General features: G+C 40.8%; 1 protein-coding gene across 4 annotated transcripts; it reads right to left on the reverse strand.

Annotated features, from left to right (window-relative positions):
* Positions 1-4,240: 4,240 nt before the first annotated feature.
* NFYC (nuclear transcription factor Y subunit gamma) lies at positions 4,241-54,473 on the reverse strand. Of its 4 annotated transcripts, none has more exons than XM_063456386.1 (10): positions 54,326-54,473; positions 25,608-25,717; positions 23,623-23,694; positions 22,568-22,681; positions 18,485-18,580; positions 11,492-11,662; positions 9,102-9,260; positions 7,025-7,132; positions 5,340-5,399; positions 4,241-5,249 (listed from the first exon to the last, which is right to left on the reverse strand). In XM_063456386.1, the coding sequence occupies exons 2-10, from the start codon at positions 25,707-25,709 to the stop codon at positions 5,130-5,132; spliced, it is 1,002 nt and encodes a 333-aa protein (XP_063312456.1). In that variant the 5' UTR covers positions 25,710-25,717; positions 54,326-54,473; the 3' UTR covers positions 4,241-5,129. The 4 variants fall into 4 exon arrangements, with proteins under 4 accessions (XP_063312456.1, XP_063312452.1, XP_063312457.1 ...); XM_063456382.1 differs by lacking the exon at positions 54,326-54,473 and adding an exon at positions 38,259-38,607; XM_063456387.1 differs by lacking the exon at positions 54,326-54,473 and adding an exon at positions 30,674-30,695.
* Positions 54,474-72,089: the final 17,616 nt, after the last annotated feature.

Here is a 72,089-nt window from a genome sequence, read left to right on the forward strand (position 1 = left end):
AGAGCTGCGTTTGGTTCTGCTCCTCCTTGGCTGAGATCATCATAATTGACAATCTCAGCCAATCTAATGCTTACCCCAAGGTGAGGTTTTACCCTATTTAAGTGAGGCAAGTGATGGATAGAAAGGAAATACTGGTATAGTTTAGCAGGGTCTGAGAGGGTCTTAATTTTGAGATACTGAAGATCCATCCACCAGTCGAAGGGAAACTGAGCTTGCAAATGGCACACCACCTAGGAAAGAATAGTGATGTTTAGCACCTATTATTTATCTAAAGTTAATTTTAGGCTTCTCACTTCCACGTACCATTAGAATTCTGCAATAATATGTGCTAGTAAGATAATGGGTTGCTCAATGTAAAAGAGTAAATCGCCAGCATAGGATGAAATCTTATGTTTCTCACCTTTGTATAAAAAACAAAAAAACAAAAAAACTGTTAATGGTTTAATTATCCCTATCTCCTAGAAATAGGATAAGTGTAGAGTGTCTGGACCCTCCAATCCATGGTTTGTAAGGTCAGATACACAAGCATCCAGTCCACTTGTTCAAAAGCTGTGTAGGCATCACGTATGCATGCCACATGTGCAAGAATACAAACCCATTATCTTGTAAGTTATTGTGCTACCTTGCAATTTGTTTTGTAGACCCTGTGCTATTCTGTCTGATGCCCTTTACCTATAATCGATTTACTTAGATTGGGTAGGTTGTTACAAAAATATTACAGAAGTGTGAGGTCTTCTGGAAGGCAGCATTTCAAGATCTTTACTAATTTTGTGTATTGCCTCGAATGTGGAGTTATACATTACTAAATGAGGAATGCTTGTGGATTTCTACTCAATTGGCAGAAAACTCAATAGAGCTACAGATCCGGATGAACATATATAGACATTTCATTAAAAAGAAAACATATTGCATCATTTTCATCCAAAATCGAAATAAAATACTTAAAGAGAACTTAAATAATTAAGAATAAAACTAGAAAAACGTTAGATGAAAATATTTGGTACTATCAACACAAGATGACGATTTTGTAACACACTGTATCCACCATCTAATCCACAAGCATTTTTACATAATGTGATTTTAAAAACATTCATTCCCTCACTGGACCTTATAAGGATATTTAAATTCTATGGGATTCCTAGATGGTAAACTTATTTCAGCATGGCCTTGTCCACGTATTGTGTCTGTCAACAATATCTGTGTATGTCAATTGCTTATGGTGTTATAGCTTCACTGTATAATTGCAAAGCACTGCAGAAAATGTTCTATAGAAATGTGAACAATCCTCTTTGATTTGACTATTTACAGTGTTTTTCACTAAACTCCGAATTGACCCATACACAATGGAGCAAAACCATCCGCGCATACAGGGTTAATTCAGCCACCTTTGTATGTTGTCATTGATTACTCATATTTAATAAAGACGTTTTAATTTACATTTCTTGCTGCTTTTTTTGACCACAATGCCCGCAAATTTGGCTTGTTTTGGGTACATTATCATTTTTGTGATTTAGTGCAGTTCCCTTTGTAGTGTGCAAACAATAATTGTGCTGGCTCCCAGGATATTAGGCCACGGTTACATCATTAAATAGCATACAACTCAAAGATGCTGTTGGAGGACATATGTGATGTCATAGGTAGCACAAATTGAAACTTGTACCTAGTCCTTAACAGTGATGAACCCCAATGTTACCCATGTCTGCAATTGTATGAATTGTGAATTCTTTTCAACATCCTATAGGCACTACCACGTACCTCAGACCCCTCTGGTCATATTATACTACTACCAGTTGAACAATAAGGCTATTTAATGTTTAGAAAGGTAATTCCATACTATGTCTTCAATTTTAATAAACAATCTGGGATTTTGTTTGGTACTGCCTCACAATTGCACTACATTTCTTATAGAAATATTAAAGGGACACTATAGTCACCAGAACAACTACAGCTTAATGTAGTTGTTCTGGTGAGTATAATAGCTCCCTTCAGGCATTTTCATGTAAACACTGCCTTTTCAGAGAAAAGGCATTGTTTACATTGCCCCTAGGGACACCTCCAAGTGACCACTCCTTAGATGGCCACTGGAGGGGCTTCATGGCTCAGGGCTGCACAGTAAGCAGTCCTGTCCAGCATCCTGAATTTTCCTCATAGAAATGCATCTCTTTGAGGAGGTGCTGATTGGTCAAAACAACGTTTGGCCCTGCCCCCTTGCCGATTTTTAGCCAATCCAATGGCTAAAAATTGGATTGGCTATAAATCGGCAATTTTGAGGTCACTGGGGGGCTAAGACACCTAAATGGTGGGTTTTTCACTATAGGGTCAGGAATACATGTTTGTGTTCCTGACCCTATAGTGATCCTTTAAGATACACCATTGCCCACTGGTAAACAAAAAAAAATCAAAAAAAAATCTGAAGATTAGTATGTTTTCAGTTAAAACGTGTACACTTTAGCTTCAAAAAGACCTACTATGAATTACTAAACATATAATACACAATCACAGTAGGTGGAGCAGATAATATACTTCCCTCTCTTCTTAGTACAACCAGCAATGCTGAAAAGATAGAGGGGTATATAATAGTGCAAATTGTCTTTTAAAACATACACATGTGGATTTTCTAAAACACACTCACAAGAGTAGAGCCATATACTAGACCACATCACTTATTTTAATTATCAAGAAGATAAAGAATGTATTATTATTATGTTATTTATATAGCACCATCAAATTCCGCAGCGCTTTCCAGCTCACCTGTTTTTCTAAAAATATAATTTACATTTTAAAAATGTCTCTAACCTCATTTATGTAGGAAGAACCATGAGATGTACGAAATATAAAAAAGGGCATAGAAACAGTGTTTGAAATCATTTTAAGATCTACCACAGTAATAACCCAAGAAATATTTTTTTCTGCGCTATTAAATTAGTTCAGAAAGATTGGGAGGTGATTTTAATAAGAAAAGAAGAGATGAAATGTATTTATAATTTTAAAACACTTATCCCACATGGTCTCAATCAGGATTTCGAATGATGTCATTTATCATAAACTGTACACTTTGATGTAAATATTTCATACAATCTTTTAGAAAGAGAATAGTATTAATATATACTTTTTATGTTTTTTTAAGATTATAGGGTATCTTTATACCATAATTTTAAAACCAATTTTATAAATCCACAGTTCTACCCAATTTCACCTTGCACTTAGGGGTAACACTATATTCCATTTGTCTATAAACATGTATTTTTTAGAGATTTATATTGGGTGTACACTGTAACTTTAAATATTCCCCTCTATATTGTTGCTGGATTATAACAGAAGTTAACTATGTCATTTGAAATCTCTAACATTTGTTTTCCTGTTTTAAGTTATTTAGGTCATTATTATACTGATATTGTTTTATTAGTTTCATGTATAATATATAGTGTGAATACACAGTTAGAAAGTAAAAACGAAGGTGAAACGCATGGTGCGTTCCACTAGAGACTTCCTCCACATCCGCAATTGCAGCCGATCCACATAGGGAGATGGAACGCAAGGTGCGTTCCAAAGATGTCAACTCCGCTCACGAGACTGAATATGACATGGAGGAGCAGGATGAAAAAAAGACAGCGAAAACGATTCAAAGGATGTATATAAGGAAATACAGGGCATAGTAATATTACTTACACCAACTGAAGAAGTCACATCCGGCGAAATGCGTTTTGGTGTATTATTGGACACTTTTAATAGCTTAATTTTCGGTTTATTTTTTATCTATCATTTTATTGAAATACATTTACTCTACCCGATTCCTACTATCTATTATTTCTGGGAAAACATTGGATCATCTCCAGACTATCTGCTCTGGGATTTGGATCACCCAGAAAAGATCCTAAGGATATCCACACCAGAGCCAGTTCTAGTATATGGATCTACTCTTTTGAGTGTGTTTTATAAAATCCACATGTGTATGTTTTAAAAGACAATCTGCACTATTATATACACCTCTATCTTTTCAGCATTGCTGCTTGTACTAAGAAGAGAGGGAAGTATATTATCTGCTCACCCTACTGTGTTTTTGTATTATATGCTTAAATGTGTAGGTAATGCCTCACAGGTGTTTTTGAGCTAATCACTACTATTAGATATACTATTTGTTTTTCTTCATATGGATTACTAAACACCTTATTGCAAAACTTATCTGTGCTGATTATGCACCATTCATATATTTGTATATAAGCAAGCAGAAAACTGAAAATATATCTAAAAAGTAAGTTTATTGCAGTCTGTGCAGTGTTTTGATACGTGCATTCAACGCAGACTAGCGCCAATACTTAAAATCAAAATAGTAACAAAATATATATAAAAAAAAGAAATAATACAATTTTCCCATGTTCTCATGCCAGACAAATGGAAAATAAGACAATTTACACCTTGGCAGTCAAATGGGTTCAATTGTCATCCTGACAATAAAGGGCACAGGGATTGTAGCTGGTGTATGGAATTACAGGGGGGAGAAGAAGAACAGAAATTCCACTTTGTTTGTGGACCTTGTAAAGATGGTAAAAATGTGAGTTAACACTTAAGCCCTTATGAACTGAATACCTTCTGAAATCCCACTGTAAAGTTGGATTTCTACTTGAAACATCGGTCTACCTGAATTTTCAGAAGCCACCTGCTGTCCATGTTGACCAAATAAAGGTTATAGATATAATCACTTGAAAATTGCCATCTTTTATGTCGGGTTTTATGGCCTTCCAAATGCATTTCCAGGGATTTGTTGGGGGTTATGTAATGAGACAAAGAGAGCAAAAAAAGTGAGATGGCATGTGTATGGCATCAGAAGTACAATATGGGATATTTTCGGCAGGGAATAACCACGACTTCTGTGATGTTTGCGTATGTTCATAAATTCTTCTGAGTATCTTTCTCATCACGACTTGCATTTTCAGGTATATCGAAATGGTTTGATTACAGTTCAGAATGATTGGAGCCAATCTTGAACGGCAAACTCTCTTCCCCTTTAACCCACTCTGTGCCAATGGAGCAAGTAGCACACCTTTGTGTGCTATGTTGGCACAGGTGCGCATATGCAGTATGTGTGTCTGTGCTCTATTTCCCATTGTCCCCTTGATATGCTTTTCAGGTCAGTCTCCAGTGACCTGTGTAGCCTGTCCATCAGTTGTCTGACCAGTAGACTGAATGAATAATGGCTGAGAGAGGTCTTGCCCTGCTGGCATGGTGACTTGTTGGATCTGGTATAATTGCTGAAAACAAAACAGATATTTTCAATAACATAGGATTCACACAGAATTCACACAGAAGCTAAAATTATTATCATCACCATTTGCATTTACCTGTCCATCAGTGAACTGGCTGAACTGCTGCTGCCCTTGCTGGACTTCGGCCTGTGCAATCTGAAAGAAAAGATTAGAAGCACTCAAATTTTGATATGTGTTTGTGAACATAATGTACTTAAATACATGTGCTTTTATAGTCTCAGACTAACAAAATAAAAATATTCCACTTTCATAGGAATTGTCTTTGTAAGCTTTTCATATTGATGCCAAGCACAGAAAACAATACAATATGTACATAAAAGGGCATACACAAGGCAGAATTTACTCAAAAAAGATAAAAAATAAATATATATAAAGGAGGACAACTTTTGCCTACTACATTCAAGAGAGATACACCTATACAATTAATTTGCTGTGCATAAAACAAAGACTCAGAAGTACTTTCAAAGAAGCAGCACTGAAGTCTAAATATTTAAATGTTATATGTATAGAACCATGTAATATGTAAATGCATTTGAACACAGTAACACTCACAAAGTTACACATGTATAGCATTGAGCTTAAAATATGGAGGTTTCTCTTGGAATATGCATCTCTACATGCATAACTTGTGAAGTAAAAGGGTACCACTTTATGCTACAATACCTTCTTAAATAAACGGCACTGGATTAAAATCAGATCATATAAAAATAGTTTATACATTACTGGTTGGATGCCTTTGTATAGTGTAGCCAAATTAAATAGCACCCACGTGGCAGTACATAAAAAAATACATTTGAAAAAAAGAATGAAATACCTCTATATTAGTGAATAAGACTGAAATACTGGCATCTGTAATGTGAAAGTTTCAGACTAGCATGTGTTTTTTGTGTTAACTGGACATACACAGTATATTTTCTAATTTTAAGTCTATCCTAGACTTAAAGGGAAACTCCAGTGCCAGAAAAACGATCCGTTTTTCTGGCACTGGAGGGTCCCTCTCCCTCCCACCCACCCACCAATCCCCGGTTACTGAAGGGGTGAAAACCCCTTCAGTCACTTACCTGGGACAGCGGCGATGTCCCTCGCCGCTGTCTCCGCCTCCGCGACGCTCCTCCCAGTGATTGCATCGGCCGGTGGGCGAGACTGATCTCGCCCACCGGCCGAGGAGACGTAATGCGCATGCGCGGAAATGCCGCGCACGAGCATTACGTCTCCCCATGGGAAAGCATTGAAAAATCATTTCAATGCTTTCCTATGGGGTTTTGAGCGACTCTGGAGGTCCTCACACAGCGTTTCCTGTGCTAGAACCCAGGAAGTGACCTCTAGTGGCTGTCTAGTAGACAGCCACTAGAGGTGGAGTTAACCCTGCAATGTAATTATTGCAGTTTATGAAAAACTGCAATAATTACACTTGCAGGGTTAAGGGTAGTGGGAGTTGGCACCCAGACCACTCCAATGAGCAGAAGTGGTCTGGGTGCCTGGAGTGTCCCTTTAAGACAACGGGCAGGGACTAATGAAAGTATTTCGAAAATTGGGCAGACTAGATGGGCCAAACGATTCTCATCTGCCGTCACATTCAATGTTTAAGAGCACTAAAGTGGTGTAATAAAACAATGTACTTTAAATAAAAATCTAAGCTGCTTATACAGGGGAGTTTCTTTCAAAGAGTACACCACTTTAAACATACATACAGAGCTAAATAGCTAGAGTTAGAAAAACTGTATGAACTTATATTGATAGAGACGCATGAGAAGAAATACCTGCTGTGCGTTGGCTGTCAGGGTCTGGATCTGTCCTTGCACAACTTGTGTTCCAGAAACTGGTTGAGCAAGACGTATGTACTGCAACTGTCCTGTGTTGAGTTGCACCTTAACAAAACACAGTAAAGTCATTTAAAGAGTAATGTCAGGACATCAATCACAAACATGGAGTCTGGAATTATTAGAGAACTATTAGATTAATTTAATATATTAACCGTTTTAGTTGTTAAAGCTTTTACTCGTGTTCTATGCTACATAATTTAATATCCATTTAACTATGCTGTAAAAGGGAAACATAAGGAGATGTAATTTATAGATCAATAATTGTAATTTATAGATCAATAAGTTATTGGGATAAAAAAAAAACAAAAAAAAAACAGGCTATAGCAAGAGGACTATTTGAATGCAGAAATCTGAAAAATAAGTGGAAAAAACTGTAAAAGTTTTTTCTCTGCGAACAAAAAAAAAAAAAAAAGTAGGGCTGTATGATATAGAGAAAAAAAATACAAACAATTGAGATTTTAATAGCATTTTGTAAGTATACATTTTTCATGAAGACACTAGCTCAATTACTGGTTTAATGAGTTTTATTTTTTTTGTGGTAACTTTTAAAAAAGCATAGGAAAGATTAGATCCCTTTTGCCCCACTGCCTATTTCCCACTTCAAGGTTCAAAATTTGCACTCTCCATTAAGCCATTGGGGAATGAATATTCACCCCTCATTTGTGTACCATGGAGCTCCAGGCTTGGTAAAGAAGTGTTATATCTGGCTATAAGCGCATGACTTAAAATACTTAGCCATGCCTCACTTTGGTTCAAGATCCCTTTTCCCAAAAATTTCCCATAAAAAAAGTGCTCAAACTCTTCACAACTTTTTTTTTTTTTTTTTTTACTGCAAATTGTATCTATCCTTTTATGCAAATATTTCAGAAACAGTTTTAAATATCTGAAGATACTGTATGATCCCTAAAAAGTTTTAACCTCCTCCTATTTCTGTAAAATATTACTAGTAATATTTTAAGCACACAAACTAGTAAATTGAAGCCAAGTAGGTGGTACTGGAATGTACCTAAAGAATAAAAAGGTTAAATAGTGGAACAGTAACCATGAACAACAGAAACCCCTACAGTTCTGGCCTCTCCATCCATAACAACAAAACAAAAAAAAAGTCATGTGTTAAAGGGACACTATAGTCACCAGAACAACTACAGCTTATTGAATTTGTTCTGGTGAGTAGAAAAAAAAGCCTTCAGGCTTTTTGCTGTAAACACTGTCTTTTCAGAGAAAATGCAGTGTTTACATTACAGCTTAGTGATAACTTCACTGGCCACTCCTCGGATAGCTGTTAGAGATCTTTCATGGATCATGGCTGCCTAAAATGCATCCAAACATTCAGTGGCTCCTCCCTCTGCATGCAGACACTGAACTTTCTCAGAGATTCATTGATTCAATTCATCTCTATGAGGGGATGCTGACTGGCCAAGGACTGTGTTTGAATTGTGCTGGCTCTGCCCCTGCCTCTTTGTCAGTCTCAGCCAATCCTATGGGGAAGCACTGTGATTGGATCAGGCTACCACTTCTGATGATGTCAGCAGGCAGGTCAAAAGGAAACAGTGACAAAGTAAGCAGCTCCGGCCTTGAATACAAGTAAGATTTTACTATATTCAGGGAGGCATGAGAAGACCAGGGTGGCTAGATGGTGGTTTTAACCCTATAGGGTCAGGAATACAGGTTTGTGTTCCTGACCCTATAGTGATCCTTTAAGACTGCTGTACAGATTGATGATGTTCAGTCTTTGCAAATGAATCTGCTAAACCATCTAAACATGATGAAGGTTTAAATAACATGAAAGGTCTTACTTTTAGGTTGCAATAAAGCTCTGCAAACTAGCACTAGAGAGAAGTTGCCTTATCCCAGTTAAAAAAAAAAAAAAAAAAAGGTAAGAACTACAACTTTATGTGCAAATGATTAAAAAGCGATGCTTATTATAGTTTCGCTGGAGACTGGTCAAGAGCGATCTTCAACTCTACTCAGAAATAATGTTGCCCCTAAAAATTAGATATCTGGCAGAACCTACCGGGATCTGCTGGATCTCTCCTGTGTTGGTGATGATTTGCTGCATGACCTGCATGGTCTGTCCTGCTGCACCTTGCCCTTGCTGGCTTTGTCCTTGAGGTTGTGCTTGTACAATCTGCACTTGCTGACCTTCTCCAACTTGCATTGTGACAGGTGTACTCTAAAATGGCAACCATATGAATTAATTTAAAAAATCAACCAGAAAAGACATTTCTTTATAAATCCATAGCATGAACAGTTACAAATAGGTATGAATTATTTTGTGAGCATAATGAATATCAGATCTATATATTTTACTTACAGACCATTCATGCAAGCTGGTAGCTAATGCAGTGCCGAGGAAAATATAAAAAAAATAATACCCTCAGCTGATAGGGGAACCCAACGAGCATTCTGCATGTGCATTAGGCCTTCCCCACGGGAAAAGATTGACTCAATTATTTTCAACAAGTTTTCTTAATACGCTGGACATCCTCATGTAAAGCGTGAAGATGTCAAACTCTGTGAAACTACAGGAAGCGCCTCTAATGACCGGCCACTAGAGACAGTCTTAATAGTGCAATCACTGTAAATATTGCAGGTTCTCTAAAAGAGCAAATGTTTTTACATTGCAGGGTTAAGGGAACAAGGACACTGCACCCAGAACACTTCAATGCGATAAAGTGGTCTGAGTCCCTATAGTGCCCCTGATATGGGTTAATGACCACCTTTTTCCCTTTATATCATGTGTTACACCACACAATTGATTGAGTAATGTCAGGATGCTCTATTATAACAGCTGGCCTTTGATCCTGCTTTGGTCCCCCCAGCTTCCAATATCCTATTAACCTATCTTCTTTATAACTGTTGGGAAGTGTGGCAAGTTCTTTGAAGATGCATTTTTCAATGGACATGACTACATGTATGTTAAATCTATTATCAATAAAATTTGAACACAGTCTTTATGAGCATTTCAAAAAGAGTTGATCTTAACCTAAACCCTTGTCATCAGGTATCAGAGATGCAGTTCAGCTCGTGGCAGCAGTTTCATTAATGCAAATACATGAACAAAACTGTTTAAAACAGAAAGCAGGTTATTCAATACACTGAAGCTGGTCAACCCTGGGTTGTAAAAGCAAATTTTGACAAAAAAATAAATAAATAAATAAAAGCTGTAGGTGGAGAAATATTCTAATTCGATAAAATTTGGTATGTAAAGTAGGCTGCTAGTGGGGACTCAAGTTTTAAAGCCATGCATGCACATACCATACACCAGGTCTAAATTTTTCTAATGTTCAAGAGTCAAGAACAGACTTAAACATTTGTTGCTATTTATAAGATTACCTCTGTTTAATGTACATTACAATCACAAAATTCATATATTTCTCAGATCTATATCCTGAAAAGGACAAAAGAACAGGATGTGAAGTTCCTAAACCTTCCTCTGCTTGGCCCATATTCCACTGCATTGCTCAGAGGAGGATTGAGAGGTGGCTGCGATACCACTCTGATATTGGGAGGCTGCGATACCACTCTGATACGGTTTTCCACGAGCCTTTTGATAGTGTATAAAAAGGATAGTGAAAAGAAATCCACATCATAAATAATACTGCTGGTACTTGTTACCAGTGATTGAGGTTAAAGAGAGGACTGCCTGCTAAAGGACCAACCAGATAAAAGGACAGTCACAATCAAGAGATATGCCCTATCTTGATCCAGAAGTGAAGGGTGCACTTGAAAGACTGGCATTTAAGTAAATCTGTCACTGCTCAAGTAAAATAAAGCTAGATTTTCATAAATTGATCATGGTTTTCAAAAACATGCCACAATTTAGTTAGTATATGCACTAAACCCCCAACATTCTGAATTGGTCTTAGATGCGGATATCATGCTAGAAAAATAGTTTAGATTTATGCAAAGACTCATAAATGAAGACTGACATAAGCAAAAATAATACTAGAGAGAAACTAGAAATATGAAGGACAAAAGACAAGGACTGGCACAAAGAGGCAGGAGAGGATATTAAAAAATTGTATGTGGAAAGGATGGCTAAGGCAACTGGGAGAGCACAAAATATGCCAAACAATAAAATATGAACAGTGGAGACAACGGAATAAGAAGACAAGAAAAATAAACAATCTAAATGAAGCCTTTAAGTCAAATGTGCAGAAATTGTATTAGGAATGATGATTAGCAGCCAATAAATCGTTGCACTGCTATTTTAGGCATTTCAGATCTCTGGGCAAAAATAACAGCTTTCTACATATATCACACATACTTTGGGAACAGCACTTCCAAGTTAATTTCTGGGTTATAGTTTAATATCAACACATATCTCTTTAAATGAAGACCAAAATCCAAAAAGAGCTTGAACAGAAAAGAATAGAAATATTAAAAATGTGTCTTGCTGACCTGTCCTTGCTGTGGCTGTGCAATTATGATCTGACCAGGTTGAAGTGTGGTGGTAGAGGATGTGGTCTGTTGTCCAGCTGCCTGTCCTTGAACTTGCACTGTTGGTTGTTGTGCTAGAGTAAAGTAGTACTGGACTGGTTCTGCAGGGGTCACCGTTTGTCGCACCTCTTCCTGTGTATTGGCAGAACATTACAGTCAATGCGTGATCAAGAAAAATGCTTTAAGAATTAGTGCTTGAAATCTATCCTAAACTTCCAAAAAGTCAAAGCTTCTGTGTAAAAGTGACATAACATTTCACGAAGATATATATTTTATAAAAAAAAAAAAAATCACCTACCTGAGCTTGAAGAGGAAATGTCACTTTTCTGACTGACAGTGACAATTCCTCATTTCTGCACCCCAATAAGTGCTATTAAAGTAAATTAAATACGCAATATAAAAAACAAAAAGCAAAACACAGCTTCCACTTTTCCAGTATCCATGAAAAATTATGGTTTTGACACACTCAAGACACAAATGATCTAAAGAGCAGTTCACATTCTTGCTCCTTGCATCTACTTTTAAATACTCCATTGTCCAGCCATCAAAAATAATTATAATAAATAAAATTATATATTTTAACACACACACATACATGTATATATCTCTTGTATAAACAAAAAACTTCATGTGCTTGGGTGCTTACCTGTGTAAAAATATTAACACTTGGAATGAAAGGTGCACGCACAGTACAAATAAATTAGTGCTTTAATTTGACAAAACTAAAAATGACATCTATATCATATCCATATAAAATGGGTGACAAATTTGTTTGGAATGTAGAAGGCAGCTAAAAAATTTAGGAGCCAGTCATTTTCAATGAGAAAATGCAATTCTTAAAGGGACCCAATAGTCACCAGAACCACTACAGCTTGATGTAGTTGTTCTGGTGTCTATAACCTGTCCCTGCAAGTTTTTCAGTGTAATCACTGCCTTTTCTGCGAAAATGCATTATTTACATTGCTGCTTAGTAACACCTCTAGTGACAGTCCCTCAGATGGCCACTAGAGAGTCCTGAGTCACTGCTGCACCATGTGCAGCATTCAGGTTCTGTGTCTCCAAGCTCTCCATGGAGGCGCTGAATGTTCCTCATAAAGATGCATTAATTTAATGTATCTCTATGAGGAGATGCAGATTGGTGCATTTGCGCCGCATGCACAAAATCCTCCCAATGCTTTAATAAGGGAATGCATTGGCTTAGCTGAGATCATAAAGATTGATGGTACCAGCCATGGCGAAACTGGCACGGCGAGAGAAAATGGGGAAGAAGAAAAAAAGGATGAATAAAATCACCCTCCACATGCAATCGGAGGGGGCAGATACCTAAACGCTCGCAAACACACACACTCTCGACAGGCTCTCACACACTCTTGACCGGCTCTCTCTCACACACACACACACACACACTTGACCGGCTCTCTCTCACACACACACACACACACACACACACTCTTGACCGGCTCTCTCTCACACACACACACACACACTCTTGACCGGCTCTCTCTCTCTCACACACACACACACTCTTGACCGGCTCTCTCACACACACACACACACTCTTGACAGGCTCTCTCACACACACACACACACTCTTGACCGGCTCTCTCACACACACACACACACTCTTGACCGGCTCTCTCACACACACACACACACACTCTTGACAGGCTCTCTCACACACACACACACACACACACACACACACTCTTGACAGGCTCTCTCACACACACACACACACACACACTCTTGACAGGCTCTCTCACACACACACACACACACTCTTGACAGGCTCTCTCACACACACACACACACTCTTGACAGGCTCTCACACACACACACACTCTTGACAGGCTCTCACACACACACACACACACACTCTTGACAGGCTCTCTCTCACACACACACACACTCTTGACAGGCTCTCTCACACACACACAAACACTCTTGACAGGCTCTCTCACACACACACACACACACACACTCTTGACAGGCTCTCACACACACACACACACACTCTTGACAGGCTCTCACACACACACACTCTTGACAGGCTCTCACACACACACACACACTCTTGACAGGCTCTCACACACACACACACACACACTCTTGACAGGCTCTCACACACACACACTCTTGACAGGCTCTCACACACACACTCTTGACAGGCTCTCACACACACACTCTTGACAGGCTCTCACACACACACTCTTGACAGGCTCTCACACACACACTCTTGACAGGCTCTCACACACACACTCTTGACAGGCTCTCACACACACACTCTTGACAGGCTCTCACACACACACACTCTTGACAGGCTCTCACACACACACACTCTTGACAGGCTCTCACACACACACACACTCTTGACAGGCTCTCACACACACACACACACACTCTTGACAGGCTCTCACACACACACTCTTGACAGGCTCTCACACACACACTCTTGACAGGCTCTCACACACACACTCTTGACAGGCTCTCACACACACACTCTTGACAGGCTCTCACACACACACTCTTGACAGGCTCTCACACACACTCTTGACAGGCTCTCACACACACACTCTTGACAGGCTCTCACACACACACTCTTGACAGGCTCTCACACACACACTCTTGACAGGCTCTCACACACACACTCTTGACAGGCTCTCACACACACGCTCTTGACAGGCTCTCACACACTTAGGCTGACAACAGGCGCTCACACACATATATACATACACACACGAATATATATGTATTTTTAATTATGCAGTCCTCCCCTTCTAACCCTGCCTAGACTTCCTGTGGTTGTCCAATCACAGACTTCCCAATGCAGCTCAATGAAAAAGTCTTTGCACAACAGGTGCTCTGGGCAATTGCTGCAACTTGGGTTTAGCGCAACTGAACTAAACTACCAGAAAGGAACAGGAAGAACTTGACAGCCAGGGGATGTTAAAAGGTTAATTTTATAAAAGTGCCATTTTCTTGTGAGACCTGCACTTTTGGTTTTATGGCTAAAGGGCCACTTTTCACACAAAATTTAACAAGGAAAAGGTGTGTAAATATATAGGGTAGCCAAAACTATACTGGGATAACCCTAAAAAGGAAAATGCGCGCGCGCGCGCGCGCGCTTTAAATGGGCCCCAAAAATCTGAACATGTATTCATGAAGCTGCCATTTATTCATGAGTTGCTGGGTTCAGATGTTATGATGTATAAATCTAAGCTAGTAAACCCTCAAGAAATGGAGGTCATAGAAGAAGGGGGGGTGGGGGGCGGGGAATTCACTCTTGTTCTTGGTTTATCCCCACCACACTTGTTCTTCTCTGACCTACACTGACTGTTGCCCCATCTTTTTTCTAAAATAATGTAGGCCTCACAGAAAGCTTGTGTCTCATGGGATATAAAGGTCCTATACAAAGATCACTCATAGTGTCAATTGCTTTTACTTCTGATTAACAAAGCTCCAAAGAATGGCACACAGTTTATTTGGGGCGTTATGTTTTAGATGTCCTTTGACAAGCCCTGTTTCTAAAAATTCCTCAATGTTTACCTTTTTTGGGAAGCCTACATATAAGGATATTTATTTTGCACATTATTCTTAGGATTATATTCTTGTTATATTTCTGTTCTAGAATGTACAAATGTACAAGTTTTATTTACAGACTACATAACCGCTTAGAATTCAAAATGGCAACACTGGAATTAAGTAAATTATTTTAAAAAATAGATTGACAAGGCAAAAAAAAAAAAAGCACTGATACAGCAACAAACAAATGTGACTTTTTCTATAGTATTATAGTTCATGGCTGGGCAACACTATGTAGAAATATAGATTATCATCTTGTTTGCAGCAGGGAAAGAAGTCTTTCTTCAGCAGCCGTTTGTAAGCTATTCCATGGCAGAGGGAGTAAACACCCTTCTCCCAGCCTCCTTATATTCACAGCTGAGAGTGTAGGATGTTTACAATCACTGAATCATGGCCATCTCCCAATCTGTGAGTGTACATCTTTCTTTCCACCCCCTTTCTCTGAAGTATGAACAAGCTCTTTATGGTTGTAAAACAAAAAGATGTGTGTAACCTTTACCTCCCAGCCCTGCATCCGTGGCTGGCAGGCACCCAAACCTTACTCATATTGCTTCCTATTGTAACTTTCTTCTTGCTAATCTGTGATATCCTTTCTACAGGTGGGGGGAAGCAGAGTTCTTCATCACAAATATCAAGCAGAGTCTGGCTCCAGGGAGAAAACACACTGATGTCAAACTATAGCAGTAATCCAATATTTTTCACATGCACACTGAACTTGTCTATTTCTTTGGCATGTTCTTCCAGTTGTACACTTTGCAGAAAAAAAAAAAGAAGTATTTGTTACACTGTTAAAACAGTACTTTAACTGTGTGAAACATGAGACCTACACGCAAACAGAATAAACCTTCTGCAGTGCTCCAACAGAGCATAATTCACAAGGTTTAAAAATAAAACTTAAATTTTAATAGTTTATTAAAAAAAGATCAAAATCTCTTTTTTTAATATACAGTACTATTAAAAGTTGTTTTATATTTAAATCCTCATTCACTACCAGTTTCACAGGACAATTTATTTTACGTTTATGTGTTCTCTAGAATTATCCCCTTTGTCCACGTAAATATTCACTGTATGAGCTCTCACTCTCTTTTTTGTTTTGTTTCTGTTTATACATAAACATACACTAATTGTAGAAAAATATCCGAAATTAGGGAAAATGCTACTTAAACTGGTGTTTGAAGAAAAAAAAAGGTATAAGGGACACCTAGATCTGCATAAAAAGCCAAGGTAATTGTAACCTTCTAAACATTACTACACTAGTCAAAGGCACATTTGCATACACTGTATTAGTATACTAGAAGCCCATAGAGCTGTGGGTATATCTGCTCAACTTCATTTTGAACTTGTCTTACACTAAAAACAAAGAGCAGCATTGCATATGACTGGATGTAGAAGTGCTATTTAAAGGACCACTATAGGCACCCAGATCACCTAAGCTCAATGAAGTAGTCTGGGTGCCAGGTCCATTTAGGGTTCAGAGAAACTGCTATGTTTACATTAGGGTTAATCCAGCCTCTAGTAGTGCTTCCGCGCTTCTCACTGTGAAAATCAGTGAGAAGACGCAGACGTCCATAGGAAAGCATGCTTTCCTATGGACTGATTGAATGCACGCGCGGCTCTTGCCGCGCATGCGCGTTCCGCACTGACGTTGGAAGAGGGAGGAGATTTTCCCAGCGCAGAGTGAGCCCGGCACTGGAGAAAGGCAAGTGATTAACCCCTTCCTCCCCCTTCAGCCCGGCGGGAGTGGGACCCTGAGGGGTGGGAGGGACCTAAAGAGTGTTTTCCTGGCACTATAGTAGTCCTTTAAACATATTGTTTAATCAGACAAAGTATGTAAAGGCCCATCATTAAGAAAAGACTTAATCACCAAAATATACAGAAAAAAAAAATCTCTGCCCATATATCACTAGTGACCACATTCAACTGTAATTTATAATAACTCGTGAAAAATATGTGAATGTACCAATTACCTCAAAGACTAGATTAACGCCACAAGTTAAAGTATATTCTCAAATCACCAGTTTGTCTAAACTTGCACTATGGATTTCAATTCATTAAGTTAATAAACCCAACTAATTTCTCTCTCTATTTTCAAGCACCTCCTCTTCCATTGCTTCTTGGGTTTCCTACTCTTGCAACTGTACAGAATATTTGTGATCTCCGTGGATTATTTTTATTGCTTATAAACATGAATCACCTGATTTGTTTTCTCTAGCTCGGGTTTAACCAACAGGTTTCATTCTACTAAACACCAGCCTATCAAAGATTTTTACAATGCAACCTATGGGAAAATAATCTCTCTCAGGGCTCAGATGTACCAGGAAAAAAGCATTGCGGGAAACTTTCACATGATATCTATACCACATAGAGATAAAACAACTATCCAGGTACAGCTGCAGATACCCAGATTATGAATGGGTATACTTCCTTCTCCTAACCCTGTAACCAGACCTTGACAAGGAGTAGTGTGGCAGCCAGCAGCTGTAAACATCCGACTGAAAGCTCCTGTAATAGATTCACAGCTTCCAGTCAAGGATGTTTACAGCGACTTAGGTCACCTGGATGATTACACAACTGATACAGCATTGAAGATTGTACATTCTTATAATCTCATGTTATACAGCACAATGGTGAAATGTAAACGGAAACCATGAAGAAAAGAAAAAAAAAGTGTGTTGGATTTTTTTTCTCTTAACATGAAGAGTCAAAAATCCTATAGATATAAAACTAATTCTGAATTAACTTGAAGCGTAAACCCGTTCCAGTTCTACAAAAGCTATCCTTTAAATTCTCCTAATGAAGATAAATGCTTACTGCACAATCTCTGGGTCCAAGGATTGCATTCGCACAAAGCCACATGCCTGTCCACAGGCAAAACCAGCCTTTTCCTAATAGGGCAAAGGTTCTGAATGCTACCCACTACTTGTGGGTAGTCTTTTTCAGAGAGCCTCCAAACCCTTGCTTCATCTAGCAAAACGAATTGGAGAAAATCACTGGTAAGCAAGTTTTCAAGAATAGGCATATAGAGTAATGGCAACCGTTATACCAAATATGGGATGCAGACTGATACAGTAGAACAAATCTATTAGTTGAAATACAATTATGTAATGTAAAGCACACTTATAAAGTGCTGGTAAAACATCCTGTACAATAAGAGACAATACAAAAAAAAAACAACAACACAGGAGTAATCTGATACAATATGAGCAAGTTCAGAAAATAAATAAAAGTCCAGACTGGAAAATGTGGTTGTAAAATTATACACTGATCACAGTTATGCTAAGCAAGTTTTTCAATATTGTACTATAATATTGTATCTACAGAGAGTCTGTCAGTTACATATAGTACTTTGTGTTTTGTTTTTTAACCCCTTACCTGTCGTTTTGGAGGTTTTAATTCATCACGGGGGACAATGTCAATAAGGAAATCAAATTGATCAAATTTTGTGATTGCCATAGCAATATCATTTCGCTGAAAAAACAAACCCGACAGAAGTTAGAACACCACAAACAAGAAGCTTCTTGTAACAATGTATAATTTTTTCGGCTGCATATACACTGAACCAAATTATAAACGCAACACTATTGTTTTTGCCCCCATTTTTCATGAGCTGAACTCAAAGATCTAAGACTTTTTCTATGTACACAGGCGGCCTATTTCTCTTAAACATTGTTAACAAATCTGTCTAAATCTGTGTTAGTGAGCACTTCTCCTTTGCCGAGATAATCCATCCACCTCACAGGTGTGGCATATCAAGATGCTGATTAGACAGCATGATTATTGCACAGGTGTGCCTTAGGCTGGCCACAACGAAAGGCCACTCTAAAATGTGCAGTTTTATCACACAGCACAATGCAACAGATGTTGCAAGTTTTGAGGGAGCGTGCAATTGGCATGCTGACAGCAGGAATGCCCACCTGAGCTGTGAATGCCTGTGAATTGAATGTTCATTTCTCTACCATAAGTAGTCTCCAAAGGCGTTTCAGAAAATTTATCCTGAGGAAAGTTCACTATGGTGAACTGAAACGTTGACTGTTTGGATTAAAAGCCTTCATACTTTTCATATAAGTCCTTGAGTGCTGGCTCTCTTTTGGAATCTATATCTTCGTGCAGTTGAGCACCGGGCCATTAAAAGGAGGAAAGCTGGAGTGCAAAACTTCTAATATATATATATATATATATATATATATATATAAAACGCCATTCTAAGTGTATTTTAATACTAATATATCTACATTAAAATATACTACGGATGACGTTACACACACACACATTAATATACATATATATATATATATATACATATACATATATATATACATACACACACACACATTTAATTTATTTTAACATGTTTAATTATAATTTTTTTACACCTACCACCAGCAGGGTGTCACGTATTCATCCGCTTATAGAAATGTGGTTAATGACATTTACTGTCCACACAGGAAAAGTTGTGCCGAGCAGCAACCTAATCCACAGAAGGGTTAATGCTGAGCAGCAATTCTGCAAATGAAACCTGGTAACTGACTTTGGGGTCAAAGGCCGGTTACAGCCTATCAGAACTAAAGGAGGGGTATTTAGGCCCAGTTCTCATCCTGCTCAGTGCCCTGTCGTGGTTTCCCTTGTGGTTGTCCGAGAGCGCGTTCCTGTTATTAGTTTTCTACCTGTTTTTTGACTTTGGCTTTGTTTATTGACTTCTCTATATTCTGGTATCGTGACTCCTGGCTTTCCTCATCGCTGCGTCCCTTTCTGTGTTCCCTGACCTCGGCTAGTATTTTGACTATTTTATGTACGTTAAATCCGGCATCCGTGCTATACAGTTCTACGTGCTGGATCAAACAGTAATCCTGACACAGGGGGACCGTGACAGATCCACAGTCAGGCAGTCCTCCCGAAGAGGATCATGGTGAAGGTAAGTACCGTGGACCTCCATGGGCTGCAAACTGTTACGGCATCCATGCCGCCGCAACGGCTTTAAAGCACATTTAATGCAGGACGACATAGAACGCCATAACGGCGTAAAGGGGTTAAAAGTGTATGCTTGATGGTTTAAAAATATATATATATATTGTCAAGTGATGCAATTCCCTTGTTAGTTTCAGGGTTCCCCAGCCCCTCCCTCTGTGCACCTGCACAATTATTCAAACAAAAAAACGAATTACTCAAAGCTGAGAATTCCCTGGCTAAGCAGCAGCCTTCCCTTCCTGTGATGTCACCCTGGAGCTATGCCTCAAAGATAACTGTCCAATCCAACGCTCCACATAGAGGAGCAATGGGGGACCGTAGGTGCATGTCGCAATGTGTCTATGATTCTACCATAGAGAATTATTGAATGCAGTGATTTTCTATGACAGACCATGATGGCTGTGCGAGTGTGCTTGTGATGCACAACATGCTAGGACAGGGGTAGGCAACCTCTTAGCAGCACTGTGATGTCCTGTAGCGTGCCGGTCCTATTTTTTTAAAATTTAGGTGTGTATGCTGCTGTATTCTGCTTGTGTTATTTTTACTGCAGTTGCTTTGCATCATTGTATTTGTGCGTATATGAGCTATTATATTGTATATGTTTATTAGTAGTTTATGGTATTGTGTATGATACATATGAATGTTGGCTGTGTATGAGGGCTGCTTGTGGAATTGTGTGTGGATGGATATGTCACATTGTGTGTTTGGTAGTGTGTGTGGGCTGTTTGGGTTATTGCATGTGAAAGGCTGCATGTGGGGTTTGTGTGCATGTATGTGGATTGTTAGCGGGTTAAGTTTGTGCAGATTGTGTGTATGTTTGTGTGTGGGCTGTTCGTATTATTTGTAGAAGGGGAGGGTTATTCTTCATTTCTGTGTTATGAATGTAAATTAGTGATAGTAAAAATTTCTATTTACTGTGTGTACCTGTATTCAATCTCTACTCAAAATGGCTGCTAGAGCACCCGCTCCCACCGACTAACTACCTCGTGTAACAAGATGGCGCCTACATCCGGAGTAAAATCCTGGGATGATGGTGACATCACGCCTCGTAGGATGTGCATTAGATAAGACAATTAACACCTAACCAATTAGAGATGTATTCTCTCTGTTATCTACATTTTTGCATATGATGTATTTTTGCCTTTATAAGGGGCTTGCCGCCCCCTCAGTAAACATTCCGAAGTTTTTTATTAACCTGATACCGGTGTCTCAGTGTAATTTACTTCAAAACGTGCATGCATTTATTTTAACAATTTGGAAAGGAGCAGATACTCAGATAAACACTTGGTTTGATCCACAATATCTGTGTATATCTAACAGTATGGTTGGCTTCCCTGGGTTCCAGTGGGGACCAGGCTGGCCTGGTACAGGTCAAAGACAGGAGCTGCAACAGCAGCTGCAGGCTGCTCTACTACGTGGTGGATTCCCATTCACAAGTGCTTGGAGGAAGTGATCTGAGATCATTTCCTCTATGTGCTGCAATGCTTAAATTGAGGATTGTCCTTCACCATCTTTTCGTATTAGCAGATATTTTACGTTTTACTGGGACTCCTGATAGGCCAGAGCCTGTTTGGCTCTAGCAGCCTTGAGTGCCGTGCAAAGACACCTCGAGTACCGTGCACGGCACTAGTGCCATAGGTTGCCTACCTCTGTGCTAGGATATGACAACCAGGAAATAGGAAATAACACTCACGACTCTCCAGAGACTTAAAGCCACATTTCCAAACGCTCTAATTTTTAAAGAAGTCATTTGGGGCCACTAAGGAGTTGAGAACTACTGTAGGCACTAAAACAACCACATTTACATGCAGTTCTTATGTTAAGTACAGTGTTCCTTTAACACCACAATCTGCCACGTTATCTCAAAAATATTGTGCAGGCCATTGTGTGTGAAGAGAAGCATCTGTGTATGGGCCCGTGTGAGAGAAAGTGTGTGGATATTTATTTATGCATGTGCGTGTGTATAGTTCATCAATGCTTTAAAATAATCTGCACGGTATTATTATCCACCAGCCACCCATGGGGAAGAAAAGGATGTACATGCATCTGCTACTCTATAAATAATTCATACAGCATCCTACAATAACTAGAAGATAGTAACTATCTTTGTTGCGGTTCTAAAGTGTACAACCCCCAAATCTAAGAACTGTTTACTGAGCATATACATATCTAAACTTAGCGAAATGAATAGCCTGTCATTTTGAAAATCAGCACTCAAACAGTATCTGTACATATAAACCAGAAAGTATAGTAGTTTTGTCTCGCAGTGTCCTTTGCAGGTTCAGTTTAGATTAAAATTTGAAGCAGTTTACTTTTAGAGGACTAGGAAAGGCTACAATAACAACATAAGAGGACACAAACCATTGGAAATCATCGGCAGACGAATGAGGGCAACAGCCTGACCGAACCAAAGCTCCAACTTCCAGTTATATCGCTTTACAAGGGTTTACCCTTAAATCCATGAGTCAGTCATAAAATAAAAAAAGTTACCTGCAAAGTTCTCCTCTTGTTGTCCTCTGTGTGAATCCAAGCACGTAGTGTTAACTCTGTTATAAAAATCTGAGCAGCTTTGGCAAACAAAACTGGAGCTTCAGCACTGATCATCTAAGGTCAAGCAAAAAGAATTTGAAGTTTGACAAAAGATCATAAAATGCACACCTAATCCACCATCACAATCCTTCCAATTGTAAAATAGCACAGTACACTTGACCACTTTATTTTTATTTATAAAATATTTTACCAGGAAGGATACATTGAGATTTCTCCAATTTTCAAATATGTTCTGGGTATGACCACTAGCCTTTTTACACTGAAAATAGGATACTTAAAGGGACACTATAGGCACCCAGGCCACTTCTGCTCATTATAGTGGTCTGGGTGCAGTGTCCCTTTCCACTAGTTTTAGAGAAACTGCAATGTTTACATTGAAGTACTAAGATTGCCACTAGATTAGTTTCCTGTAGTTTGATTCGGTGAAAGGACGCTGGATGTCCTCACGCTCTGCAATGCCTTCCTATGTGGAAGGTCAAATGCGTGCACACATGCCTCGTATGCGCATTAGGGTCCCCCCCATCAGCTCCCGTCGGAGGAAGCAAAGTGAATAAAGGGTTATATCAGGGCTTGACAAATTTGTCGAGCCCTGGGTTATCCTTTACAGCGCCTGAGGGAGGAGTTTAGAGGAATATGTTTGTATACATCTTTGTATTTGTAACACTGAAGTGTTCCTTTATTAAATAAATGTAATAATTGTAATTATTTACAATAATGATATTGTAATTATTAGCAACTAAAGACATATTCAAAACCAGGACCCTTGGAATATAGTGTTCTAGCCACAAGAGAAAAGTTCCAAAACTGTGATTCTAAAATTGGCATATTAAAATGGATATAAGAAAAGCATTAATTTTATTCAAAGTGGAGCAGAAGGCTCACTTAATCAGAATGGATATTAGTGACCAATAACCACTGGCATACATTATCAGAGATAAGTTCAATTGATTAATTCCATATCATATAATACCTAAAATAAAATGTACACATTTTACCTTCACATCTTCATCAAGTTTCATGATTTTTTTAATGCGAGCCAGTGGAAGCTCCTGAACTCTGAAATCCTTCTGGGTGAAAGAGCAAAGAAAGCAATCCAATCATTTTAGTCAAGAAAATTTTTAGAGGAATCAAGCACTTTATGACATTAAAGGAACACTCCGAGCACGAACAACTACATTAGAATTAACTTGTTATGGTGCAAACAGTGTCTTTTAAAAAATTTTTTTCAGAATATTAGGTTTACCATCAAGACACAGTAAAGAAATAATGGAATGTGCTGAATATGTTTTTTTTTTTTTTAGATTTCTCTGATCCTAAGCACAATATATGGGTTTTAGTCCATACATTTCTGTCTATGGTTCTTATTTACTAAACTGTGAAATGTGGCAAAACGACACGTGATGGCAAATAATGTAGGCAAACTGGACAATTCTTCAAGTCAGATATTTTTCTAGATCTGCAATTTGCCTTATAGGATTACTCCAAACATTTTAGCTTGCTGAAGGGCTGTGTGTGTCTGGAGTCAGTAAGTTTTATAGACTGTCAAGAAAAAGTCACTCCAAAAAAAAAAAAAGTACATGTTTATAATTAGGGGAAGAAATACTGACAGCCAGGGAGGTTTTCTACTGCTTCAATTAGCTTCACAGTACCCCTGCCTTCCCCCAGTTCTCCATGTTGGGAAGCATAGGAAAGCTGCAAGTTACTGATTGGAGTATTGACAGGCATAGATTGAAGGTCTGTGCTGGGGAAAAAGGTGAGGGCTTACAATGTACGCACACAGCACATATGCAGCTTTTGTAAGTTGTTTTTCATATAACCCCAAAGACAACTTGCAAGGAAAATAATACATGCATATTTTCTTTTGTGGTATATCTATTACATTTTTGAAAATAAATAAATAAAATTCAACAGAGTGTTATTTTATGTGAAATTAACAGGCCAATCACCAGTCAAATTCCAGTTTTGTTAATCTGCCAACACTATTTAAGAGGATATTAAACAAAAGTGTATATTTAGGTATTGGGTTATTGTGCATGGAATAGACACATGGAACTTTGACTACGAGCTTTACGTTTTCTGCCTGCAAGTGGGTTCTGTCAGAAGAAAGTATTGTCCTTTTGGTATCACAGACAGACAAGAGCCTATGCTCCGCAATATATTATTAAAAGGAACTGTCACTTCTATTTTTCTTTTTAATAAAAATGTAATCTAACAATATGAGACAAAGTAGGGAAGACTTATCTTGTGTACACATTTGATTAAAGCTTCAATACAGTTCTGTTTGGTAAACCTTGCAATTTCCCTCATCAGCTATCATTTGCATCAAGTTATGATAAATTGTACAATGAAGAGGTATGTCTAGGGTCCTGCAGAATCTTCCATAGATCCCCATTTGTATTTAGATGAACCAGCTACATCTAATGGGGATTAAAGGGACACTATAGTCACCAAAACAACTTTAGCTCAATGAAGCAGTTCTTGTGTATAGATCATGCCCCTGAAGTCTCACTGCTCAATCCAGACATTCAGCTTTACCATGCAGAGCATGATGCTGATCACTCCCCATAGAGATGAGGAGATGCTGATTGTCACAGCGCTTTGCAATAGTCTAATGCTTTCCAATTTAGCGCTGGAAAAAAAGGTGAGTATCATCAGTGGTGTTAGGAATGCATGGTTTTGTTCTCGACACTATATAGTGTTCCTTTAAATAAACTAGAGTTGCTTTGGCGACTAGTGTCCCTATCAGAAAAGATAGATGTGCAGAGAATGGAGAGCTTCAGGTAAAGCATACCTCCTTTCAAGTTCGACCCCAGGCACCAATAAACCTTTTTTAGCTGCAGGTCCCATTTCTGTATTTTCACAATTTCTGTCAAACCCCACATTAAATATGTTCTTTTAAACACTTATTTCATTGCTCAGAAAAAACAAAACCTTGAGGATCGTTTCCACAGCTGCCAATTAAATGAAAACGGGTACTTACCACAGTTAAATTTCGGATGTCTTCCATGACTCTTGGCCAAAATGACTGCAAGCTCTGCTGAGCATCACTGCTACCACTGCCGAAAGCCCCATCTGTTGACATGTTGAAATCTAAAAATGATACAAATTACAAAGTTACACTTTTATAACAAAGGATGTGAAAATGAAATGCCCTTCTTAGAACTTGCACTTTGGTGACATACTAAAATTGTCTGGTATAACATACTACCTTAAAGCAGTGAGAAAACCTGTCATGACTGGTGATGTATTCATATTCAGCAAGAAAGGCCTGCAGTGAACAGCTCTGCAGTTTCATGCATATCTGCAATGCACTACAGAACCCTAACAAAGGAATCATTCAGAGAGGAGTTCCTGCAGCAAAGACAGAAACACAGCCTCACATTGAAATGTATTGCTTGGTATACGACAGAAATAGAGACTGTAAGGCCCTCCATGGCAAATTTCTCTATCCAGCCAGTTCATGTCCTCCTCACTATTAAGCCTCATATAAGTCCCATGATTGCCAGATGTGTGGTCCTGATTTATCATGGAATGATGTTCGGAAGCACACAAGAAAAACTTTAACCAAGCTAAATATCCTATAAAAAACCTGTAATAAAAATAATTCTAATAGTAATCTAATGCTCTATTTCTGGGCTCTTACCCACTCAAGACGCACTACTGTAAAAAATGTGTTATTGTCCCTCCCTGAATATACAAAGGCATGTACAATAACAATTATCAAGAGAGAGATTTCCACTTGCCACTAACGAATGAAAATTTAGCCCCAGTGAGTAAAAATGTAATTCTGGTGTGTGACAGACTCTTTACGCTTGCAGTTGGGAGTATAGCCCTGTATAGGATACAGCAATGTTTCAGTTCTCACAGAGCTTGATCAAGACTCTGCTGTATCATATTCAATTAAATCTGCCTTGGATCTCTACCAGTGCCCAGTCTTCTCCGCTGCTGCTATAGATCCTGGGAGATTGGACAGCCTGGGTTGGAGGCACACTTTTTCATGTGTGACTACCCATATTTCCTTCTATGTGTAGGGTTTAATAACTGAACGCAAGGCATCAAGAGGAATGAGGCAAGGAATATAGTAGTGTTATTCATGAAGATTCAATACAGAGCTCATGGCTACAATAAAATGGTCTTCGTTGGAAGATGGTTCTGCGAGGAAAGCTTACTTAGTGGACCTCTGCTAATTAATAGGTACATTTAGAAGTCATTTTAAATTGTTAAAATTTTAATGCTCCATACTACAACATAATTGTTTTCTTTTAAAAGAATGACTTACTATGATGAAATGCTGCTTTATGTTGTAAAGCAATATAACACAACAGTAGACTGCCAATAGTTAATCGTGGAATTCCCTTCTGTACTATCTTCAACTACAAACAAGCCACTAACTACTAATGAGGGTATGAGTTGTCAGATTCTAAAAATATTGCATATGTTCTTTTAAAGCATTAACAAAACCTTTAAACAGCTCCAGACACATGCCAAATGTACTTGATGTCATGAATCATAGCTGGCATGCAGCTAAATTTGGATCCACTGTGCAAGTTTTGAATTCTGTACTTTTAAACCTATGAGAAGAACCACAACCAGCAACACTGCTCAACTGAACAGATTTAAAAGCTAATTACATGTTTAAATAAGAACAGTCTTGCTTATACACTAGAAATAATAGAACAGTTAAAGGTCACTACGCACCACAAACACACTGCAGCTTATTGTAGTGATTACGGTACATGGAAGCAGAGTGTATTTTGTAAGACCATTTGAAAATGTTTGACAAAAATGGGTTCTCCCATAATCCAAAACCTGCCCTCTCTGTTGACAATGAGATAAGAAATTTCACTTCATCATTGTCTTTACAATAGGACGGTCGATAAAGAGTGGATCTCAAAGGTGACTTGGTCCACACAGAACACATAAAAAGTTAAGACAATGAAGCTAATCAGGACTTTTGTGTTGAGAAAATGGCATGCATTTTAAATGGGTTTACATAGAGTATGTATAAATACAAAAGTGGTATATGATCTATGTTTGAGACTTATCGAATTATAAAAAAAAAAAAAAAAAATGCCAGGAATTAAAAGTGAATTTCAAAATTTAGGCCAAATAGCCAAATTAGGAAAAAAAAGTCTCACTGTTACGGCCTTGAATTGGTCTTTAGTGTATAACCCTGTCTTAGATGCTTTAAAATTATAACAAGTTGCATATGACATTCTTCGGTCTTTCAAGCAGAAGTGCAAATATCCATCGGTGCTGGGTCGCGGCTCTGCCTCCTCCAAAGTTACTGACGAGGAGGCGCTAATGCTCGGCGATTGCCCCATGCGCACATTAAGCCCTGCCCATAGGAAATCATTGTATCAATGTTTTCCTATGGAGAAATAGCAGACGCTGGCTGTCCTCATACAAAGTGTGAGGACAACCAGCATCAGTTACCGGATCACTATCACTAGGATCACTAACCGCAACAAAGCGGTTTTCCTGACACTATAGTGCCCTGAGGATGCCCCCACCCTCAGGGTACCCCTCCCGTTAAAACCCCTTCAGCCACTTACCTTAATCCAGCACTGGGCTCCCTCGGCGCTGGTGACCTCTCCTCCCCGTCCGACGTCAGCTCCCCCGTCTGACGTCATTGGAGCCGAATGCGCAATGCTTTCCTATGGACGTTCTGCGCGATGGAGACAAAATTTGCCTCCAGCGTCGCAGATGCGCCTCTAGTGGCTGTCCAGAAGACAGCCACTAGAGGCTGGATTAACCCCAAATGTAAACATAGCAGTTTCTTTGAAACTGCTATGTTTACATTTAAAGGGTTAAAACCTGAGGAACCTGGCACCCAGACCACTTCATTGAGCTGAAGTGGTCTGGGTGACTATAGTGTCCCTTTAACATCCAGGAAGCACCTCAAGTGGCTGTCTGGTAGACAGTTACTGGATGCAGACTTAGTACTGCAATTTAAACATGGCAGCTTCTCTGGAACTACAATGTTTTACATTGCAGCACTAAATTCAATAGCGACACAGTGCCCAAACAACTTCAATGAGCTAAGGTGGTCTGGCTGCCTTTAGTGTCCCTTAATAATATTTAAAAAGTACATTGACTGTAAAAGGCCACTGAACATATTACCTGAACTTGAATGTAGAAAATTCTGTTTTCTGTTAAAGAAACATGCATCCTGAGACAATTGTCTAACAAGAGGTGCTTGTCCCTTTAACAGAGAACTGTTGGGCTTTCTATATTTAGATATGTGCATTGGCAGTTTACAGCCGAACTATGACGAAAAACATTTAATTGAAAAAAAAATTATTACTGCTGCAACTTCTGCATGTAGGTTATTACATCAATTACTCTAGAATGTAAGCTCATTGAGTAGGGAACTCAACCCCTCTGTTCCTGTGCGTCCAACTTGTCTGGTTACAAATACTTGACTGTTATTCCACCTAATGGGCAGCACTGAGAAATTTGTTGGTGCATTATAAATATTAACAATATTCAGCAAAAAACAAAGGGGGAAAAAAAAAGTTACCTGCACTCTTCCCAAATCCCTATGCATATTTAGGAAGTAATGTAATTTTTTCCTTTGGTTTTTACTGTATGTATTGGAGCTTATGTGTACTACGATCATTGCTGCCACCCAAGAGTAGTGGGAGTTTGAGCGCAGGACTTTTTATGTATTAATAATGAGCAATAGCATTTCCTGACATTAACCATAAGTCTCCCTCCTCCAACTCTTGGTTAAGTCCTTTTGTGTTAAAGGACCACTCTAGGCACCCAGACCACTTCAGCTTAATGAAGTGGTCTGGGTGCCAGGTCCTTCTAGGATTAACCCATTTTTTCATAAACATAGCAGTTTCAGAGAAACTGCTATGTTTGTGAATGGGTTAAGCCTTCCCCTATTTCCTCTAGTGGCTGTCTCATTGACAGCCGCTAGAGGCGCTTGCGTGATTCTCACTGTGATTTTCACAGTGAGAGCACGCAAGCGTCCATAGGAAAGCATTATGAATGCTTTCCTGTGTGAGTAATTTGCAGGGTTACATCCCTGGTACACATGACTTAAACATGTGACTTGATAGAGAAGCCTGTGATGGGACTACATAAGTGCAGGGATGAAGTTAGGACATGAAAAGTAACCGCACACCCTGGCGCTGGATTCCAGGTATGTTTAAAACATTTTCACAGGTTTTAAGGGAAGGGGGACCTTTTCGTAATGCCCCATAGGGCATTGCAAATTAAAACTAAAATGTTTTATTTTTCTAAAGGATTGGAGTAATCCAATAAGTATCTTGAGATAGAGATATATAGATAGATATATATATACACACACACAGGTGATACTCGAAAAATTAGAATATCGTGCAAACGTTCATTTATTTCAGTAATGCAACGTGAAAACTAATAATGAGAAAGATGCATTAAATGCAAAGCAAGATAGTTCAAGCCATGCTTTGTCATAAGTGTGATGATTATGGCTTACAGCTCAGTAAACATCCACATAAAAATACTGTTTGCCTGCAAATGTTAATTTTATGGGTTAACCAATAGATAAAAGTATATATAATACATGCATAGACAAACAGATACATACTTAGTATGTATATCTGTGCGTATACATGTATTTTATAGAATTGTAATTTGTTGCATATTACTAAACGTTTGAGTTACAAAAAATGGCAGCATTGACCTGATGCCAATTAGTACCTAATTCTGCTCTGGGTGTTTTCTTTTAAAACCTTATGCCATAATCCCCTGTCAAACCAGAGGTTATGGGATATGTAGTTTAGTCCCTAGCCAAGTTCACCTTATTACATAGGATGATTGAAAGTGCTCAAATTGCTGACCAACTATATTGCAGTTCATTTACAACCCAGTACCGTAATTTATGAAATATCAAGCAGACCAGCTTTCTAAAGTTTGGTAGGCCAAGCCACCATGATTGTTGGTTTTAATGAATAAATATACAGAAAACACTCTTCAATAAGCAACTTCTATATTGAGCAGTGTGTGTGAATAATATATATATATATATATATATATATATTTATAATATACCTCTCTCGATATATATGATCAAGCCGAGCTTTAGGTAACGGTTTACCCATCTCGATAGTGATACGGCGGCTTCCCGCATCACTATCGAAACACGTCAGACGTCATTACAGCCTTTAATGGGTGGAGCATGTCCGCGCATGCACGGTACACATGGTGGGACGCTGTAGGTGATGCACAGCAGCTTCGGTGAGTCAATTAATCAATCACTTTACACATATATATTCTTGCAGGCTCTAATATGTATTGTGTGTTTTGATCCTGAGCAAAGTCCTAGGAGGGACTGAAACTGATTTTAAACTTTTTCTCGAATAAAGTATTGAATATTTTAAGACCGGAATGCAGCCACCTTCATTACCGTGTATACAATTTATATCCCAGGCGTTTGGCACCCGGCAATTTAAGGGACATTTGAGCTTGTGTGCAGGGATTTGCAAGTATTTCTATATGGTGTATAACTATACACCAACTTAAAAGCTCACAAAAACAATGGGGAATTAAAGGGACACTAGTCACCCAGACCACTTCAGCTCTATGAAGTGGTCTGGGTGCCAGGTCCCTCAGGTTTTAACCCTTCACATGTAAACAGTTTCAGAGAAACCGGTTTACATAGCAAGGTTAATCCAACCTCTAGTGGCTGTCTTCCTGACAGCCGCATCTGCAACGCTGGATGTGAAATCCGCATCCAGCGTGCAGAACGTCCATAGGAAAGCATTGAGAAATGCTTTCCTATGGACTGTTTGAAAGCGTGCGGCATTTGCCTCGGATGTGCATTCCGCTCCACTCGGGAGCTGACGTCGGCGGGGGAGGAGAGGTCACCAGTGCCGAGGGAGCCCGGCACTGGATTAAGGTAAGCTGCTGTAGGGGTTTAACCCTTCAGTGCCAAGGGAGGTTGACCCTGAGGGTGGGGGCACCCTTAGGGCACAATAGTGTCAGGAAACGGGTTTGTTTTCCTGACACTATAGTGATCCATTAAATATGATATATGATTATACATTGCAGAAGCCTGCTACAACACCCCTGTAACCTATTTTTGTATGTATGCATAATTACCAATAACATTTTTAAACACTTACAGTGTTATTGTCTAAGGTGAGAAGTACATTTCAAATTTAAGACCAGAGTAGCTGAACTAAATGCAGAGCTGACACCTTTTTTCCAGTTTAACTATTTTGAATGTATATATGAAACAGTAAATATAACACTAACTTTTAATGTTGTTTTGACCATCTATTTTAAAGGGACTCTCCAGTGCCAGGAAAACTGTTTTTTTTTTCTGGCACTGGAGAGTCCCTTTAAAATTACAGTGTTATATTTACTGTTTCATATATCCATTCAAAATAGGTAAACTGGAAAAAAAGGTGTCAGCTTTGCATTTAGTTCAGCTACTCTCTGGCCTTAAAAAACAAACCAGTTTTCCTGGCACTAGAGAATCCTGGAGTGCCCCCCTCCCTCCCATCAAATGTCGCTAAAGGGGTTAAAACACCTTTAGCTACTTACCTGAATCTAGCACCAATGTCCCTCGGCGCTGGGTCAGGCTCCTCCCATGCGCATGCATTTCAACAGCCGCGCGCGCATTAGACCTCCCCATAAAAAAGCATTATTCAATGCTTTCCTATGGGAAAAATCTGCCGCTGGAGGTCCGTGAGGACGTCCAGCGTCAGATAACCGACCAAAAGCCCTCTAGTGGCTGTCTGCTAGACAGCCACAGAGGGCAATCTTAGAGCTGCAATGTAAACATTGCTGTTTCTCTGGAACTGCAATGTTTTACATTGCAGCACTAAGTGCAAAAGTGTCACAGCACCCAGACTACTTCACTTAGCTGAAGTGGTCTTGGTGCCTGGAGTGCTCCTTTAAGTATAGAACAGAGTTTATGGCTTAGTTCAATCTTTTGCATTTCTCGCTTTTGTCAGTGGTTTTATTCTGGATTGTTTGCAAGATGGTGCAGGGGAATACATACAACACATAGTTATCACTGAACCGGGTAAGTTGATAGCCATACTACAGCTGCTGTTCGCCCATTCACAGGCCAGTTCACAGTTTTGTAAACCGGGCTGGCTTGCAGGATCTCCCAAGAACCAACCACACCTGAGTGTAGAAGCCACAGATTATGGTCACTCTAAAGGAGGGGAGACATGACCATTCCATTAGTACATGTGACAATAGTACAACTTAAATGGTGGAGTAGTGCAAAAGGGAAATCAATTTTAATTTTCTTTTAATTAGTGTCATGATTAAGGCAGTCTTACAACAGCAGCAAGATTTTAATATGGCTGCAGTTATTCTTCACTCTGTACAGGAAGAGGTGTTTCAATGATTCATTAGAGTGTTTAGAGTGACTCTCAGTTTAAAGTGTTTGAAATAGTTCTACACCGTGATACATGTAACGGTTTGATAAACTAAAACCAGTGTAAACATTTAAATTAATTTTTATAACATATACAAGAGTAAACAAATCTGTTTTGAAACCATTCCTAAACTGTAGCAGGCATTTAACAGATTATGTAAAGTCCAACCCATTTGAGACTAGACTGCAAAAATATCACTGGGTTTCTGTCTCCATCCTCACTGCTAAAATACATCAGCTTGTTCTTATTGATCTCATGTTATGGCTTTACTACAACAAAGCTCTTACAAAAAGGTCAATAAAAGACTCCTAGCATAATTCAATTTAACTGCAACATAAAGTGAATCTCTATAGATATACCTGATTAAGAGCAGTTTAAAAAAAAAAAAAAAAAAAAAAAAAATTATAGTTTACACCAATGCCGATAGAATTTTAGTGTTTTATCTTAAAAAAAAGCTTAAAGGGTTACTCCAACCCTTTTTTATTTTAGTTAACATGATGCATTACTGACTTGTGAAGACAGACAAAGGAAGGAGGAAGGGAGATTAAAGCTTTCCCATGCTGTCTTCAATGGTAGAAAGCTTTGAACGTCTGTCGTCATCCCGCTGTGCGCACTGAAGACCGTACTCTTTTCTTGCACAGAACTGACATTAGGTTCTGGGCAGCCCAAGTCATGTGTGCCTGAGATGAAACATAGCCCCTGGCACAAAAGTGATAAAATCTCAGTATGTGCAGCACTTGAAGCAGTTGGCATATAGGGTGTGCTGTGTGTTTCTATGTATGAGGGACTGCTTCTACTATGCATGGCAGTTCATGCTCATAATTTATGAAAGTAGCAGTAAGCACGCAGTGTTCAGGATGTCAAAAGTAAGCTATTTTTTCAAACCTTTCCTACGGAAAATATTTGGACAAGCATATTTCAGCGGTCAGCACTTACAGTGACAATCCAGTCACTGCAAGGACAAATACTGCTGTACAGATCCATATAGCAGCACATTCACTGTATCATTAACTATGAAAAAAATATGAATGAGAAATATTTATGACGCAAGGGTTATGAGTAATTTTTTGGTTAACTCCTCCAACATTCTATAAGCAAAAACCACACGGTGAGACAAAATTACTTTTAAACAATCACTATTAGCTAGGTGCAAACCATACAAGCACTCCCTCAAGTGCTTAAAAGACAATAATCACTATATGATACAAAATGCACACTATAACACTCACTGATATTAAGTATAAATCTTTAATAAGTATGCAAATAAAAAAGTCATGTTGTACAAATAGGAACAGAGTAACAGTACAAGGCAAACTGCACACAAAATAATATATCCAAACCTTACAAGCCTTAAGGCAGAGACACAATTCACCAAGTTGGTGACTTGTGTCTCTCTGCCTTAAGGCTTGTAAGGTTTGGATATATTATTTTGTGTGCAGTTTGCCTTGTACTGTTATTCTGTTCCTATTTGTACAACATTTTTTTTTTTATTTGCATACGTATTAAAGATTTATACTTAATATCAGTGAATGTTATAGTGTGCATTCTGTATCATCTAGTAACTCCAACATTACCTTGTGATTTGCAAACGACTGACTTTCAGATTAGTGTCCATGGCTAAGGGTTTTCTTTTTTGCTTTTGTGGCATTTTTCTCTATTATGCAATAATGTGGGGGACATGTTTTAACATTGTAAATTGTTTCAAAACATGTGTCCCTATACATGTAAAAACATATATACAGACTTTGACAGAGCAAAACAGAGCCCTTTAAAGGAACACTAGCGTTGAGAATATAAAAACTATTTCTAACATTTTATATTATAACTGGATTATTAAACAAATTAAATAATACAAATACATTGTTTCACCGTAGGGAAGCATTGTGAGCCTGGTGAGCATGTGCGTCAATCACCAGGCAGTGCTAATCAACATCTCTCCATAGAGATGCACTGACTCAATGCGGAGTGTTTAGAGTCTTCATGCAGTGGAGATGCTGAATTTCAGTCCTGCAGTCTTGGAAGCCCCTCTAGTGGCTGTTCGAATGAAACCTGCTAGAAGTGGCGTTAGACAGCACTTTAAACACTGCCTTTTCTCATAAAAGGCAGTATTTCCACTGCTGAGCCTGCAGGGACAAGCTGTATTTAGCAGTAGGTGTTATGATGCCTAGAGTATCCCTTTATGGTAGTACTGTGAATGCGAACAAATATATAAATACGCCCCCACATACATATTGGTACACTTCTGATGCCAACTGTTGCAAGATTTTTGGTGTATATATACATATATATAAAAATAAAAAAATTAGAAAGTGAAGTAAACAATCTACATGTTGCTGGCTATACAGGGTCGGGTGCTGCATCTGAGATATCGAAGTGGGTGGCAGCACATGCATCCACTTTTATTGGACACCTTGGAGGTAACTCCACATTTTTTAATATTGTGAAAAACAAAAACATTTACAGTTTATAATGCTTCATGTTAATTTGCATTCCTAACGATATAGTGTTCCTGTCCCTAGTACTACAAAGGTCCCCAAACTGCTTTCAAGTAAGTTTTACTTACCTTTTAGAGATCTTAAGCTCCCTTGTCACTACTCACTTCCCCACCTCCCGCAAAGTCACGGAGGAGGCATGGCCTCTTCCGCCTATGTCCAATCCAAGTGCATGTAGTGGCTGTCATACTGATGATGATCTCAGCCAATGAGGACAGACCAGTGTGGTGATGGAAAAAAATGAAAGTAAGTTTCCTTTTAGTTGAGGGCGGCCTGACATCTAAATAGGTAGTCCAGCACTATAACGTTAGGAATACACGCTGGTATTACTAATATAATAGTGTTCCTTTAATGAAGCATACTCTCTTTGGAATGTCTAGATACAGATGCAGACCTCATACAGTCATACTGGGATTTCCTGCAACAAGGCCATTGTCCGCTTGGTATACCCTACTCTAAGATTAAATATGATTGATTAAGGTGAGCAGTTCAAAAGGAAAGTTGATTTAAGATAAGCAACTCCTAGATTGTTAGATTGCTTGTTTAAGCAGGGTCTTCTTCACCTTTTGTCTCGATTAATATTCTGTATATCAATAACTTGTCAAATATCACCAATCTATAATAATTATATTGTTTGGCATAATATGTCTGACAAATTCCCACTGGAATATGTTTGCACCATATGAAAAATAATCTCCTACCCTACTAGTCAGGCCTAACAAGTATTTACCACTGTAAGTTCGGCAAATAAATGGCTGGTAGAGTGTGGAAATTTTAAACCTTGCATATGTACATACTTTAGTAACATTCTAGTCATAGGCTAATTACAAACCTGACTCAGATTTGTTTATATATATTAAAAAAAAAAAAAAAAAAAAAAAAAAATAACAACCACTGCTTGAAAAGTTTATCATTGGACACTGGATCGACTTCTCTACCTAAAACATTTATAGTCAAAAATAACTACAAATAATGGGTGCAATATATACAATAGACGATATTGTAGTAAGTATTGATCCCAAATAAGAAGTGGGAACTTTCCATTTATACAAGTACAAGAAAACAAAAACTAATTCAGGAGTGGAATAATTAACCCATGGCTAGTTTGGAGCTCACTGAAATTTTTGTCCATATCGAATATGCATTAGTCGATGACTGTTAACATTTGTTAATAACTGCTCAAAAGGTTTGTATGATTTCTTAAACTTCTGGATATTTACAAGACTGTGTGTAATATAATAAAATATACACACGCATTTTTAACATACTAATGTTTGTAAATGTCCATGGATTTATTTTAGATCTTACATCCCAGTATAAATTTCCAGCTGTTTGCAAGTATGCATACAGCCATAAAAGAAATAGAAATTACAAAATAAAGCACAAAAATGAGTGCAGAGAGGTATTAATTGAAAGAATGCTTTAATTTGAATATTTATATATATATATATATACACACACACACACACTAAAATAACATTAGAATGTTTGTTTATACTCAAATGCTTGGTACATACATATACAAACCCCAAAATGTCATGGATTATACAGCTGCACTCTTTCCTAAACTGATTTTTCCACACAAACAAACTTTGTCCTTCATTCTCCAAAACTCTAAAGCAGTAGCATTTCAAGGTCATGTTGGCTGAAGAAGGCCTCGTTTCAGCAACATGAACTGAAGCGAGAAAACTCAGATGCAATGTGGAAATAAACCCACGACATGGGGTTGAGTTCTTTTTGTCAATCAGGCAAGCCCTAGGTATAAAACTTTCTCACACCAACTAGAGCACTGTGATTGTGGCCTTCAGAACACTGCTAGTATCAGGTTTGTGTTGATGCACATCTAACATTCCAGTGACCTTCATACCTTATTTGCAGATCAAGCAGGAATAAGTAACTCCTGTGCTAAATTGTTACTTATTAAAATGTATTTCAAATATAGCCATTATTCAGGTTTAACAATTAGCATCCTGGAATAGTGATGAATATTGAAAAAAATTCATTTACGTGCAAAAAAAAAAAATCAATATTCTCTCGAAATCCTAAATAATATTCACTGAGGGGTAACAACAAAGCAAATGGTACATAATGTATTTCAATGCTAATGAAAAGAAACCTATTCTATTACTAGGCTAAGTGGCTAAGAGACTGCAACACAACTAAGCTATCTGAATAATAAAAATGTAAAAACAATAAGGAGCCCCACAGCAATTAAAATTAAAAAAAATAAGTTCACCCAAAAAGCACCACAAGTTACATCTGCTAGATATTCCCATCCCCCAGTAATAAACAAATAAATCAATCATAATGTTCAAAGGCTGCAAAAGCACACTAATATTCTGGCAGTGAAACAGTTAAGGAAATCTTACTATTGTACACGAAAACACACCTTTCAAAAATAATTAAATAATAAAAAACATTTATATATAAATTTAGAAAGTGTGCATCTACAGAGTTTTTACTTTTTTTTTTATATCATGCTGAAGATTGTTGCCTTGCACAAAGCCTTTTCCTAGGAATAATTTAGTGCACTTTGTTCAGGTTCTTGCCACTAAAACATATAAAGCAAAAGTCGGAAAGCAGGCTGAGCCTGGAAAAATACAAACTCAACAGAGCAAGAGGTGCAGCAGAAGGTATGTTAGGAATGTACGGGGGGCCATTTTCTTAGAACAAACTTGAGATTCTGAAAAGGAGGAGAACTGCTTAAACCACTTCAAAACAAACGAAAATGCAATAAAATACACTTACCATGACCACCAAAATATGCTTTGACTAGTCACTTTTCCTCGATGCTGTGAGAAAGCCAAAGCATTTATAATTTTCCCCTTCAGCTCCACTCTCACTGAACCTCCTCCCCCCCCCCCCCCTCAGGAAAGAGAGAGGGAAGGGGAAAAAAAGAGGAAGAAAGGACAAAGGCATGAGGACACATGGAAGGAAAGGCTGTGGAAGATCCATTTTAGATACTGAGCCAACAAGAACCATTATACTTGCAAACTCCTCGCCATTTTTCTTTGTCTTTCAGCTGACCCCTGTCTAAGAGAAAAACTCCCAAGTCTCCAATGAAAAATCCTGCAGCCTCCTTCCACTTTAACAGTCAAAGGCATTCAATCTAGCTTGCTACATGACACCAAGCCCCTCCTCCACAGCTTCCTTATTTGCTAGTCCTTGTTATTTGAGGATACTGTATGGCTGCCATAGGTGGACAATCTCATCAATCACCTCCCCTGTAACACTTCCTGTTTAAAGTTACCTTGAGATGAACAGGGGTCAGAGCAAAAGATTTTAAAGAACGGGACAACATTTATAAAATACATTAACGCTTTGTGAAGCAGCAAACATATGAGCAGTGAAGCATCAAAGTTAAACACTTAGAATATAAAATACAGTCGTCCAGAATTTAGCAACCTATAATTCTAAACATCTACAGTAATATACTCTGATTGCACAACATGGCAGGTATGCAATGAAGATTGAAAATATACATACAGAATTATATACACACACAGATCTAAAACAAAATAATCAAAGTATACATTTTAATACAAGCAGGAGTAGATTTAAAAGTAGCAAATTAATTACGATTATGGACTGGAGGGATGACGTCACTCTTGCATTAAAAGTTGTAAAAGGTTAATTACGCGTTATTCACAATTGTCAGCAATCGACCAGGGAATTGCATTTGAGATGGATTTATAGGCGACAAAGATTTTTTGCTTTGATATAAAACTTGCAACTAACTCCCCAGTGAATTTTCAACAATTCACATTTTAGTGAATAAGCTCATACTGGCAGTCATCCACAATCTAATGGCAATGGGTTAACAATTTAAAATCCTGAAACCAGCACAATCCAGAACTTTTGCACCTGAATCAGCACCTAAAAGCAATTCATTAGAAAACAGGTATGTACAGGAAGGTTACTCTAAATCCAAGGTCAAAAGGAAATGATTACTGCGGTAATACTCCAACAATGTTGAAGGAGAAAATTAATTTCAGCTCTGATTGAGATAACATTTCACAAAGCTCAAAAGTGAACTCCAGTATTTTAATATTTATGCAGGGTTTTAAAATTCAAGATAAAACTTATGGAGAAGGCCAGACCCTAAGCAAGCCTGTGCAAAATGACACATACGCCATTAGGATTAAACAAACATAAGGATTCCCAAAGAGGGTATTGAATCTTTGAAAGGAAACAATAAAAGCACCAGAATATGACAAGCTGAACTTACAAAAGCTCCATACAAAACAAAAATAATGATATACATTATACACTTATCTACACACACACAGGAAAAGTACATCATCTTTGAATTTTATAGTTTTACATATCTTCCCTACACAGTGTCATAGCTGAACAAAAATAACGTCAAAATGGAGAAGCCAAAAACTAAGAACACCCTACGATCCAATAGCTTATAGAATCACCTATAGCAGCAATATCTTGACGTAATTGTTTTCTGTAGGACTATCAGTCTCTCACACTGTTGTAGAAGAATTTTGGCCCACTCCTCTTTACAACGTTGCTTCAGTTCACAGAGTTTTGTTGGCATTTGTTTATGCAAAGCTCTCTTAAGGTCTCGCCATAGCATTTCAATTGGGTTGAGGTCTGGACTTTGACTGAGCCATTGCAACAGCTTGATTATTTTCTATTTTAGCCATTCTGCTGCAGATTTGTTGGTGTGCTTGGGATCGTTGTCCTGTTGCATGACCCAATTTCAGTCAGTCAATCTTTGACTCTAGAATACTTTGGTATACAGAGTAGTTCATGGTTGACCCAATGACTGCAAGGTTCCCAGGTCCTGTGGCTGCAAAACAGGCAAATCATCACCCCTTCACCACTGAGCTTGAGAGTTGGTATGAAGTGTTTGTGGTGATATGCTGTGTTTGATTTTTGCCAAACATGGTGTGTATTATAACCAAACATCTCCACTTTGGTATGGTCTTTCCAAAGGTAATTTTTTCATAAGTCTTGAGGTTTGTTCAGATACAACTTTACAAGCAGAAACCGTCCTGCCACGTTCTTTTTAGAGAGAAGAGGCTTTCTCCTGGCAACCCTTCCAAACAAACCTATATTTGTTCAGCCTTTTTCTAATTGTACGGTCATGAGCTTTAACATTCAACATGCTGAGTGAGGCCTGTTGAGTCTGAGATAAAACTTTTTTTTTTCAATTTCTTTGAGCATTACACAGTCTTTCCACTAGGGATCGACAGATTATCGGTTTGGCTGATATTCTGTATTCTCGGCAATATCGTTATCGGCCTAAAGAGATGCCGATAATGGAGACCAGGACTGCCGGCCCCATGACAAGCCCGGCGGTTCTTGGGGGCATGCAGTAAGCTCTTACCTTCAAAGCAGCTCCTGTCTAAATCCAGCGAGTCCCGCGGTTACCATGGTAACGCTCTGCGCGGCACGCTGGCCGCGAGATTTAGACAGGGGAGCTGAAGGGAAGGTAAGAGCTTGCTGCGGGTGCCCACTGCACAGTTCATGCCACTGGGGAATGCAAATTTACTATACACACACACACTGCATCCACAATACACACACACACACACTGCATCCACTATACACACACTGCATCCACAATGCATCCACTATACACACACACACACACACACACTGCATCCACTATACACACACACACACACACACACACTGCATCCACTATACACACACACACACACACTGCATCCACTATACACACACACACACTGCATCCACTATACACACACACACACACACACTGCATCCACTATACACACACACACACACTGCATCCACTATACACACACACACACACACACACACTGCATCCACTATACACACACACACACACACACTGCATCCACTATACACACACACACACACACTGCATCCACTATACACACACACACACACACACACACTGCATCCACTATACACACACACACACACACACACACTGCATCCACTATACACACACACACACACACACACACTGCATCCACTATACACACACACACACACACACTGCATCCACTATACACACACACACACACACACACTGCATCCACTATATACACACACACACTGCATCCACTATATACACACACACACTGCATCCACTATATACACACACACACACACTGCATCCACTATACACACACACACTGCATCCACTATACACACACACACACTGCATCCACTATACACACACACACTGCATCCACTATACACACACACACTGCATCCACTATACACACACACACTGCATCCACTATACACACACACACATATGTAGTATATACATATATATATACACACATACACTGCATGCACTAAAATAAAATAAATATACATACATACATACATACATACATACATACACACACACACACACACACACACACACTGCATCCAAAATAAATATATATACACACTGCATCCAAAATATATATATATATATATATATATATATATATATATATATATACACACACACTGCATCCACTATACACACACATATGTAGTATATACATATATATACATATATATACACACATACACTGCATGCACTAAAATAAATAAATAAATATATATATATATATACATATACATACACACACACACTGCATCCAAAATAAATATATATACACACTGCATCCAAAATATATATATATATATATATATATATATATATATATATACACACACACACTGCATCCACTATATACACACACATATTCTTGAAAACATAAAAATTTCTGTCTGGCATGTATATTTTGTGCATTAACCTTAATAAAAAAAATAAAAAAAAGGATTTGCAAATAAATAAATAATAAACATGTTCGGTTAACAGTAGAACAGATGTCGATCCCTACTTTCCACTTTTGAATAATGATAGACTTTAAATATTTTGGAAATTGCCTTATAACCCTTCCCAGTTTAATAGTCAGCAAAAATAGCTTCTCTAAGATCATTGCTGATATCTTTCCTCTTTGGCCTTGTGTTAACACATCTGAATGCTCCAGACCAGCAACAGCTAGAACTTCAGCTTTTATAGAGGTGGTTACACTTGCTGATAATAAGGGCATTTGATTAGCAGCACCTATCTGTAACTTAGTCTCTCCATTTAGGCTTTATTTCTGTTAAATAAATCATGACAAAGTAATATCTGAGGTTGTATGTACCCAATTAGTTGTTCAGTTATGATCTATAGCTCCCTGCAGGCAATCTAATGTAAACACTGTATTTTCAGAGAAAATACAGTGTTTACATTGATTGATAGGAATACCTCCAGTGGCCGTCACTCAGACGGCCACCAGAGGGACTTCCTATCATGCAGGGCCCTAAAAAGGCCCTGTACACGTCAGACGTATTAAAATACGTCTGACGTGTGCAGGAGAGAGAAGGCACTGTGTGCGCACCTTCTCTCTCCAGCCTGTCAGCAGAGGAAGGGGGCGGGCAAAGACCGCGAGTTGAGCTGACTGGCATGCGCGGTAGTGCGCTAAGGACTTCAGAGGGCGGCATGAATGCCGCCCTCTGAAGTATGTGCGCATGTGCGGTGAAGCCGCGCATGCGCACAAGGGAGCAATGATGCTTCCAAATGGAAGCGTCTGATTGCTCCCTGCTCGCGCCCGCCTATTTCGTCATTTTGACGAAATAGGGGGCGCGGCTTCATGAGGCTCCCGGCGCTGGAACCAGGTGAGTAAAGTCCTCTACCTGGAGAGTCCCTTTAACACCTGCTAAGGAATAGATCATGATTATGTCCTGATATGTAAAACCATAGGATTCAAAGAGAGTGTACTTTCTTTTTCCCCATGACTATATATACACACACACCCATTTGAAATTATGAGGGCTGCATTCATCTGACCATGCATACATTATAAGGGTGCTGTTAGGGTACTGGGTCAATTAATACAACATACATGATCCAGTGCACTCTCACTAAACACCAACTTAAAAAAAAAAAACAAAGAAACCTAACAGGCAAAAATAATTGGGATTAAGTCATACATAGCATTAGCATGCCACAATGCCAATGTACTGCATTTTTTTATCCTAGCAACCCAATACTTGCTTTTAGAAATTAATCCACTTACTTGGGAACTCCTATGTTGTGCAGCTGTCTGCCTGTAGCTCAGGCTAACTACCCTGGCTTTGCACTGCTCCCTGTTACAGGTGCACAAGTCCAGATTCTTATTTCACATTGCGCTGCAGAAAGCCCCAAGAGAAAGGATTCCCAAATAAGTGGGTAATTTCAGTTTTACCTTCTGCCTTCCTTCCATGGTTACAGCAGTAGAGTGCTAATTGTTTAGTCAGTTAACAGTATGCGGTAATATACTAACTATAAATATTTGCAAGTAATTGTCATTACTGTGTACAATTTGTAGTCAGACTAATTCAGAGTGAATCATTCACATGGGCAACCAGCTGTGGGAGCTCCATGCAGCATCAATGAGTACCGGAGATGCATTAAAGGGGAGGATCAGCAGCTCTTTTATACTGCCTATATACGGAGTTTCAAATAAACTATTGCAATCACCAACTTGTCTTCCATATGCCAAAACTGTAATATTGCTTAATTGTCCACTGCCTCTCATAGACTTAACTTTTCCAAGCAGCTGTTGTAAGCAACAGCTGATGGCACAAGGCATCTTTTTGAACAATGCACATCAGATGCCTGTGGCATCTGCTGGCACATGCACAAGAAGATATGTTGGGATCTGCCAGGCTATTCCAAAAACGCGTTGTGAGCTCTCACATTTGCACAAGAGTGTACTGTGCCACAACTCATGACATGCAAGAGAGAAGAGAGGCTGTGAAGGAATATCAAAGCAGTAGATAGCACTATGTATGAAATATCTAGATTTATTTATTGTACATCAGTTAAAGGGTTACTCTAACAACCATGAACTCTGCTGCTTTTAGAAGTGGCCATGGTGGCTGGATGCTGGATTCTGTATATACAGCATTTCTGCTTAGGGATAAACTGATATTTGGTCGCCTTTCAGGCCAATTGACTATAACTGGTACCAATATTCTGTTCATTTACCGTTTTGAAAAAATAAACAATTTCTACACAAACGTGCCATGAACTGAACATGTTTATTATTTTAAGTGCTTTTTGTAAATCATTATTTTGAGTAGTAAATCCACAAAATATACCTGCCAGTCAGATTTGTAATGCTTTCAAGAATACTTGTGCGCACGCAATGGATGCAGTCTGTGTGTAAATATGTGGGGTAGGATTCTGTGGCTAGTCTATTCTGTGGGCCAAAAGCTTTTTTCTTATTATTATTAAATAATTTTAATTTTATTCCCCCCACACTGAAGAAAAAAAAATACAGCCTCTCGTATCTTAAAATGTATACATTAAGCACAAAAATAACTAGCGTAATTAAGCAATTTTAGTGCATAGATCATGCACCTGCTGTCTAATTGCTTAATTCTCTGTCATTTACAAGTTAAATAAATTTTGTTTCTGTTTATGCACGTCGATACATATTTTCAACATACACAAATAGAGCTTATTATGTGGATAACTAGCTATGGTTTTATCAGGGCTCAAAACTTCTACTCTCCACTAGCCATTGAAGAGTGAAATTCACCCCTGGCAAGTATATTATGGCGTGTAGTGGCGAGTAACTTTTAAGGCCTGACTAGTAGCACAGGACTACAAATATTAAGCCCTGGTTATATATTCATTGTTTTCTTATTGCAGCAGGAATAGTTTAGCTAGGTACCTACAACACAAGGCTCCCTGTTTAGATTGGAAGAAAAGATATTAATTAAAGCAGGGATGGGGAATGTCCGGCCGCGGGCCGAATAAGGCCAGCAAAATCATTTGGTCTGGCCCAGTCAAGGCAACCTCAAACGAGACTTGAAATTTTATAGCCCTAATGACATTTAAAACATTTTCCCCCTCAGACTGCGAGTGAGAGGGTATTAAGGAGGAAGGTGCTGGTGATAGGGGCACTGTAGGGAGGCAGCTTTCTGTGCCTCTCCTGATCTACCCTGCACTCAAGCTGCTGACCTCGTCAATAGGAAAAGGTTGGAAAGTGGGAACTTTAGCTCCCAGTATTTTCAGAACATTCAATGTCAAGTAGGCTTACTCAGCAACATATTACTGAGTTTGAGCTTCTGTGTGTATGTGACTAAGCATGCGTCACTGGGCTTGTCTGTAGTGAGCATGCGTCAGAAATATTTTAGCTAGGTACATACAACACAAGGCTCCCTGTTTAGATTGGAAGAAAATATATTTATTAAAGCAGGGATGGGGAATGTAGGGAGCATGCGTCAGTGGGCTTGCCTGCAGGGAGCATGCGTCAGTGGGCTTGCCTGCAGGGAGCATGCGTCAGTGGGCTTGCCTGCAGGGAGCATGCGTCAGTGGGCTTGCCTGCAGGGAGCATGCGTCAGTGGGCTTGCCTGCAGGGAGCATGCGTCAGTGGGCTTGCCTGCAGGGAGCATGCGTCAGTGGGCTTGCCTGCAGGGAGCATGCGTCAGTGGGCTTGCCTGCAGGGAGCATGCGTCAGTGGGCTTGCCTGCAGGGAGCATGCGTCAGTGGGCTTGCCTGCAGGGAGCATGCGTCAGTGGGCTTGCCTGCAGGGAGCATGCGTCAGTGGGCTTGCCTGCAGGGAGCATGCGTCAGTGGGCTTGCCTGCAGGGAGCATGCGTCAGTGGGCTTGCCTGCAGGGAGCATGCGTCAGTGGGCTTGCCTGCAGGGAGCATGCGTCAGTGGGCTTGCCTGCAGGGAGCATGCGTCAGTGGGCTTGCCTGCAGGGAGCATGCGTCAGTGGGCTTGCCTGCAGGGAGCATGCGTCAGGAATATTTTTGCTAGGTTCATACAACACAAGGCTCCCTGTTTAGATTGGAAGAAAAGATATTCATTAAAGCAGGGATGGGGAATGTAGTGAGCATGCGTCAGTGAGCATCACAGAGTAGACTGCACTTCAGACTGATGACGAAAGCCCAGAAAAGCAATAGTGAGTAGCAACACCAATACCAGCTAACATCACATGCCTCACAAAGAGAATCAGTTCCAGCCATCACATTAAGGGTGAGTTAATTTAATGTTTGACCAAAAATAGCAGGCACATTTTTGAGTTATAGTTTTGTATGGCCTGCGAATGACGTCATAAATATCCACATGAAGAAAAAAAAATAAGGTTCCCTACCCCAACTTTAAAGCAACAACATATGGTATTCTCTGCCAGAAGAGTTGGTTTTATCAGTCTCGGAAATTTAAACATCAACGGGAATTCTTGAAAAAAACTTAATATTCAGGAATATTTATGCAGACACTTTGGACACCCTGACCACTTCTCCTTATTAAAGTGGTCTGGGTGCATTCCCCATGTCCCCTTCGCCCTGTAATATAAAACAATGCAGTTTTAAGACTGCATACAGCCACAAGAGGCATTTCCTAAAGTTTCACAGTCTTTCAGCGGATGCTGATGATTAAACACGTTCAAATATGCAAATCATTTTTTTTTTCCAACAAGCCATTTACCTGGCCTAACTGAGATCAAGAGTAGAATGGACTACGTTGTTGAACCAGCCACCAAACAAGTATCACCTGTTTTGCCAAGTTTAGATGGCCTGTATACTTTGAAAGGAGGAGTATCAAGTATTCTCACAGAAACTGGGGGACTATGAGGAGTATTTAAAATATGAATTCTTTAAGCATGCTGTACTTACATTCTTCTTTGCAAACTGGCCAGACATGAAAGAGTTTGCTGAAAAACTCTTGTTTTAGTTGGGGGATTAAAATAATTGTTTGGATCATACAACTATAGAGACATTTAGAAACCAGTCTGCCTTCTTCAGATGTACTTCAGTTGAAAGGTACTTTCAATTTCCAGGAAATCTACCAAAAGCAAACATTCCTTATGATAAGATATGAAAGGGTTCAATCACAGACTAGGAATCATATTAAGAAATTTCACTGACAGCAAACTAGAAACACAAAATGCAAAGGAAGTGCCTAACCAATTACTCGTGTCTAGTAACTTCAATCACAAACTTTTAAAGCATTTCACTGTCTCTTTCCTTGTGCAAAGACCACAGAGGGAGACAACCCAAAGGCTAAGTAGAGATGAGGTATACTTACGTGATGCTCTCTTGCATTGATGCAGACAGTTTTCTTTCCAGCTGCAGAAGCTTCATCCACCAGAAGCCAGCATCACTGCTGTACACTGGTACATATATGAGAATATGCCACAGAGGTCTAAAGAGGATCCAGTGAGACCTTACATGCAACACAAAAAACAGTAAAGGCAACTTTGGCATAGATGTGCCTGTCTTTCTGAGCAGCTTGTCCATGTGCAATATAATACGTAAAAGTGGTATTCTACCTCATTGCGTATAGGGGCGTTGTATACCCCTCCGAGGCGCATAAAAGTAGTGGAAATATGTTGATTGCTATTAAGATTACATGTTGGAGCCCCCTTACTCAAAAGGGAGAATCTTGCCTAACTCCCCTTCATGGCAAATCATTTTGTCTTGTTTGAAACAATTATCAGATTAACAATGGTTAAAAGGAACTTCCTAAGCACAAAAATAACTTTAGCGTAAAGAGAACCTATAGTCAGAACTATGTTCCCTCATATGCACACCTTTGGTTTATACAAAAAAAAAAAAAAAAGCATAGGTAAAATAAAGCTTACTCACCTTGCTTCCAATGTCAGGACTCCTCCACTGCCTTTGAAGATGGCAGCATGCTTACTGACTCCTCAATCTCCTCCAATCTATTGCTGCTCATAGAGCAATGGATTGGTGGTATGAATGCACTGTCAAATTCCACTCTGACTCTCCTCCAATTAATTGCTGCTATCAGCAGCATTTGATTCCCATGGTCTGGAGGAGGAAATTCCTCTGGTGGTTTATAGGACCATTTCACCCAAATCACTTCATTGAGATGAATTGGTCTGGGTGACTATAGTCTTCCTAATTTATTTACATTTATTATGCAGGTGAGTTACCTACAAGTGGAAAAGCAGAGCCAACATAGCACAATCTTTCAACTGTCCATCCATTTCTAAGTATAAACAAAAATGTTAGTTAGGCTAGATTCTAAAAAATTATTACACCCAAACAGATATCTAACTAAAATAAATCAGCCTCTTAGTGATTCATAATTAGTGGGGTGCTAGTGTGAGAAGCCAACAATGCAAAGGCGTCAAAAGGAATAGATATAAAAAATAAATCAGCAACAAAAACAAAAAAACTAAACTTAGGAGATCCCGTTAGGGAAAGCAGTCCTGCTATGAAGATACTGGAGAATGTCCTCCACCTGGAGCTGTGAAGACAGTGGGAATAAAGACGTCAATGTTATCAAAATCTCATGTGTGGGCAAAACTAGTCTCCTTATTTACGGAAACAGTTAGGCCAAGAGCATGCAGAAAGGATGCCAACTTATGGTGGGGTCCACTGCCATCAAGCAATAGTGCCTGAGAAGTTCCTAATTTTAAGGGTATCTCAGCATCTTTCATTGTTTAAAGGGATATAATGAAAGATAAGCCCTATAGTAATCAATTGTGAAATGAAGGGACAGTACAGGGGATAACCCTAGGTAGAAAATGCGAGCAAAAAGGAAAAGAGGACTGTCCCTCAATAATGAAAGGTATCTTAGAAAATACATTAACACGAGGTGAGTTTACACAGGACCAAACGTCGAGCCCCGACGCGCGTTTCGCCAGAGACAGGCTCATCAGGGCTCATCAGAGCCTGTCTCTGGTGAGCCCTGATGAGCCTGTCTCTGGCAAAACGTGCGTCGGGGCTCGACGTTTGGTCCTGTGTAAACTCACCTCGTGTTGAGTTTTGTGCTACCCTGCATATAGACATTGCATTTATCTTTGTTCTACTCAGGATTTTTGGACCTCTCCTCTCTTAATCTCATGACATTAGATTAATAGTTCGGAGACTTTATTCAGCACGTTAGTAGGCTTATTATCCTTATTGCTAGGTGCCCACGAAGGCACAGATTAGGGTAGTTGCTAGTAAGATTTTCTCTTTCATTAGGTGCCCACGAAGGCACAGTTTAGGATAGCCGCTAGCAATTGTACAGTTGTGTCGCTATCACAGCCAGACGCTCATGAAGGCATATACTAGCTAGCAAGCTTATTGCTCTGTGACCAATCATTAGCTGCCCTCTTATCATTGGCTATACCCCCGTTATACCTATTGGGACCCTGCTGTACTCTATTTTTACGTAGTGGTATTTCCTAGGGGGTTTGTAGCCTTGGCATCCAGCACTATTACAGCCAGGTGACCATGAAGGCATATACTAGCTAGCAATCTCATTGCTCTATGACCTATCACTAGCTGCTCACTTATCATTGGCTATATCCTCCGGTACACCCATTGGGACCCTGCTGTACCTGATTGCTACGCAGGGACACTTCCTAGGGGGATATTAGCTCTTGCAGCTAGTGATATCTGCTAGTAACTGTACAGCTTTGCCGCTATCCCAGCCAAGTGCCCACCAAGGCACATACTAGCTATTAATTTTATTGCTTGGGTACGTACTATGGGTATTGCTTAGACCGTTATCATGCCCATCTCCTGTTGGCAACGTGCTGCTTCTTGGCTATATCCTCCGATACACCTATTGGGACCCTGCTGTATACACACACATTTTTTTCAACACAGGGGTATTCCCTAGGGGGATATTAGCTTATGTATATATTTCTTTTATGCTGGGCAACTTTTTCTTTTCAGCAGTTACTACCTTGCAGTTTTCTCCAGGTCCCACGAGGCACCCGTACTCCTGGATTTGCAGGGTTATACATAGCACACTGTAGCCAATTTGTTCTTACTTTTACCATTTATTTTGTTACATGGTATTAGTATCCGAATATTAAGTTCACCCCGGGCAACTGGTACAAGGCTATCGTGCAGCCATTACTGCAGGGACATATTTACTTAACTACTGTTCAGACTTTTTTGCCCTATTAGTGTCCAATTTGTTTGTTCACCACCTTTCCGTCTGTGTACATTTAGTATGTGCAGTTGCAGTCACTTTTTCTGCCCCAATTATCCATCATTGAGGCAGTAGTGAACAGTAACTCTGTCAGTCTTTTTGTGTGTGTTTTTAGTTCGATTTATTAAAGTATTTTCTAAGATACCTTTCATTATTGAGGGACAGTCCTCTTTTCCTTTTTGCTCGAATGTTTAAAGGGATATCCAGGCACCCAGACCACTTCTGCCCATTGGAGTGGTCTGGGTGCCAACTCCCACTACCCTTAACCCTGCAATTGTAATTATTGCAGTTATCATAAACTGCAATATTTACATTGCAGGGTTAACTCCTCCTCTAGAGGCTGTCTACTGTGCTATAAACTTCCTGGTTTATAGCACAGATTTTTGTGAGAACCTCCAGCATTGCTGAAATCCCCATAGGAAAGCATCTTTCAATACTTTACTATGGGGAGGTCTAATGCGTGTGCGCAGCATTGCTGTGCGTTCGCATTAGGTCTCCCCCGCCGGACGACGTCAGCGGGGGAGGAGCGTGGGCGGACCCAGAACCAGCGCCGAGGGACATCGGCGCTGGATAAAGGTAAGTCACTGAAGGGGTTTTAACCCCTTCAGCAACTTGGGATGGAGGGTGGGAGAGAGAGAGGGAGAGGGGACCTGCAGTGCCAGGAAAACGGGAGTGTCCTTTTAAAGATGCACATCATTGGAGCATGAGCAGCAAATGTCGTAAAAAAAAAAAAAGTAGCTCAAAATTAAAGGGATTAAAGGGTTACTCCAAGCATCAACAGGCTGTAGTGGTTATGATGCCAGGTGTACTCTGGTCCTGTTTTCCGGTAAAGGGTCAGTCTGTTTCGCAACTGTTTGCCCTCCTATCTGATCCTGCTAGGACACCACAGTGACTCTGCCGGAGGTGGAGTTACAGACTGCAGGCTCCATGACCACTTGAATTAAAAGAACAGAGCATGAGGAATAGACCAACACTCAGTCCAACCATTACCTACAGACATGTATTCAGTGTTTCTGGATACAAAGGCACAGGCTGGATACTATAGATGTTGTCTTGTTACGTTTGATCAAATGAGAGCATAGATGCTCAAGGCTTGGTATAATAAGACATTCATTTGTTATGACAGTTCACCAAGACTTCCCTGCAGCTCCCCAGCATGAGCCAGAAACGAACATATTCCCCTGCTGTAACCACTTCCTCTCAGGTAATACTGCTATTAATTTGATGCCACAGAAGTCAATATACGCTGTGAGAATTGTTGATTTAACCAGTAGTAAGCTGACTACAGACTAAATTAGCCTGGAATCTCGAAGTAATCAGGAAATGTGTGATCAATCTTAACATTTAGTTTTATAGGAACACTCCATTGAAAATTGTTTAAACAATTTAGTAGATATAACCCCAAAGAAAACATGCCTGCATTTTTTTCCTGCAGATTTTCCTTGGTGGTATATGAAAAACCAAACAGCTTGTAAAAGCAACAGACCAGCTGTCTGCAGCCTCCCCTTTAATACCTGCAGAGAATAAAAAGTTGTCTATATGAGAAATCTATGTGCTGGACACAATAAGCACAGTTAAAATAAATAACTTCAATATGTACAGTTTTGAAAATAAAAATTCAACACCTCCACTGTTGTGTTTTTATTGCTGCTTACATTAGCAGAAAACTGATAGAGAACTACCCAGAATAGCTGTGAAATGACCTAGTCAGTACTCAATTGAGCACAGTTTGAGAACTTATCTGGATGTCACAGAGTGTAAAGGCCACATCTAGTCTTCTCCTGAAAGAGAAGCCAGAAGGCTCTGCACAGCAAAGTACAATACAGAACCCCTCAGCCTGTCCTGCATTACTCTAGAGCAGTATTTCCCAAACCAGTCCACAATACCCACTAACAGTTCAGGTCTTGTCAGTATCCCTATTGGATGAAATCAGAAATAAATAAATCCTGGATTTGGGAACTGATTTGAGAACCACTGCTCTAGAGCCATTCAGGATTCCCTGCTGGAGAAGACCAGATGCAAAGGAAGATGTTCTAGCGTAATGATTTTACTGTGTGATGGTGCCAGAGCACTTCTGACACTATAATCACAACAGAAGGTTATAGTTTCATAAAAAAGGGAGTTTTTTTGGTTTGTTTTTTAATGTATACCACTCTTTCCATAATTTGTACCCTGCACTGGGCCGTGGTTGCTACTGTATCTCTAGCTGGCACTGTTAGCGCTGGCAAGAGAGTATAGCAACAGAGTGACTTGTCACTCCATTCAGATGCTGGCAACTAAGTCAATGTGTCTGCATGATAGAGGAGGTTTGCCCTGCTTCAGAAAGTGTCCCCAAACAGGGCAAATCAGAGAAAGGACTTGCCAGATGAGGGGTGTTACAGACATGTAACACCCACCTCTGTAATGAGATTGCAGCTGGAGAGTGGTGACAGGTTCACATTAGAACCACTAAAGTTACTCAGGCCACTTGCAGAGACAGCAATGTTCAACTTGAAGGGTTTAACTCCAGTAGCTGTCTTCCACCTGAGGCGCTTATGCTGCAACAATCATGTAAAACTGACGTTGCAGCCCCCATAGGAAAGTATTGATTCAATGCTTTACTTGGGAAATCTTAGATGCGCCAATGCTCTTTGAGGAGACGCAGCAATGGAAGAAACTTTTTTACATTAATTTTAATTGTGTGGGGGATGACAACACCTAATTAACTAGGTACACTAAAGTGTTAGGAATACAAGTTTATAATCCTAACACGTAAACGTTTCTTTAAGGCAAATTGGTAGGTCAATTACAGAGAAAAATAATGGAATATTCTTTTTGGTTACTCCACTTTAGCCCATAATGGTTCTATATACACATGGTTCTGTGTGTACAAACAACAGCACATCACACAATGCACAGTGTTTTCAGCAAAATTTAAAAACAAAAAAAATGTACTACAATAAAAACTTTCTACAGTACAGGGCATGCTCTCAAACAGTGACATGTTCGGGACAAGTTAAAGTTTGTTTCTGTGGCCCACGGTGCAATTTCCGGAGCTCAAGAACCCCCCTTAAAAATTAATCTGCACCAAAAACCCCACAGACACATTCCATTTGGGATATCAACCCCATTGTCCCCCAAGAGCAAACAAAAACCGCTGCCTGCATCGTGCCTGGAACTCCACGTCCTAGGTGTCTGACGACAGGAATTCCAGAACCCTGATACAGAACAAATGGAACTATGCAAGAATGTAGTCAGAGCCATAATGCAGCTTACTGTCAGTTAAGATCAAGACTGTACACTGATGGGTCGACTCATGGACCATACACAGTCCCAGTCACTCCAATAATTTTCATTGATAAACATACTAAACTGTAACATTTAGGCAAAATTAGCCGATCTGGGAGGAATAAATGTCCAACCTAGATTTAGCACAGCTTGTCTGTTTTAGTGTGGATTGTGAGATTCTTTCCAGGGATACATCCCGAGTAACCCATGCCCTCTGCATATGAAGTGCCATAGAGCTGTGTGATGTGGTATACTCTGTAAGACACTGTAGGCTGGCTGGCTGTCACATCACACAGAGCTGTGTTGAACAAGCCATTCACCTCGCTAACACAACTAAGTCCTGCCTCTGGGTACCGCCAGCAGGCCGCCATTTTCCCGCCCGGTCCCTCAGCTCTCCCCCTCCTATCCAGCTCAGTTTCCGGCCTCACCGACCAATCACACCGGCCACACCGCGGCCTCCACCAATGAGCGAGGCCCGAGGCGGGGAGAGCGGCCTGTGACCGGCTCCTGCGAGCGGTACAACGGTTTGTCGGCCCCGGTGACTCCCCCAGCCCCCCGCCCTCCTATACGGAGACATGAGACTTACCGGCACGGTGCTCGCTGCTCTCTCCGGCGGGATAGTCACGGCTCGGCTCTACCGGCGGCTGCCAGGCGCGGGCGGGCGGTGGGTGAGGGCGGTACGCTACCCTGCACGCTCCGGGATTCGAGGGGGAGGGGGTCGGTGGAACCGAAACAAGATGGCGGAGACTGGGACAGAGAATTCCCGCCCACCGGTGCAGACACAGTGCGCATGCGCAGAGTCATAAAGCCACGCCCCTTTCCGGTGTCTATAGCTGATCAACACAGTGACAGCTGGAACACTGGGCATTCTCAGGAGCTGTCACTATAGCAACGGGGCCTAGTGTTACTGTATACAGCATACAAACTGTCCTGTTACTGTACACATATTATTATTATTGCTTATAAACCGCCAACGGTGGACTAACAGACACGTATTTGTAACCAGACTAGTTGGACACAGGGATTGAGAGCCCTGCTCAAAGAGCTTACATGCTAGAGGGAGTGGGGTAGAAAAGTAGGTTGCTAAGATAGTATTTACTGAGGGCTTAGTGTTCTGTTTTGATGACAGTTGCAGGAGAGGAATCAGGGTGCGGGGAGGGAAAGTTGTTCCCAGTTTAATTGATATGCTTTCTTAAAGAAGTGAGTTTTCAAAGATTTTTTGAAAGAGTGGAGATTGGCTGAAAGTCTAACAGAGAGGGGAAGTGTGATGTAATTCCAGTAAAATACAAGTTTAGCAGGCTAAGATTGCCACAAGGCATATGTATGTATATGTGTTTGTAGTATCAGTTAGTTAATAACACGTAGCTAAGATACTGTCATCACTGTACTGACCAGGTGCAGGAATGTAAGAACTGGAATTACGCGTCCCTCTCCTTTGTATCAGATGAGCCACGTGGTTAGACCGGATGGATGAGTTTAGACTCTATTCATTAAATAGGTTAAGGGTATGTGTGGGTGTAGTTAATTGTGGGAGGAGCTACAGTGCTATATAAGGAATGTACTCTATGTATTCAGTACTCAGACTTTGCTGTATTTTGGTGACGCTAGTCCCTCTGAGTCCCGATCGGTGATCCAATAAAGAATCTCTTCCTTCCTGAAGAAACCTGTGTCCATCTCTCTGTGCTTGGCTTCCGTCAGTTTCTCCGGTATCATTTGGTGCATTGGCCGGGAAGCTCATCGTTCAACGGTAGCTGAGAGGCAGAGGCGTGAGACGGTCTATCTTTGCCCACGTTCTCTACGGCTGCACCCCTGAACTTCTGCGTGGACCTCCCTTCGTCTCGGCGCCACTGGTCTGTTGTCCAGGAGATCATCGGCCTCTACGTGAGAAGTGCTGGGGTGTCCCCGTCGATGAGTGTGAACTCAGGTTCAGGAACGAGGAGGTAAGATAACTGCTGTTTTAGACGGCAGGACCCGCTAGGGGTATACCGATTGTGCGGTAGGCCCAAAGGGGTTTTTGAATCTGTATCTGCCCCCTCTGTCGGAGGGAAGGAGCGAAGGCGCACCGCTCGATCGAACGCTCTTTAGTCAGACCGTTTGATTTGGTTAGTCAGGCGGGGTCCTGGTGTAAGATAGCCCTAGCCGGACACCGGTGTCTTGTCTAGACTAGCGTTCTAGGGTGTATATTACGTTCGCTAGGTCGGAGAGACCGGGAGACTAAGCGGCGCCTGTGTAAATTCGGTTCGCTAGTTCTCATCCTATCTGGGCTAAGTGGGAAGGCGTGTAAATTTGGAACCCACTAGACTTTTGATAGTACGACTAAGAGGCGCCTGTGTAAATTCGGTTCTCTAGCTCGTTGTATAGTGCGACTAAGAGGCGTCTGTGTAAATTCGGTTCTCTAGCTCGCTATATATGTGGTGATTGGGCAGTGTGGCTAACCAAAACGGGTGTATATAGTTTTAGGTAGTCCATTCAAGGTACTGGCCAATAGTTTAGTTGGGAATTGTAAATGTGTTAACGATTGTTTTAGTAAAGTGTATATCTTGTTAGATAGCGCGAGCTCAGCCGTCTAGCGAGAGTGTTAATAGTGTGTTGCTGTATTATAGTGCACGGTACCATAACCCTGTATATTTACTGACATTATATAATAAGTACTAATCATTGTCGTCCATTGCATGTTTAACACCATAACCACTAATAATTGTATTGTGACCTTAACTTGTGCTTTGACCTATGCTAACCGTACTGTAACCGCTATTTGTAAAAGACGATGTTACTGGGGTGTGTTATAGACGGGTAATTCGTATATAGAGAATTATAGCGTGGGTGACTGTGTAGTTACGCCAAAGGGCATAATATTGATTATATAGTGACTGGTGTAGCAGCTGTGTGTGTACGGGAATTCCCTGAGTGTTTATTGTTATTGTGTACGTTTCACTTGGTAACCGTACCACGTGGTGCTGTTGCCAGAGGAAACGGGTGTGACTGTTGAATAGTACGCGTGTATAGTAATCGTTGTCGACGACGTTCCACTGTTAAATATGGGTGCGTCGCAGTCAACGATTCCGGATCCCTTAGGATGTATGGTTAAGAATTTTAAAAAGGGATTCAAAGTTTGTGATTTTGGGGTTAAGATGTCCCCTGTACGTTTGGTCACTTTGTGCACTAGGGAGTGGCCTACTTTGGTTGCGGCATGGCCGCCACGTGGCAGTTTGGATCCAACTCTGGTACAGCGCTTACACGTGGCTGTATCAGGTAGGCCTGAACTTTACGGCCAGTTTCCTTATATTGATTGTTGGAGACAGGCCGTAAATGACTCGCCAAAATGGCTCCGGACATGCCACGAGGAGCAGTGTCGCCTCATGGTAGCTAGGACTTGTTCGTCCACTAGGACTGGTGTTAGGCCCATTTTGGACACGCCCCCTGAGTCCGAGATCCCTTTGCCGCCCCCTTACTTTCCGGTAAGAGGAAGTGACGCAAATACAGGAAGTCCTGTAACCCTTCCCTCATTACCCTCATCCACTTCCGCTTCCTCCTCCAGTACAGGATCCACCCCCCCTCGTACTAAATCTCCCCTTCCGGAACCAGAACCCACCCCCATTAGAAACGAATATCCTGATTTGGCGCCACTTCAGACTTCCGGTCAAGCTTCATCTAGCTCGGCCCGAAGTGTTCTATTCACTACCTTTTCCCAAAACCAACCTCCCACATCCCCATACCCTATATCTCCCCGACCGGAACCCATGACTGACGCTTCCCTACGTAGCCCCATCCAAACCCGACAGTTGACTGGTGCCCAACAATTAAAGCACTATCAGATGCCTCTTCGCTTAAATCCCGGGTCAGCTTATATCGATGCCGCAGGTCAAATGGCACACGCTGACCCTGTCTTCGTATATGTCCCTTTCACCACTACCGACCTTTTAAACTGGAAGACCCATAATTCCTCGTATACTGAGAAACCACAAGCCATGACTGATCTGTTCACCTCAATAGTACAGACACATAATCCGACATGGGCTGATTGCCAGCAGTTATTAATGACTTTATTTAACAATGAGGAAAGGACAAGAATAAATCAAGCAGCCATTAAAGCATTAGAGGATAGAGCCCGTGCTTTGAACCAAGCTAATCCAGCAGCATGGGCCGCAACACATTATCCCAACACTGATCCCGATTGGAACGTAAATGGTGCTGATATGGTTCAACTCAGAGCCTATAGAGACGCTATAATTGCTGGCATGAAAGCCGGAGGAAAGAAAGCCATTAACATGTCGAAGACAGTTGAGGTGATCCAGAAAAGCGATGAAGCGCCCAGTGTCTTTTATGACCGATTATTGGAGGCGTACCGCTTGTACACCCCCTTTAATCCGGAAGACGCAGACAATTCCCGAATGGTTAACTCCGCCTTTGTCAGCCAAGCTTACGGAGATATTAAGCGCAAGCTACAAAAGTTAGAAGGGTTTGCAGGTATGTCAATCTCCCAACTAATGGAGGTAGCTAATAAGGTCTATATGAATAGGGAAACAGAAAGCAAGAAAGAGGAGGAGCGCAAGATGCGTAAAAAGGCTGATATGCTAGCGGTAGCGATCGCAGGCATAGATAAACGGGGCCCAGATAGAGGCAATAATAGATGGAGTAGGGAGCCTTTGAGTAGGGATCAGTGTGCGTATTGCAAGGAAGAAGGGCATTGGAGGAACGAATGTCCGCAAAGAGAGCAGTACGAGAGAGACCAACCCAGGGCAGGCTACGGAAACTTTAGAGGCAGAGCGAGAGGTAGAGGAGGTCCCGGAGGGAGTAATGGTTATAGAGGGAGTAATGGGAACAGAGGAAGTGTTAGGGAAGACAGGTATATTCCAGCAGCGCAAAGGTCTCGCGATAGAGAAGGTAGGGACTTTGTAGGATTGGCTGACACGGTCATGGAGGACTATTGATACCGACCGGGCTCCATCCCCCTTGGTCGAGCGGAGCCTATGGTCGATGTATCAATAGGGGGGAAAAGGAGTGCGTTCATGATCGACACTGGTGCTGAACATTCAGTGGTGACTAATCTAGTTGCTCCTCCATCTGGAAGGACTATTACTGTGATAGGAGCAACTGGAAGAAGTGCTGAAAGACCGGTTCTTAAAAGTCGACTCTGTACATTGGGAGGCCACGTAGTAAAACACCAATTCCTTTATATGCCTGAATGTCCAGTCCAATTGCTGGGACGTGATATGCTATCCAAATTACAAGCGCAGATTACGTTCCTACCAGATGGAACAACATCTTTAAAGTTTAATGGACCTTCAGGTATTATGACTTTATCCGTACCAAAGGAAGAAGAGTGGCGACTTTATACAGTGTTGACTAGCCAAAACCCTAGGAGTGATGAGACATTGTTTAACATACCAGGAGTTTGGGCAGAGAACAACCCACCAGGACTGGCCCGCAATATTCCACCAATAAAAATTGAACTGAAACATGGGGTTTATCCAGTGAGCCTAAGACAATATCACATTCCGCAGAAGGCTAAGAAGAACATCCAATCCTATCTGGATAAGTTCATACGGTATGGTATCCTAAAATTCTGTACTTCCCCCTGGAACACCCCATTGCTGCCTGTTCAAAAGCCCGGCACAGATGAGTATCGACCTGTGCAGGACTTAAGAGCAGTCAATGATGCGGTTGTTAGCATACATCCAGTTGTACCCAATCCATATAACCTGCTTGCTTTAATTCCGGGCGGGGCTACTTACTTCACAGTCTTAGATCTCAAAGATGCCTTCTTTTGCCTCCGAATTGCCGCAGAAAGTCAATGTATTTTCGCTTTCCAATGGGAGAACGCTGTAACGGGCTCAAAACGCCAAATGACTTGGACAAGACTGCCCCAAGGGTTTAAAAATTCACCTACCCTATTTGGTTCAGCCCTAAGTCAAGATCTATTGGATTTCGAGTCCATCCCAGGAGAGTGTGTATTGTTACAATATGTAGATGACTTGTTGATAGCAGCAGTTACAAAAGAAATCTGTCAGCAAGCAACGCACGATCTACTACACATTCTCTGGAAGGCAGGATACAAGGTGTCTAGAAAGAAGGCTCAGTTGTGTTTGCCAACTGTCAAGTATCTAGGATTCCATATCTCTGAAGGTCAAAGAATTATGGGGCCAGAGAGAAAAGAAGCTGTCTGCCAAATACCAATACCCAAGAATAGAAGACAAGTGCGAGAATTCTTGGGGGCAGCAGGCTTCTGTAGGATATGGATTCCCAGTTATGCGATACTAGCAAAACCTCTGTACGCAGCTATCAAAGGTACAGAGCACGACCCCTTCTTATGGACCCAAGAACAGCAAACGGCATTTGAAGATGTGAAGAAGGCTTTGATGAGTGCCCCAGCATTAGGTCTACCTGATCACACACGACCATTCTACTTATATGTACACGAGCAAAGAAGAATGGCTGTGGGAGTATTGACACAGTACTTGGGATCATGGCAAAGACCTGTTGCCTACATGTCTAAGCAACTGGATGCAGTGGCCAGCGGACTTCCACCTTGTCTAAGAGTCGTAGCTGCAGCCGCCCTGCTAGTAGCTGAAGCCGATAAACTCACTCTGGGTCAAGAACTTTATGTACGAGTCCCACATGCAGTACAGACGTTGTTGGATTACAAAGGAAATCATTGGTTTAGTAATAGCCGTATGACCAAGTATCAAGCAATGTTGTGTGAAAACCCAAGAGTGCATTTAGAGACTGTAAACACCTTAAATCCAGCTACCCTTTTGCCACAACCTACTGAAAGTCAACATGATTGTTTGGAAGTAATGGATGAAGTATTCTCAAGTAGACCAGATCTTCGTGATTTTCCCATCCAGAACCCCGATGTTCAATATTACACCGACGGCAGTAGTTATGTGAAAGAAGGGATCCGCTATGCAGGATATGCAGTGACAACAATAGACAAGGTGATAGAAGCTCGGCCACTGGCGAAAGGAACATCAGCACAAAAGGCAGAATTAATAGCACTAACACGAGCGTTACAATTGGCTGAAGGTTTAAGAGTAAATATCTATACGGACTCTAAGTATGCGTTTTTAACCACTCATGCCCACGGAGCTTTGTATAAAGAAAGAGGACTACTGAATTCAGAAGGCAAAGAAATCAAGTACGCAGCTGAAATCCTACAACTATTGGAAGCAGTGTGGGAGCCGAAAGAAGTCGGTATCATACATTGTCGAGCGCATCTGAGAGGAGATGGTGATGTAACCAAGGGAAATCGGATGGCAGATAGTGCAGCTAAGCGTGCTGCTGAATCAGGAAGACAGGAGTATGTAGGGCATATAGCTGCTCTTATACCAACTCCACTGTCCCAATGGACTCCAGTTTATACAGCTCAAGAAGAGGAGTGGTTAAAGACTGAACCGGGAAAGTATCTGGAGAACAAGTGGTATCAGCTAGAAGATGGAAGAATAGTTATACCAGCATCGCTAGCGGTAGAAATTGTCCAAAATTATCACAACGGGACACATTCTGGGAGAGACAGTACTGAAGAATCTCTTAGAAAACATTTCTACATACCAAGATTGTCCAACTTGACTCAGGCCATTGTACGCAGATGTGTAACGTGTGCTAAGAATAATGCAAGACAAGGACCAGTAAAGCCACCAGGAGTTCAGTTTATGGGGGGACTCCCCATGTCCGATCTACAAATAGACTTTACAGTGATGCCTAAATCGGGTGGACATCGTTACCTGCTGGTAATTGTGTGCACCTATTCAGGCTGGGTAGAAGCATGTCCTACTCGTACAGAGAAAGCAGGAGAAGTTGTGAGATTCCTGCTACGAGAAATAATACCCCGATATGGACTACCCTGTTCTATAGGATCGGACAATGGTCCAGCTTTTGTTCATCAGTGCCTACAACAACTGACTCATATGCTTGGTATAAAGTGGAGGCTTCATACTGCATATAGACCCCAGAGTTCTGGTAAGGTAGAGAGAATGAATAGAACTATAAAGAACCAGTTGGCTAAAATGTGTCAGGAAACCCAACTTAAGTGGAACGTTCTCTTACCTATAGCCTTATTGCGAATCCGCAGTACCCCTACCAGAAGGATGGGCCTCTCTCCTTTTGAAATCATGTATGGGCGACCACCTCCCGTACTTGGTAACTTAAGGGGGGACTTGAGTCAGTTGGGAGAAGGAATTACCCGGCAGCAGGTTGTAGAGTTGGGTAAGACTATGGAGGAGGTACAGAAATGGGTACAAGATAGATTACCTGTGAATATTTATCCCCCTGTTCATAGTTATCATCCAGGAGATCAAGTGTGGATTAAAGAGTGGAATAATGTACCGTTAGGGCCCAAGTGGAGAGGTCCTTATGTTGTTCTTTTGTCTACCCCTACAGCAATAAAAGTAGCAGAAGTGACTCCGTGGATACATCACTCCAGGGTTAAACCAGCAGCAGTCGATTCTTGGCAAGTTACAGCAGATCCAGAGAATCCCTGCAAGATCCGGTTAAAACGCACTACTCAGTCGGAGTAACGAGGAATTATTGTGGATTACAAATTTTATTGTTACAGGTGTGAGTGAGAAGGCCATAATAAAGCCTGTCCGCTTACCATCACATAGTGTATAAGCCAGGAAAGTCTCGAAGGGACACCTGTGAAGATGAGCAGAACTCCATTCCCTGCAGCCCCTCACATCCTGGAAGCTGAGGCGCCATCGCACGGACGAAGACTGAGGATGACGGCGAAAGATGTGCTTTTGATAGTGTTTATTTATATGTGTTTTTATATTCAGGAAGGTAGAGGTACCGACACTCCTAGCTGTGAGGTATGCATTAAGACTACGAGAACAGGTAACCATATTTCCCAAACCCTAATTTGGCATTCACAATACGAATGTAAAGGAGATGTATCGAGATGTAGATACTTAAATATAGATTATAGTGTGTGCCATTTAGGAGTAGGAGAACCTAAGTGCTTCAGTCCGGAGTATCAGCCTCGTACAATTTGGTTGACTCTCAGGAATGGAGATCCTCAGGGGACCCTAATTAATAAAACGGTGTTAGAATCCGTACATTCTTCGGGTGTTCTGCTATTTGATGCGTGTAAAGCGATATCGAGTGGTAGAAAGCCGTGGAATGTATGTGGGGATCTTAGATGGGAGAGGACGTATGGGTCTAACGATAAATATATTTGTCCCAGTAGCAAAAATAAATATGTAAGTCCTAGATGCCCAAATAGAGATTATAACTTTTGCCCATATTGGTCTTGTGTGGGGTGGGCAACTTGGGGACAGACAGTAGACAAAGACATGATAGTGACTAAGTTGCCGACTAGCCCTTATTGTAAGTCTATGGAATGCAACCCAGTCCATATACTCATTAATAACCCCGACAAGTTCTTAGATAAGTATGGAAATTTATTTGGGTTTCAAATATACGGGACGGGTTTAGATCCTGGGACATTATTGTTTATAGGAATAGAGACTGATACGGTATCCTCCCAGACTCATCAAGTATACCATTCCTTTTACGAAGAGATGAGTATAGATAATAAGATCCCCCATAATGCTAAAAACCTGTTCATCGATTTAGCTGAAAGTATTGCCGGTAGTCTTAATGTTACCAACTGCTATGTGTGTGGAGGTACTAACATGGGAGACCAATGGCCTTGGGAAGCAAAGGAGGTAATGTCCGGTTCTGAGGCAGTTGACCAATTAATATCTACACAAGCCGATTATCATATGAGTGTTAGAGGTAAATCTGAGTGGAGATTAAAGACCTCCATCATAGGTTATGTTTGCATAGCAAGGAAAGGAATAATGTATAATACTTCTGTAGGAGAATTAACTTGTCTAGGGCAAAAAGCTTATGATGATGATACAAAGAATACAACTTGGTGGTCGGCTTCAAATGTCTCAGAACCATCTAACCCGTTTGCTAGATATGCCAATTTAAAGGATGTGTGGTTTGATCTATCCATCACATCTACTTGGAGAGCCCCAGCAAATTTGTACTGGATCTGTGGTAAGAAAGCCTATTCGGAGCTGCCACAGGACTGGGAAGGGGCATGTGTGTTGGGTATGCTCAAACCATCCTTCTTCTTGTTACCGATTGAAACAGGTGAGACTTTAGGTGCTAAAGTGTATGATGTGAATCATAGGAAGAAAAGGGGACCCATAGAGATAGGCGCCTGGGAAGATGATGAATGGCCTCCCCAGCGTATTATAGATTACTATGGGCCAGCCACGTGGGCTGAGGATGGTACCTTTGGTTATAGAACCCCTATTTATATGCTCAACCGTATTATAAGATTACAGGCGGTGGTTGAGATTATCACAAATGAGACATCACAAGCACTCAATCTTCTAGCGAAGCATAACACCAGGATGAGGACAGCAGTCTACCAAAATAGATTAGCCTTGGATTACCTTTTGGCAGTAGAGGGAGGTGTATGTGGGAAGTTTAACCTAAGTAATTGCTGTCTTCAAATAGATGACGAAGGGCAAGCAATAGCTGAGCTTACTAGCCATATGGTTAAACTAGCGCATGTGCCTACTCAGGTATGGAAAGGGTACAATCCAAGTAGTTGGTTTGGTAGCTGGTATGAGTGGTTTGGAGGGCTTAAGGCAGTGGTAGGTGGAGTCCTACTGATTTTACTGTTGTGTCTACTCCTACCGTGTCTTATACCCTTAGTAGTTAGGTCTGTGCAAAGCCTGATAGGAAGTATAGCAGAGAGGAAGGCTGCTGCACAGATAATGGCGATATATAAGTATAAGGCTCTAGATCAGGGAGAACCAATGCAAGAAGATGAATGTTGAAGATTCACATCATAAGATAAGTCTGGTCTGGTTCATGGTAACCTGAGGTATATGCAAACCAAGGTTAAGTGATGCCTCAAGTAATTGTGAAATATCAGAGGCATCAAAGGGGGGAATGTGATGTAATTCCAGTAAAATACAAGTTTAGCAGGCTAAGATTGCCACAAGGCATATGTATGTATATGTGTTTGTAGTATCAGTTAGTTAATAACACGTAGCTAAGATACTGTCATCACTGTACTGACCAGGTGCAGGAATGTAAGAACTGGAATTACGCGTCCCTCTCCTTTGTATCAGATGAGCCACGTGGTTAGACCGGATGGATGAGTTTAGACTCTATTCATTAAATAGGTTAAGGGTATGTGTGGGTGTAGTTAATTGTGGGAGGAGCTACAGTGCTATATAAGGAATGTACTCTATGTATTCAGTACTCAGACTTTGCTGTATTTTGGTGACGCTAGTCCCTCTGAGTCCCGATCGGTGATCCAATAAAGAATCTCTTCCTTCCTGAAGAAACCTGTGTCCATCTCTCTGTGCTTGGCTTCCGTCAGTTTCTCCGGTATCAGAAGGACGTACAAACTGTGGTTACACGTAGGACTCCAGCAGAGCGTAGGGGCCTAGATGGGGCATATTTGTGTATTAGTGAGGATAAGTAGGTCGGAGCAGCATTGTGTAGAGATTTGTAAGCAAGTATCAGGATCTTAAATTGAGTCCTATATCTTACAGGAAGCCAATGTAGGGACTGACAAAGAGGGGAGGCGTGGGAGGTGCGAGCGGACAGGAAGCTGAGTCTCGCCGCCGTATTTATTATAGACTGTAATGGGGCAAGTTGGGAACACGTAAGACCACTGAGAAGCGTATTACAGTAGTCAAGGCGAGAGAGGACAGCCTGTCCTGTTACTTTATAGATAGTGATGTCACGAACAGTTCGCCAGGAACCGTTCGCCAGCGAACATAGCGTGTTCGCAGTCGCGAACACGCGCAATGTTCGGTCCGCCCCCTATTCGTCATGGAGGTGGGAGGGAGGGAGGGTCTGCTGCTGATTGGCTGGAATGTGTCTGCTGACTGTGAGGTACAGGGTCAAAGTTTACTCAATGATGACGAATAAGGGGCGGACCGAACATTGCGCGTGTTTGCGACCGCGAATGTTCGCCGGCGAACGGTTCCTGGCGAACTGTTCGGGACATCACTATTTATAGATAATACAGCCTGTTCTGTCAATGAAGGTTAGGAACTCACTCGTCCAAGTATTTCCTGGATAATAATCCATAGTTAGCAAGTAGTGAAAACACATGGGACTTATACACAATCAGGCACCCAGTGCATCAGTGGCAACATATAGCAACATACAACCTTAGTGACTGAAGCTATTTGGAAATTATACACAAAATGAGTAATTTTTGACACTTGTGCAACATGTTCATTCCCATTAAAGTGATGCTTTCACCTCTCCCCATAAAATTAGTATTTCAAGATAGAATCTTCATGATATACTCATTATAACTGTGTTGAAATTCCACCCCAGTCAAGTTAGGGAGTACTTTGTGTCTGTATTTTTCCTCCACTTGCCATTTCTTTACACAAGGTGGATCCTTGTAGCGTCTATGGAGCATTCTGCGGTCTGGCGGAATCCTCTAAATACCTCAATGCTATACTCTCATTCATGTGCGAGGAGTAACCAAGATAGTAATAGACCAAGATGGCGGTGCCCACGAGGGACAGGTTCGGATAAGTAAATTCACCTTCACTTGCCAGTGCCACCCTCGGCCACCGGGACCCTAGTGAATTCCACAAAGTCCCAAAAAGGTGACAGTGTCACTTTACATGAACCCCCTTATATATATGCTTTCTTACAATACCCTATGAATGGATGCATGTAACAATGTTCCATGTATAAAAATATTTTTAAATAGTAAACAACCAAAAATATTAAATTCTTTATAGTAATTTCGATACTAGTGTAACTAAATAACTTTTAAATTTTCATCAGAAGAAAAGCCAACGCACACCTTTAATATAAAATAAAAAACAAAATAATTCATATATGTACATACATCTTGAAATCAGAAGTAGAATGTATCTTCTACGCAAAAAGCTGTATCAATGCAACTTCTCTGTATTCATTGTGTATATATATATATATATATATATATATATATACATATATATAAAAGTTACTATGTTATTTGATAATGTATATAAAAAGAAAAACACACGATGAAAAGAAAATATAAACAAACAAAAGTCACTGTACTGAAGTGTAATTACCTTCTAGAGCATCGGTTCCCAACCCGTGGTACGCGTACCCCAAGGGGGGCAATTCAGTGCCACTGGGGGTACGCCAAAAAATGTGTGTAATTGTGGCGGTGCTGGCCGCCGCACGGCCTGGGAATCACTGCCTGAGTGTATAGGGTGGCCCATGCACTTTGGGCCACCCGCTACACATGTGCCTCCAGGGGTCTGGTCGCTTGCTGCGGCGGATTAATAGCGCGACCGGACCCCTGTGTTACCTGCAGCCAGAGCTGGGAGGAAGTAAAAGCTTAAAACTACTTCCTCCCAGCTCGCACACAGAGCACGCCGCGAGGGAGAGGAGGGGCGGGGCAGGCGGAGTGGACCAGGAGAGCAGCAGGACATCAACTCACATCAGACCCAGTCAGCTAAAAGGTAGGATTGGTGTATCTGTATGTGTGTGTGTGTGTGTGTAGTGTTTGTCTGTGTATCTGTATGTCTTTGAGTCTGTATGTGTCAGTGTATCTGTGTGTCACTGCATGTGTCAGTGTGTATGTCACTGTATTTGTTAGTGTGTGTTACTGTATGTGTCAGTGCGTGTGTCACAGTATGTGTCAGTGTATCTGTATGTCTGTGTATCTGCATGTGTCAGTGTGTGTATCTGTATGTCTGTGTATCTGCATGTGTCAGTGTGTGTATCTGTATGGGTCCATGCGTCAGTGCATGTGTCGGTGTGTCCGTTTCTGTTTCTGTGTGTATCTGTATATCATGATATGTGTCTGTGCGTCAGTGTGTCTGTGTATCTGTATGCCAGTGTATGTGTCTGTGCATCAGTGTTCATGTCTGTGTGTCATGATATGCGTCTGTGCGCCAGGTCACCATGGAATATGTCGGCTATGAGCGGCAAGGGAGATTGCAGGGGGCCAGCCGTGGGAGAGCGGAGGCAGCCGACCAGCCGTGGGAGAGCGGAGGCAGCCGGCCAGCCATGGGAGAGCGGAGGCAGCCGGCCAGCCGTGGGAGAGCGGAGACGGCAAGCTGTGGGGGAGCGGAGGCGGCCGGCCGGCCAGCCGTGGGAGAAAGCATGTGCGTCTTGAGGGAGGGCAGAGTCGGAATGTATGTGTCTGCGTGTTTGTCAGTGTGTGTCTCTGTATCTGCATGTGTGTCAGTGTGTATCTCTGTGTCAGTGTATGTATCTGTATGTGTCTTTATTTGTGTCAGTTTATGTATCTATGTGTCTGTATATCTGCATGTGTGTCAGAGTGTGTATCTCTGTGTCAGTGTGTCTGTGTGTCAGGGTATGTATCTGTATGTGTGTCAGGGTATGTATCAGTGTGTCAGTGAATGTATATCTGCATGTTTGTCAATGTGTGTATCTGTGTCAGTATGTGTGTGTGTATCTGCATGTGTGTCAGAGTGTGTTTCTCTATGTCATTGTGTCTATCTGTGTATCAGGGTATGTGTCTGAATGTGTGTCAGTGTGTGTCTGTCAGTGTGTCTGTATGTCAGGGTATGAATCTGTGTGTCAGGGTATGTATATATGAGTCTGTGTATCTGCATGTTTGTCAGTATGTGTGTCTGTGTGTCAGTATGTCTATCTGTGTGTCAGGGTATGTATCTCTGTGTGTGGATCTGCATGTGTGTCTGTGTGTGTGTATCTGTGTGTTAGTATGTCTATCTGTGTGTCAGGGTATGTATCATTAAGTGTGTCAGGGTATGTATCTACATGTGTGTCAGTGCCTATATATGTGTCAGTGTCTGTACCTGCATGTGTCTTACTGTATCTGTGCGTCAGTGTCCGTATCTGTATGTCATTGTCCGTATCTTTGTCTGTATGTGTGTCAGTGTATGCATGTGTGTGTCATTGTGTGTGTCAGTGTCTGTATCTGTGTATCTGCATGTGTGGCAGTGGATGTATCTGTGTTTCACTGTACCTGCATATGTGTCAGGGTATGTATCTTAGTGTCAGGGTATGTATATGTGTGCCAGGGTATGAATCCTTAAGTGTGTCAGTGTGCATATGTATGTGTCTGTGTATCTGCATGTTTGTCATGTGTGTGTCTGTGTATCTGCATGTGTGTTTCTCTAGGTCAGTGTTCCTATCTGTGTGTCAGGATATGTGTCAGGGTATGTGTCTGAATGTGTGTCAGGGTATGTGTCTATGTGTCTGTGTGTATACTTATGTGTGTCAGGGTAATTATCTGTATGTCAGTGTGTGTGTCAGTGTGTGTGTGTGTCTCTGTCCTTGTGTCTGTATGTCAGGGTATGTATCTGTGTGTCAGGGTATGGATATATGTCTGTGTATCTGCATGTTTGTCAATATATGTATCCTTAAGTGTGTCAGTCTATGTATCTGCATGTGTGTCAGGGTATGTATCTACATGTGTGTCAGGGCCCATATCTGTGTAAGGGTATGTATCTGCATGTGTGTCAGTGCCTATATATGTGTCAGTGTCTGTATCTGCATGTGTGTCAATGGCTATATCTGTGTCAGTGTCTGTATCTGAATGTGTGTCACTGTATCTGTGTGTCGGTGTTCGTATATGTATGTCAGTGGGGGTATCTTTGTCTGTAACCCTACTCCTAACCCAACCCTAACCATATCCCTACCCTAAGCCTACTCCTAACCCTACTCCTAACCCAACCCTAACCCTACCCTACTCCTAACCCAACCCTACTTCTGACCTAACCCTAACCCTACTCTTAACCCTGACCCTAAACCTACTCCTAACCCAACCCTAATCCTACTCCTAACCAAACCCTAACCCTACTCCTAACCCAACCCTAACCATAACCCTACGCCTAACCCTACTCCTAACCCAAAACTAACCCTACCCCTAATCCTACACTTTCCCTAAGTCACGAATTTCGGAAGTGCCGAACTCCCGAATTTCGGAATGACGAACAGAACTGAATTTTTTGGCCATGCACATTCCTAGTATTTAATACCTCATTGTTATGAGATATGTATGTGTGACTTGTATTTGTAGTAATTTGCAAAAATCAACTGAGCTGTAAGAGTGGTTCCTGGATCAGTGCTGACAACAAGGAATTTTACTTCCTCTTTTGCAATCTAAGATCCCATCAACTTGTGTGTGGCATGTGCATGCTATATGAAGAACTTAATCATTTCTCTTCTTCGTTATCCTGCTTTGGTGAGAGCCACATGCATGTGAGATCAGCAGCTTACTGCACACAGTCTGGTTCAAAAATCTGAGAACAGAGCTGTAAGTATTGCTGGACAAAGGTTTATGGAATTGGAAAAGAATCTATAGACCAGAATGCAAAGCTCCTGATTGGTGTCCCTGCTTCTTTGTTTGGGATGGGTTTGCCGGTTGCAGCACTTGTGCATATAAGTGCTGCAGTATTTTAATTGTTGTGCATTTTTTTAAAGCATTATTTACATAATGGATTAAAGGGGCATTTTATGTACCATAACCACTGCATCTTATCTTAGTGGTTAAGGGGCAATGAGTCTCGAAGTTTTTAAAGGTATACTATAGGCATCAAAAGAACTTAAGCTTAATGAAGCAGTTTTGGTATATAGATCATGTTATCGCAGTCTCACTGCTTAATTCTCTTTTGTTTCTGTTTATGAAGTCCTGTCACGCCGCCTGTCGGGCGCGTATCGCTACAGCGGTATTCCCACAAACTGCCAAACACTCACCAGAGGTGACCTCTCTCAGCAGCCGGGTCTGTATCATTAAGGACGCCGCCCGCTGCAGCTGTGAATAATAAAGGGTTTCCTGTTTAACCCTTAAAGGGCCAGATCAATTAATTTAATATGGGTGTGTTACACACAAGCTTGATCACATGTTTCCCTTCAGCCTATCATGAAATGCCTTTAGCTATTTAAACCTAGTTTGTCCATTTCTCAGTGCCCTGTCGTGGTTTCCAGTTGGTTATCCGAGAGCACGTTCCTTGTATTGATTTCTTGTGTATCTGACCTTGGCTTCCCTTATTGACTATCCAAACTCTGTATTTCTTGACTTTTGACTTGGCTCCTGACTATTCTGATATCTCCATTCCTTGGGACGTCGGCTCTGGACTCCGGTAAGTAATTGAAGGGGTTTTAACCCCTTCAGCAACTTGGGATGGAGGGTGGGAGGGAGAAGGAAACTTTAGGGTCCTGCAGTGCCAGGAAAACTAATATGTTTTCCTGGCACTGGAGAGTTCCTTTAAGGACACAAAACACTCAATTCGAGAACTAGACTCAAGAGAATGGGAAGAGAGATCTATGTGGACAACATTAGATGTAATGTCTTTATACACTATCATTGATCACAAATTAGGACTAGAGGCAGTTAAGAACAATATTGAGCAGAATAAGGATATTTACCCACTTTTTGGATCATTTTTATTAGAATCCATTCATTTTATGCTCAATCATAATATTATTTTCTTTCATCGAAGAGTTCTTTTTACAAATTAAAGATACAGTTATGGGCACTAAGTTCGCACCTAGTTATGCCAACATCTTTATGGATTATTGAGAAAGATCCACTATATGGGACAATAATCCATACGGTGCGGACTTGGTGCTCTGGAGACATTACATTGACAACATTTTTGTTTATTTTTTATTTTTGTTGTGCAGGTAAATACATAACATTTTTAAATGTCACAACAGCATACACATATACAATCAGGATGAACAGTGGCATGTTATATCGCACATTTTTGTTTTATGTTCAGGCTTAACATATCTAGTATGTCTTCGAGATGGGTAATCAAGATTAGGGTGTCATTGGTGTACCTTTGGGAAGTGACAAAGCTTTTTTTTCTTTGCTTGGCGGTCAGCCAAGTTAAACGCTTAGCCGACCTGTTACATGCTTCACAAGTCCGCTCAGTGGGCTCATAGTTCCCCTCCGACTCTTATCCCCGCCAGGGAGGCGCGTGTTGCAGAAGAGGGTCCGGTGGCTCTCTTGATCTCATTCTCTTCCTGGCTGGGGTCAGCGGTGGAATCGACGCTGTGCTCGCTGCACAGTCCTCAATTTGGGCAATCGGTGTGGCTCTATATCGCAAGAGCGGTTAGTAAAGTGTTCTGAGCCACCACCATCTTACACCGTGGACCTTGGGTGTTCAGCAGGTGCTGTGTGTTCTTTTTCCGCCACCACATTCTATGTTTCTAAGTTTATTTGTTTGTTAACTCACTGAGGGTTATTTTATATATTATATCTGTGTGTGTGAGTGTGCTGTGTGTGTGAGGGTGTTGTGTGTGTCTGAGGGTGCTGTGTGAGGGTGTTGTAAGTGTGAGTGTGCTGTGTATGTCTGAGGGTGCTGTGTGTGTGTGTGAATATGTTTAAGGGATTGTGTGTGTGTGTG

Source organism: Pelobates fuscus, chromosome 1, assembly GCF_036172605.1.
Source record: "Pelobates fuscus isolate aPelFus1 chromosome 1, aPelFus1.pri, whole genome shotgun sequence".
Taxonomy (NCBI): Eukaryota; Metazoa; Chordata; class Amphibia; order Anura; family Pelobatidae; genus Pelobates; species Pelobates fuscus.

What these genes read in the sequence shown, in the direction of transcription:
- NFYC (XM_063456386.1), bottom strand. Translation starts at nt 25,709, where the DNA reads ATGTCAACAGATGGGGCTTTCGGCAGTGGTAGCAGTGATGCTCAGCAG. An exon ending in ACAAGAGGAGAACTTTGCAG is followed by an intron (nt 18,581 to 22,567) that starts GTAACTTTTTTT and finishes TTGTTTTTTCAG; the next exon opens with CGAAATGATATTGCTATGGC. An exon ending in TGACAGCCAACGCACAGCAG is followed by an intron (nt 5,400 to 7,024) that starts GTATTTCTTCTC and finishes CTTTTCTTTCAG; the next exon opens with ATTGCACAGGCCGAAGTCCA.